General features: G+C 39.6%; 5 protein-coding genes across 8 annotated transcripts; 3 read left to right on the top strand and 2 right to left on the bottom strand.

Moving 5' to 3' along the window:
- Nucleotides 1–15,591: 15,591 nt before the first annotated feature.
- On the top strand, nt 15,592–19,850 carry LOC110865240. Of its 4 annotated transcripts, none has more exons than XM_035974531.1 (11): nt 15,592–15,915; nt 16,050–16,134; nt 16,992–17,179; nt 17,255–17,337; nt 17,417–17,462; nt 18,105–18,161; nt 18,251–18,305; nt 18,388–18,488; nt 18,569–18,636; nt 18,708–18,846; nt 19,566–19,850. In XM_035974531.1, exons 1-11 carry the CDS (start codon nt 15,835–15,837, stop codon nt 19,674–19,676), a joined length of 1,014 nt encoding a protein of 337 aa, XP_035830424.1. In that variant the 5' UTR covers nt 15,592–15,834; the 3' UTR covers nt 19,677–19,850. The 4 variants fall into 4 exon arrangements, with proteins under 4 accessions (XP_035830424.1, XP_035830425.1, XP_035830423.1 ...); XM_035974532.1 differs by having other exon boundaries at nt 15,594–15,915; nt 18,569–18,632; nt 18,713–18,846; XM_035974530.1 differs by having other exon boundaries at nt 15,595–15,915; nt 19,537–19,850.
- Nucleotides 19,851–22,004: 2,154 nt separating this feature from the next.
- LOC110865241 (THO complex subunit 4A) lies at nt 22,005–23,870 on the bottom strand. The gene is made up of 5 exons (XM_022114477.2): nt 23,583–23,870; nt 23,370–23,504; nt 22,731–22,799; nt 22,463–22,644; nt 22,005–22,382 (listed from the first exon to the last, which is right to left on the bottom strand). Exons 1-5 carry the CDS (start codon nt 23,754–23,756, stop codon nt 22,199–22,201), a joined length of 744 nt encoding a protein of 247 aa, XP_021970169.1. The 5' UTR covers nt 23,757–23,870; the 3' UTR covers nt 22,005–22,198.
- Nucleotides 23,871–38,307: 14,437 nt separating this feature from the next.
- Nucleotides 38,308–39,019, top strand: LOC110865242 (histone H2A). Its single transcript, XM_022114478.2, has 2 exons — nt 38,308–38,573; nt 38,662–39,019. Exons 1-2 carry the CDS (start codon nt 38,364–38,366, stop codon nt 38,902–38,904), a joined length of 453 nt encoding a protein of 150 aa, XP_021970170.1. The 5' UTR covers nt 38,308–38,363; the 3' UTR covers nt 38,905–39,019.
- Nucleotides 39,020–44,911: 5,892 nt separating this feature from the next.
- LOC110865243 (histone H2B) lies at nt 44,912–45,649 on the bottom strand. The gene has a single exon (XM_022114479.2). The coding sequence runs from the start codon at nt 45,565–45,567 to the stop codon at nt 45,121–45,123; it is 447 nt and encodes a 148-aa protein (XP_021970171.1). The 5' UTR covers nt 45,568–45,649; the 3' UTR covers nt 44,912–45,120.
- Nucleotides 45,650–62,247: 16,598 nt separating this feature from the next.
- Nucleotides 62,248–64,637, top strand: LOC110865244 (40S ribosomal protein S15a). The gene is made up of 4 exons (XM_022114480.2): nt 62,248–62,388; nt 63,714–63,864; nt 63,939–64,099; nt 64,322–64,637. The coding sequence occupies exons 2-4, from the start codon at nt 63,732–63,734 to the stop codon at nt 64,418–64,420; spliced, it is 393 nt and encodes a 130-aa protein (XP_021970172.1). The 5' UTR covers nt 62,248–62,388; nt 63,714–63,731; the 3' UTR covers nt 64,421–64,637.
- The last annotated feature ends 7,452 nt before the right edge of the window (nt 64,638–72,089 follow it).

The raw sequence follows: 72,089 nt of genomic DNA, 5'->3' as shown, positions 1-72,089 counted from the left end.
AGTCATCACGTATACAAGCATGTTATAGGAACGTTCATGTGTTTAATAAAGTGTTCATGTGTAAGTTAATAGGTAAACATGTTACACCCAAAAGTGGTAAAAGTAAAAAGGGGGAAATACGAGTATACTCACGGTTTACAAGTGGTGACTTGAAATTCCGAGAGCAAGTTTGTAGATGAATTAGTTCGGAGCACCTTGTCCTTCTACACAAGGAAACGTAGGTGTGTGAGTTTGGCGTATAACGGAAGATTATAGATTCGGAGTTTTTAATATATAGAAAGTAACATAGGTGAAAATAATCATCTTGTACGCATAACTCTTGTTCTTGACACTATTGAAACTCAAAAGAGTTGGTATGATTTCATGGATTCTAAGATCCATTAGAGTCGTAACAAGGGCATGGTCATAGATGATGTAACGTCCACTTAACAAATAACTATTAAGTCATCATCAAGTCTTAGTTACTTAGATGTATACATATAGAATAACTTAGATATTATATAGTTTACAAGTCTTATGATTCAAGCATGAGGTAGGAGATTAATGTCTCCATTTAGGTACCTCTTTGTGTCATAGAATACATACATGAGGTAGGAAGAACAAGCTTCCATTTAGGCACCTCTATTGTTCACCACTACACTTGTTGTTATAAACAACAAGGAGGGTCATGAACATACAAGTATCAAGGTATTAACAACAACTAATCTATAGCAAAACATCAAGTAATGAGTGGATTCTTATGAAGGATAGCCCAAGCTAATCCAACCATCACACATTCAACAAGTTTCACACTTGAACATTACTTGTGGGTAAAACCCTAATTAAAAACAGAAAGTTTATGAGGTTTTAACCTCTGATTTAGATGTCTCAACCTTGTTTTTAAGCTTAACCAACCATGGGATAAGTTGTAAGCATTAGGACATAGGTATGAGATGTGTTGGACACAAGTTGCATAGATTTAAACAAGTTTTTGATGAACATAAAAACAAACAGAAAGTTTATGGACTATTTCGGGGCATTTCCAGGTCTGATTTCTCCAAGGAGAAGTCTAGGAATCGAACCCCATGATTATACAAGCAAGTAGGAAAAAGAATCGAGTGAATCGGATAAGAATTGAGTGAGTTATGCTCATTTTCGTGAAGGGGTGTCAATCTACTCGAACCTTTGCTTTCAGCTACGGTTTGGAGGATGTTTTGAGAGTTTTTAGTGTTGCAAAAGTGGTAGGGAGGCTGGTTATAAGTGGTATTTATAGGGGGAAGGATTAGGGTTTCAATGGGTTGGGCTTTGGAAGTGTTTAGAAGGGGTTACACCTTGAAACTAGCCCACAAAACCCAACTATATGGGGCTGAATTTTGCTGAATTTGGGCTGCCATGTTTCTTTAGTTTTTTATTTTTTTTAAAACATTATAATGAGTAATTTTATTAGTTAAGTTGTGTAATAATATGCAACAATGTTTCCCCTAACTTGTAACAAGGTGAAATATGAAATAAAACATGATTTAACTAGGCAAAAAGTGTAATGTACAAGTATGTAACATGTTTGTAAGTAACAAGTATATGTCACATATTTACAAGTTCAACATATGTTTGTAAGTATCACAAAGAAGTATCAAATGATCTCATGATTAATCGTATTATGGTGTATGTATAGTATGTAACAAGGAAATGCAAGTTTTCATTCATGATCAAAATCTCGAGTTTACAACGAGTACTAGAAGGAACGAGTACAATGATACAAAGCTTCCAAAATTAGCAACACGAGTAAGACAAGCTATAAATAGAAAGTACAAAACACAGGGCGTTACACTGCAAATCATTACAAATGTGAAAACCACATCCAGTGTCAAACACCCAAGATTTGCTCGAAAAGGAAAATAGATCAATAACATGTATACCTGAGGATTCTCCAATCTGCAGCTTCTTAAGCTTCAACTCAGCCAGGTACTTGGGACAATTCCTCTTCCAATGCCCGATCTCATCACAATGAAAACACTTGGCATCTTTATGAGGCTTTGCCTTCGGAGTGGCAACCTTTTTGCCTTTGCCCTTGTCTTGCTTACTCGCCTTGCCTTTTCCCTTGGATTGCTTCTTCTTGGTAATTCTTCCTTCCCTGATCGCCAGCACTGGATTGCCCTTAGTTGGGATGTGACAACCCGACTTCTTGAGGTTAGTATTATCCTATTTTCCAACTCCCGTGTTGTGTTTACATATCCTAGATCCTTGTGTTAGTGGGTATATGTGCAAACTTGTACTTGTTAATGAGTAACGTATTGGAATACTTAAGTTAGACTAAGACATCTTTCAACCCAAGATCCTTCGACCGAAGGATCCTGGAACCGAAAGATCCAACCTTCGAAGGATCCAACCTTCGAGGGATCACGAAGCATAGGACCTAACTTTCGATAACTTTCGATCCGAAACTCTATCTTTCGAAGATATTTCGATGTAAGAAAGATCCTTCGATACGAAACTTCATCTTTCGAAGATCCTTCGAGCCAAGGCCCAGTCTTTCGACTAAAGGCCTTAACCTTCGGCCCAGGCCCAAAACCTTACGTATATTAAACGGCAGTTACGTAGTAATGCACAGAACCAATTGAAATTCCAAACCCTAGAAACCTGTGGGCGACGGCAGAAGTCAGGAACTCTCTGTGTGATCATCATCATCGTATCATCTGTCATTCGGTTAGTGTTTTATGTTACTTTTGAGATTGTGCGTCTATGTGAAACCCTTGTGTTGTATGTCGTGATAACTGTGTAATTAGATAAACATATATATATATATCAATGATTCGAAACTGTTAACCTCTGCGATACCGGTTCCGTTTTACTTCCGTGCTGAAACAAGTAATAGAGGATATTATGTGATGCATTAGTCTTTGGTACGAGGCGCGTGTAGTATACAAGTATGTGTTAACCGATTGTTAGTGGCGTTTGTGCGTTTCGTAACATGGTTGGGGTTATCTGAATGGGTTAGAAGTCGTATAGTGATCACATGATAAAGGCGGTTAACTGTTATTTCTTAATTGTTTGTTTGGTTATGCATGAATATTGGAAATCCTTGTGAAATCGTATGAACTGAGTGTTAGCAGTTAGATCGCATGATTAGGGTTCTGTAACCGAAAAATGTTGTAACCGTTTGTTAATTGGTAATTGTAACCGAAAGATAACTGTGTTAGTCGAAACATATCTGTTGTGCTCGAAAGATAGCTGTGTTAGTCGGAACATATCTGTTGTGCTCGAAAGATAACTGTGTTTGTCGAAACATAACTGTGTTTGTTGAAAGATAACTGTGGTTGTCGAAAGATAGTTCATATGTCGAATGATGATGTGTCGAATGATAACCTGTGTGTCGAAAGATGAGTGTGTCGAAAGATGGTTGATGTGTAGAATAAGAAATATGAACCGAAAGATGATACTTGTGTGCACTAGTTTGTGATCAATGTGAAACGATATGTGATGTGCTTGTATGCAACTGACTGTAAATGTGAATATCATAGGGCTTGGTAAATCACCGTGGTTAAACGAATAATTAATTCTACCGAGCAATCCCAGGTGAGTTCACTACATTCGAGCATGCGTCCCAGTGGTTGGGGACAGTCAGTGGGTATCCCATGGGGGGATAAGTCTTTGGGTAAAAACGGGTATATTGGTTAATATTCTCACCTATCATCTTTTGTAAGTCCCTCATCGGGTATTAGTTAGTAGCGCTACTTAGGTTTGGCACCCTCACCCCGTGCCTGTAGAGGACGGAGGTGAACTAATGACCCAGTCTGGCCCAGTACTAGATAGGAGTACGTGGGAAGGGCAGTCCGTGAGCCGTCCGTGTTTGGAAATGAGATATTAACAATATTACTTGCATTGGGTATTAAACTGTTTTACATACACCGGGTAACAAACGTTTTCTAAAACTGTGAACTCGCCAGCTTTGTCTGATACGTGTGTTACATGCTCGCAGGTCCATAGGTACTATGAAAGCAGGAACTGGCTGGCTGGAGGGCGTGAGTGGTCATGGTTGCTTGCTGGATTTATTATCAGACTTTTATATACTATGTTTGTTTGGGATAACACTTATATTACGTTACATTAATGCTTCCGCTAAACTTATGGTTTTGAATAACGTATGTTGGGATTTTATTATCTTTAAATAACGAAGTTTTATTTCAAACTTGTGATTCAATGTAATTGGTGGCTCATTGCTAGTCGTCACACGCCTATCAGGGACACTCCCTAGGTGGTAATTTTGGGGGTGTGACAGTTTGGTATCAGAGCCACTGGTTATAGTGAATTGGTTTTAAAAATGTTTTATAAAACCAGACTATAACTGAACTGATACGACATACTGATACGACATGGACCATGACACTCAACTCCAGGCAGCGAGGTTCGTCTCTTGTTTACTATTGTATAGCATAGTTAGTACATACTCATGATTGGTATCACACTCGAACGCACATATGATGTTACAATACGAATTACTATGCTACCTGTCTATACTACGTGTTTTAAAGAGTAGGACTCTTCTTGTGTTTACATGCTCTATGTTGTGATATCGACGGTCGTACTGAATGAATTAGGGGAAACCTTCTAACATGAGTAGGGAGGAACTGAGACAAGCATGCAAATCAGGTTATTATTATGGGTGCACACATAATAACAACGTGAGGTGCATGTGAGTCCCAGTAAATCTCGACTAGTGTGAAAAAGGGATCCCGCGTTGTTAGTCAATGTTGTAATAGAACCTCTAAAACTGTGAATACTATAGCAATACTTGACATCCGCCTGCGATGGTCTGTTAATTTGTTACTTCTTTCCATACTTATAGAATCATGAACGGACGTGGTGGAGGTCGTCGTGGTGGACGCGGTGGACGTGGTGGAGGCCGCGGTGGCGAACAAGGTGAAATCCATATGACTCAAGCTGAGCTACAGGCGTTACTCAACGCCCAGGTGGCTGCAGCCTTGGCAGCTTATCAGGCTGGTATGACATGTACCAGACATTCCTTCCTTTGAATCGTGAACTTGAGTCTTACTTGTTGGTTTATTTTCTCTCGTTAATAGGTCAGCCGGCGCCACAAAACCAGCCTCACCCACCGGTCTGCACCTTTAAAACTTTCATGGATTGCAAGCCACAGACCTTCAGTGGCACTGAAGGGGCTGTGGGACTTATACGCTGGTTCGAAAAGGCGGAGTCAGTGTTTGCGATATGTAACTGCCCAGCTGGGGATAGGGTAAAGTTTGCTGCAGGCACGCTTCTGGATGGTGCCTTGACCTGGTGGAATGCCCAGGTCCAACTGCTAGGTATTGAGGCGGCGAACGCCACTACGTGGGATGATTTTAAAGAACTGATGAGAGAGGAATACTGTCCTCGAGATGAAATAGCGAAGTTAGAGAATGAGTACTATCATCTGACAATGGTGGGGTCTGAAATCGAGGCGTATGTGAAGCGGTCGTATGAGTTAGCTGATTTGTGTCCGAACTTGTCCCGACCCATGCCCCGAAGAATCGAGTTGTTTATTAAGGGGTTACCTCCACGGGTGAAGGGTTTAGTTACAGCAGCGAACCTCAATAACCTAACCCAGATTGTTAGATTGGCACATAAAATCGTTGACCAGGAGGTGGAGAGCGACTCATTGCCACCTCGTATTTCCAGCACTACCACAGCTGCCACTACTTCCACTGCATCTGCTGCTGATGGCAAACGTAAGTGGAACGAAGCGGACAAGGGGTCCAACTCTACACAGCCTCAGAAGAAGACGGATACTGGCAGCACCCGCAGTTTCAGCCAGACAGCATCAGTAAATCAGAACTCGAGTAACAGATCAGGGCAGGGATCATATGCGGGGAAGCTACCCTTGTGCAGCAAGTGTGATCTTCATCACAAGGGGCAGTGTACTCGAGTTTGTTATCGGTGTAATCGACCGGGGCACAAGGCCAGGGATTGTAGGACCACACTTCCAGCTCAGCAGCAGCCAGCGCAGCAGGCGGGTAGGCAACAGCCTCAGCAAACTCAGGGTAATCAGAAAGGGTGTTATCAGTGTGGGGCCGAGGGGCACTTCAAGCGAGACTGCCCTCAGCTGAGACAGAACACAGGGGGTGGTAACGGGAATAACAATGCAGGGAACAACGGGGGTAATGTTGCGCGTGGGCGCGGGTTTGTGCTGGGAGCTGGGGAAGCGCGGAACGACGGCAACGTGGTTACTGGTACGTTTTCGGTAAACGGTGTTATTGCTTCTATTTTATTTGATTCTGGTGCCGACTGGAGTTACGTGTCTTTAGGGTTTAGCTCCCAATTAGGGTTAAGTCCTACACTTCTTGTAATGAAACACTTAGTAGAAATCGCAAATGGTAAAACAATCGAAGCTACACATGTTCTATTTGGGTGTAAAATCGATCTCCTGGGTCAAGTCTTCGACATTGACTTGATTCCTATTACTCTTGGAAGCTTCGACGTGATTGTTGGTATGGACTGGTTGTCCAAGTATCAAGCGGAGATTCTCTGTAAGGAGAAGATCATACGTGTTCCCCTTCCCAGTGGGGAATTTTTATCAGTTCAGGGTCATCGCAGCGGGACCCCAGTTAGTATTGTTTCGGCAATGAAGGCTCAGAAGTATTTGCGTAAGGGCTATCCTGCTATATTAGCTCTTGTTACCGATTCATCGTCTGATGAAAGGAAGATCGAGGATCTTCCAGTTGTTCGGGAATATCCTGATGTATTTCCTGAGGAACTCCCTGGGTTACCTCCACATCGTCAGGTGGAATTCCAGATTGATCTTGCCCCAGCGGCAGCCCCAGTTGCTCGTGCTCCTTATCGTCTAGCGCCGGGAGAACTGCAGGAACTATCGAACCAACTCCAAGAGCTGTTGGATAGGGGTTTCATCCGACCTAGCTCTTCCCCCTGGGGAGCCCCAGTCTTGTTTGTGAAAAAGAAGGACGGGTCCTTACGAATGTGTATAGATTATCGCGAGCTCAACAAAATGACGATCAAAAACCGATATCCTTTGCCTCGTATTGACGACCTGTTTGACCAATTACAAGGGTCGAGCTTTTACTCTAAGATCGACTTAAGGTCTGGTTACCATCAAGTGCGAGTCAGAGAGGAAGACGTTCCCAAAACCGCGTTTCGGACTCGATACGGTCACTATGAGTTCTTGGTTATGCCATTCGGGTTAACCAACGCACCAGCAGTTTTTATGGACCTCATGAACCGCGTGTGCAAGCCATACCTTGATGACTTCGTTATCGTTTTTATTGACGATATTCTAATTTACTCCAAGAACAAGGAGGATCATGAGCGGCACCTACGCCTTATTCTAGAACTCCTGAGGAGGGAGCAGTTGTACGCAAAGTTTTCTAAGTGTGATTTTTGGATACGGGAGGTACATTTTCTGGGGCATATAGTCAATGAGGTAGGCATACATGTGGATCCTGCCAAGATTGATGCCATTAGAAACTGGGCGGCACCAAAGAATCCTTCGGAGGTGCGGCAATTTCTCGGCCTAGCAGGGTATTATCGTCGTTTCATTCAGAACTTCTCAAAGATTGCACAGCCACTAACCTCGTTAACACAGAAGAAAGTAGTTTACTCTTGGGGGACGAAGCAGGAGGACGCTTTTCAACTTTTGAAACAAAGGTTATGCAGCGCACCCATCTTATCTCTACCGGATGGTACTGAGGATTTTGTAGTTTATTGTGATGCTTCGATTCAGGGTCTCGGTTGCGTGTTGATGCAACGCGAGAAAGTGATAGCTTACGCTTCTCGACAGTTGAAGGTTCACGAAAGGAACTACACGACACATGACTTGGAGTTAGGAGCAGTAGTGTTTGCGCTAAAGATCTGGAGGCACTATCTTTACGGTACGAAATGCACTATCTACACTGACCACAAGAGCCTTCAGCATATTTTCGACCAAAGAGAATTGAATATGCGACAGCGTCGTTGGGTGGAATTGTTCAATGATTACGAGTGTGCCATCAAATATCACCCGGGTAAAGCTAACGTTGTGGCGGATGCACTTAGCCGCAAGGAAACAAAACCTAAACGCGTTCGCGCATTGCAGCTCACTATCCATTCCAGCCTTCCTGATAGGATTCGTACGGCCCAGGCTGAGGCATTGAAGGAAGAGAACGTTAAAACTGAGGGTTTGCGCGGTATGGAAAAACAGCTTGAACAGGGGTCTGACGGCATCTACTACATCATGGGAAGAGTATGGGTTCCTCTGTTTGGTGATCTTAGAGAACTTGTAATGGATGAAGCACACAAGTCACGATATTCTATTCACCCGGGATCGGACAAGATGTATCACGATCTTAAGGTTATGTATTGGTGGCCGAATATGAAAGCTCTCATCGCCACGTACGTGAGTAAATGCTTAACTTGTGCTAGAGTTAAAGCGGAACACCAGAAGCCTTCGGGTCTACTACAGCAGCCAGAAATACCTAAGTGGAAGTGGGAACAGATCGCTATGGATTTCGTTACTGGAATACCAAGAACTCAGGCTGGAAACGACACCATATGGGTGATTGTTGATCGACTCACGAAATCGGCACATTTTCTAGCAATCAAGGAAACAGATAAGTTTTCGCAGCTTGCAGCAGTGTATCTTAAGGAGGTCGTTGCTCGGCACGGAGTGCCAACTTCTATCATCTCGGATCGAGATCCGCGCTTTACTTCTGAATTATGGCAGTCTATGCACAAACTGTTCGGTTCAAAACTTGATATGAGCACCGCTTACCACCCACAGACGGATGGTCAGAGTGAGCGCACTATTCAGACACTTGAAGACATGCTGCGGGCATGTGTGATCGATTTTGGGAAGGGATGGGAAAGACACTTGCCGCTAATAGAGTTCTCCTACAACAACAGCTACCACACAAGTATTCAGGCAGCTCCGTTCGAAGCATTGTATGGGCGGAAATGTCGTTCTCCTCTCTGTTGGGCAGAAGTAGGTGACAGTCAACTCACAGGTCCTGAACTCATTCTGGAAACTTCGCAAAATATAGCTCGGATAAGGGATCGTATGGCAGCAGCGCGTGATCGTCAGAAAAGTTATGCTAACAAGCGCAGAAAGCCTTTAGAGTTCGAAGTTAATGATCGGGTTATGTTGAAAGTTTCACCGTGGAAGGGCGTTGTACGCTTTGGGAAGCGTGGCAAGCTTAATCCACGTTACATTGGGCCATTCAAAATTATTGAGCGGATTGGTAAAGTCACTTACAGACTCGAGTTACCTGCGGAATTGGGTAATGTTCACAACGTCTTTCACGTTTCGCAACTAAAGAAGTGTCTGGTTGATGAGACACTGGTTGTGCCATTTCAAGAGCTCAAGTTGGATGACAAGCTGCAGTTTGTTGAAGAGCCTATTGAAATCATGGATCGGGAGGTCAAGGTGCGTAAACACAGTCGAATTCCGATTGTTAGAGTTCGTTGGAATTCAAGGCGTGGACCGGAGTTCACGTGGGAACGCGAGGATCAGATGAAACTAAAGTACCCTCACCTCTTTCCCAAAGACAAGGCAGAGTCAAGCAAAACTAGTGAATCTCGGGACGAGATTCCCCTTCAAGTTGGGGATGATGTAACACCTGGGGAAAATCCGCATCAATCCTGACAACAATCTTGAATTGTCACTTCACCCTCTCGTACCTACTTGCTAAATTTCGGGACGAAATTTCTTTCAAGTTGGGGATGATGTGACAACCCGACTTCTTGAGGTTAGTATTATCCTATTTTCCAACTCCCGTGTTGTGTTTACATATCCTAGATCCTTGTGTTAGTGGGTATATGTGCAAACTTGTACTTGTTAATGAGTAACGTATTGGAATACTTAAGTTAGACTAAGACATCTTTCAACCCAAGATCCTTCGACCGAAGGATCCTGGAACCGAAAGATCCAACCTTCGAAGGATCCAACCTTCGAGGGATCACGAAGCATAGGACCTAACTTTCGATAACTTTCGATCCGAAACTCTATCTTTCGGAGATATTTCGATGTAAGAAAGATCCTTCGATACGAAACTTCATCTTTCGAAGATCCTTCGAGCCAAGGCCCAGTCTTTCGACTAAAGGCCTTAACCTTCGGCCCAGGCCCAAAACCTTACGTATATTAAACGGCAGTTACGTAGTAATGCACAGAACCAATTGAAATTCCAAACCCTAGAAACCTGTGGGCGACGGCAGAAGTCAGGAACTCTCTGTGTGATCATCATCATCGTATCATCTGTCATTCGGTTAGTGTTTTATGTTACTTTTGAGATTGTGCGTCTATGTGAAACCCTTGTGTTGTATGTCGTGATAACTGTGTAATTAGATAAACATATATATATATCAATGATTCGAAACTGTTAACCTCTGCGATACCGGTTCCGTTTTACTTCCGTGCTGAAACAAGTAATAGAGGATATTATGTGATGCATTAGTCTTTGGTACGAGGCGCGTGTAGTATACAAGTATGTGTTAACCGATTGTTAGTGGCGTTTGTGCGTTTCGTAACATGGTTGGGGTTATCTGAATGGGTTAGAAGTCGTATAGTGATCACATGATAAAGGCGGTTAACTGTTATTTCTTAATTGTTTGTTTGGTTATGCATGAATTGTGGAAATCCTTGTGAAATCGTATGAACTGAGTGTTAGCAGTTAGATCGCATGATTAGGGTTCTGTAACCGAAAAATGTTGTAACCGTTTGTTAATTGGTAATTGTAACCGAAAGATAACTGTGTTAGTCGAAACATATCTGTTGTGCTCGAAAGATAGCTGTGTTAGTCGGAACATATCTGTTGTGCTCGAAAGATAACTGTGTTTGTCGAAACATAACTGTGTTTGTTGAAAGATAACTGTGGTTGTCGAAAGATAGTTCATATGTCGAATGATGATGTGTCGAATGATAACCTGTGTGTCGAAAGATGAGTGTGTCGAAAGATGGTTGATGTGTAGAATAAGAAATATGAACCGAAAGATGATACTTGTGTGCACTAGTTTGTGATCAATGTGAAACGATATGTGATGTGCTTGTATGCAACTGACTGTAAATGTGAATATCATAGGGCTTGGTAAATCACCGTGGTTAAACGAATAATTAATTCTACCGAGCAATCCCAGGTGAGTTCACTACATTCGAGCATGCGTCCCAGTGGTTGGGGACAGTCAGTGGGTATCCCATGGGGGGATAAGTCTTTGGGTAAAAACGGGTATATTGGTTAATATTCTCACCTATCATCTTTTGTAAGTCCCTCATCGGGTATTAGTTAGTAGCGCTACTTAGGTTTGGCACCCTCACCCCGTGCCTGTAGAGGACGGAGGTGAACTAATGACCCAGTCTGGCCCAGTACTAGATAGGAGTACGTGGGAAGGGCAGTCCGTGAGCCGTCCGTGTTTGGAAATGAGATATTAACAATATTACTTGCATTGGGTATTAAACTGTTTTACATACACCGGGTAACAAACGTTTTCTAAAACTGTGAACTCGCCAGCTTTGTCTGATACGTGTGTTACATGCTCGCAGGTCCATAGGTACTATGAAAGCAGGAACTGGCTGGCTGGAGGGCGTGAGTGGTCATGGTTGCTTGCTGGATTTATTATCAGACTTTTATATACTATGTTTGTTTGGGATAACACTTATATTACGTTACATTAATGCTTCCGCTAAACTTATGGTTTTGAATAACGTATGTTGGGATTTTATTATCTTTAAATAACGAAGTTTTATTTCAAACTTGTGATTCAATGTAATTGGTGGCTCATTGCTAGTCGTCACACGCCTATCAGGGACACTCCCTAGGTGGTAATTTTGGGGGTGTGACATGGGATGTTTGTCTCAGCAGTTTTTAGCATCTGATGCAACTCTGGGATCGTTCTTTCCCACTCATTCATGTTATAGTTCATTACGAACTGATGATATGAATTGGGTAGCGAGTTAAGGATCACATCCGTAGCTAACTCATTACTAAGGGGTGCGTTCAGACGCTCCAGTTGATCAACGAAAGACTTCATTTTCAGTACATGAGCACTGACCGAAGTACCTTCCTGCATGCGACATGTAATGAGAGATCTCATCACCTCAAAACGCTCATGACGAGCTTGCTGCTGAAACATGTTTTTCAGCTGCTCACTCATCTCATATGCGCCCAAGTTTTCCAGATTCTTCTGAAGTTCTGGAATCATCATAGCAAGCATAAGACATGTCACATCTTGGGAATCATCAACATGTTTTTCCCATGTCCTACGGGCTGCACCCGTATTAGCAGCAGGTGCTTCGGGAATTGGTCCTTCAAGGACATAAGCCTTTTTCTCCGCCCTGAGAACAATTTTCAGGTTGCGGTACCAATCCATGAAGTTAGAATTATCAAGTTTAGCATTTTCAAGGATGGACTTAAGCGAGAATTTGGTGTTATCAGAATTGTTTGTAGACATCTGTAGAATTTAGAAGAAAATTTTATTAGTAATTTTCATGCATTAACCTAATTCAATTTTGACCCAAGATATACAAAATTTTAGGAATTAGGATGAGATCCCATCTCCCCATAACTCAGTGAATGGACTTAGCACTCTTCACTGGCATAGATTGAAGGGTAGGTGACGATCACCAATTGTGTCAACTACACAATTCTCGGTTTGGGGTCGCATGACGAGTGTTGTCAAGCATTGGTACGTTAACCCCAACTACGCCCACTTTCACAACCGTAGAAGACGAATGCAGGGTAAACACTAACATTCGCTCTCGTGTCGCAAAAGTGATATTTGTCCTCAAATCAGAACTGTAGCCCGGCCCATGTAAGCATGGAAATCGCGGAACTACCCCTAACCAAAACCGTAGGCCTGGATGCAGGGTAAACACTAGCACCAGGGGTTCGGATAGATCAGTTCGGGTGTTCTTAATTTAGGGTGGCGTAGAATATCGATTTTAATTTGGGTTATTTTTTAAAATTACCAATTCGGGTCGTTTTAAAATACTCGTACGGCCTATGGCATGAACATAGGCTATACAATTCCTTTGTAAAAATCAATTTTACGTTTTAATTTGTGACGACTTGAAACACCTTTCAATCACTCGACCGATTAATTTTAAATACCCTATTTAATCTAAGTTGGTCGTGTCGCAAATTTATTTTAATCAATAACTTTTATTAATTATGGTTTTCAAATTAACTTTTAATTTTTTGAAAAACCAATTTTTGATTTTTGTATTTTAAAATAAACTGTTTATTTTAATTACCTATCCAAACTTAATAAACCTTTTATTAAAATTGTCGTTTTAATGATCGTGTATTAGTTATTAATTTTATGGCGTAATAAACATCTCATGGCAAAACACAAAATAAATAAATAAATATGCAATTCCGGGTTCATAATATGTTCGGTTCGTTCGAGCCCAAGAACGTGAACCGAGCCCATTAAGTGTAGCACAAACCCTTTTGTGCTCCCACTTAATCTTGGATCCAATCCTAAAAAAAAACTTCCTTTTTTTTTGTTTGTTTAAATTTCCGATTGGAAAAATTTAATGAGTTCTTTTTTTTAATAAAAAAATATATCGCTTTCATATTAAAATCATTATTTCAATATTTCCAACTTTTTAATTTATTTAACCGCGTAGCTAAAAAAACTAATTTAGTACGCGTGTCATAAAAAAAATTCTAAACCCGGATTTGCATAGTACGATCATTAAGCTAAACGAAATAGGTTAAGGCCAAAAATTATTTTGTCAAAGTGGACTTTGACAAGTGTTCATGTTTGGCCTTAATAAAAATTTGCCTATAACTATTATACATGACAAATTCCTATGCCAAATCCACTCGATTTTAAGCATGCAATTCTATAAACTACTTTATCAAAAATAAACCTACTTTGATTTGTAAGGTGGCTCTGATACCACTGTTGGAAATTTCGTGTAACTTTTTAATTTATTTTTTTATCAATTTGTCAAACAAACTGAACGCAGCGGAAAACATGTACACGAGATTTGGTTCTAAACCGTTTCCACCAGTGATCTTATTACAATCAAAATAGGTTAAAGTAAAATTAAAGAATCGTGACATCCAAGAAAGACACCTTGGTTCAACGAACGATCTCGCTAGATGATCGTTGACCACGAAATCATATTTGTTCGTTTGAAACAATTTCAAACGAAACCTTTAAACTAAGAAAAATAAAGTTCAAAAACTTTACTTACCTTTTTGCGTAATCGAAGAAACAAATGATTTGTTTGTACAAACGAATTATAACTTCATGAATTGAATTGTTGATTCTCTTCTTGTTCTTGTCGGCAGCCAATCCCAAAAACTCTTTTTCTTTTTTTGAACAGCAATAGTACTAAGTATATATCTCAATATATGCTTCAATTAAGAGTCATATAATAAGATTCCTTTTCTAAGTATACAAGCTCTCCTCAATCCAAGTTCCGTATATCTTATATATATATGATTTGAGAGTTTAATTTTGAGACTAAATAGTAAATTCTTTTTCTTTTGTTTTTATAAATATACAAGGATTAGGAATTGTAATCTAATCACAACACCTCCATAATTATCTCCTAATAAAACAATCATCTCTCCTTTTAATTATCTAAATAATTAATAATCTATACATAATTTAATATTGTAATCAACAAATTAGTTATAATATTAAATCCGGTTCTCCGTAATTATTCCAAATAATTACCCGTTTCTTTTATTACGCTTATTATTTCGTGATCCGGTGATTAACGATTAAAACACCGTTAAATGTTCGTTGCCCAAAGTGTAACTCTTTGGGTCGTACCTTGACGGCAACATTGAATTATAATCGACAATTGAACATTATATCCAACAATATGATCATTTTTGCATGTCATATAAGGTCGTGTATTCCCCCAACCAAGTGGTTGTGGGTTCAAATCTTACAAAGGACAATTGTGATGATTTTAGTTGTTAAAAAAAAGACCCGTGTGAGGTTATGTTGGCCATAAGACACACTAATGGAGTCTGGATTATGTGTGTGGTGATTGTTTCCTAATATCCTATATTTATTTATATGCAAGGTAATCTTACATATTTCGATGCCTTTTCTTTGGTGTATCCTCCGTACTATTAGTCTGAACTGTGAAATAAGACAATCTTAACTAAGAAGGAGAAATCGTTTTTTTTCTTGGTCTTTAGATGTGACATGTGAGTGCTTGAGCTTTTGATCCAGAGAGTGCAAGTAACAACCACCCCTGACGTTGTATGTATGTATGTATGTAAGAAATTACTTATAGAGAAGCCAACCACCACAAAACACTATCGGCTCATGCTCCTATATCCAAATTTGAATATCCGAATTATTCGAATCCAGTCAAGTTACCATTATTGGAGATTAATGTTATGTTGTTTTCTTTCTCTTTTCACAGTAAACATATAATAATACTGTAATCTATTATAATCCAAACACTAAATTCTAATTTAAGTTTACAAGATATAATTAACTCCAATGAAAATACACACATAAATCAGTAATTAATAATAATAGGAAATTGATACGTTTGTAATACCAAAACCAATAATGTACAGCCAATGATTCGAAATACAAATCCTCTGTAACAAAACAAAACAAAACAATAATATATAACATATCCACAGTCCACACAGTCATGCCATAATCGTAACGTTTACGTCACCTGCTCTATCTGTTGGCGTGTGGTGTTGTGTTGACATGGTGCCACGCTACATTCCACCGCCATTAAATCATTTCCCAGATCTTGTCATTACTTTTGACCCCACTAACCGTTTGTCGGTCGGTATCAATTTCAATATTTCATCATCCATAACCGAACCTTAGGGTTTGCTGTTAATCAATCACTCTGGTTTCCAATTCAAATGCTCTGTTAGGGCACATATGGCGCCACTAATCTATACTCGCAGAACCTCTGCTTATATCTCTGCTCTCACTCAAGCCATCGATAAAAAGCTTCTAAAGGTTTCTCTCTCTCTCTCTCTGTTTGATTGTTTATTAGTCGAATTGCAATCGGAGATTTGTTGTTTCAATGGAGATTAATCGATCGGTTGATTTGAATTTGTGCATTGAGTTATGGTTATTCGTTTGTTCTTCAGGCACTTGATTCGCCAACTCAGAGACGTGATTTGTTACAAGAGTTGTTTGCAGACATAGCTTTAGAAGTTGATGATCGTGCTAGAGGTAATCCAGATCTCATTTTGTTATGTTCTAGATTGCTAATATAGTGTGTTTAGTAACCTTAATCTTCCACAAGGCGTTAGATTAGATTAACAACTAATTATTGGATTATGCGGTTCAACAAACAAAGCTCTAATTAAGCAGAACTGAGAGTGATTGACATAACATATGGGTTATTAATTGAGTAAATAAATCAAGACATCAAGTGCACATGTCATTGTTAATTGGTTATAATATATTATTTCCAAACAGGGGCGGAACAGGGGGTCAAGAGGGTCCGTTGACCATCTGATTACCGGAAGTTGTTAGATTTTTAATATAAAATCTGAGTTTTTCGTAACAAAAACATGAGTTTGACCTTCTAATTGTATCCAATAAAGAAAACAACCTTATGAGGACCCTCCAACTAAAACGTTCTGGTTTCGTCACTGCTTCCAAATCAAGACTATTTTTCTATTTTAGATTCAACTCAAAACAATCAAACATAGGTACATGTCTAATCAAAGATCGCGCAACATTGGCATTACTGACCGCATCAAGTATAATATTAGAAAACAGGGTTTTTGAATAGTGTAGAATTATGGAAGCAGTCATAAGTTGCTAGTGGATTCTTCTTTAGCATCTACAAAGTTATATAGTTACACCATTTATCTGCTTAGTGATTCATTTAGTATAAGGCACATGTAGATGACTATTCTTTCTCCTTTTGTGGTTCTTTCCTCGCTCTTTAAGCGACTAATATGTACATTATTTCATGTTATGAGTACAACGAGGAAATAAATGATTTTTAACTCATTAAGGTTGTGTTGATTTTTTGGGTCCTTGGACGTCCATATCTTCCTGCAACGGATAAATAATAGAAATAATCCTTGGCGGGGAAGATGCATCAGAGGTGCAAATGAAGGTTCCATTATGCTTTTATGACGTGCTTGCCGATCATTTTGCGTCTGAACCCGATGAGCGAGGAAAACCAATACTTGATCTCATTGTTCAACTATGGAGCCAGCCATTTGCCTCCCATATTTTCGCATTATTGTTCCATAAATGGGTATGTGTCATCATTATTGTTCACCTATAGTATTCTTTCAATAAATATACGTGAGTTTTAACATCTACCTTGTAGCTGTTTGAAGTCCAACTTGATAGTTCCGATCTCCTCCTTCGCTACTCTTCGGCTCTTGTCCAAGGTGCTACAAATGTCTTATGGTATGATCGGTGTCATAAATTTCTTTTTAATAGCAGTTTTATGGAAGAGTTATGATATATTTTGTATGTTTATTGATAGGATTGATATCCAGACGAACACAACCCATTTCCAGAGTCTTTTCCTGGTGAGACAAATATTAATTACTTTACATATATATGTGTATATACATATATATATATATATATATATATATATATATATATATATATATATATATATATATATATATATAGAGAGAGAGAGAGTGAATTTCAAGGATTGTCCTTTATCTTTATACTCATTTTCAGGCGTTGTCCTTTAAGTTCAAAATTGACGAGTTTTGTCCTTTATGTTTTCATATCATACACGTTTTGTCCTTTAGGCCTAACCCAGTTAGTTTTTCAGTTAAATTTGGTCATGTGCTTTGCACATGAGGGCATTTTTGTCAATTCAAAGGTTGCAAAAGCTTTGAGCTGTAAATCTGCCGTTGAACTTACCTTTGAATTGAAAAAAATGCCCTCATGTGCAAAGCATATGACCAAATTTAACTGAAGAAACTAACTGGGTTAGGCCTAAAGGACAAAACGTGTATGATATGAAAACATAAAGGACAAAACTCGTTAATTTTGAACATAAAGGACAGCGCCTGAAAATGGGTATTAAGATAAAGGTTAATCTTTGAAATTCACTCTCTCTCTCTATATATATATGGGTCACTGTGTGTGTGTGTGTGACACCCATAACAAGTAAAGACCTCTAAATTGATTTCTCCGTTTATTGGTTCTAGTATCTTCTAGAGGATGTTGCATTGGTGCCCAAGAAGTTAAAGAAAATTCCTTTGCAGGTTAAGTTTCGATTCTATACATGATATGTCATGCGATAATACCAGTCAACTATATTGAAAAAAATTACATTTTTGTCCCCGTCTTTCAGGCGCAACGAGATCTGTTTCTTCTCCTTTCAAGATTCATATTCCTTTATAACTATGGTAATATAAAACTACTAGAAAATGTCCCTTTATGCTTCTTCGATATGCATCAAAAGTACGTATCCGTTGTGGCTTGTTGCAGCTGAAAAGCTTGAAAGCTTCTTTCAGAACTTTCCGGAGTTTCCAAATGCTTTCTTGGTAGGGGGTCCCGCAGATATTTTCGTTATTGAACTAACTGATCAGGTGAGAGCTTACATTCTTTTATGTCTATTCTATTGTAATAACTTGTGTAATGTTTTTGTGTGATGTTTTTTATTGGGCAGCTTCAAAAACTGAAAGTGGAACCTGTGCTTTTACATTATCTATCCCACATCAAAGTTCTACGGGGTGGGTATAGCTCCTAACTTGTGATTATGTTTCATATACGGCGAGTTCACAGATTTTGAAATTTTGCGAGTCTAGTTCAGGTCTAGAGTTGAGGATGACAACTAGTACCAGACTTAAAACTTGCTTGTACAGCTTCACTTCTCCCGGTGGGCCCATGTATCCAACGCGAGCTGTTCGTCATGCGGCCTGGGATGCTCTTGATTTTCTTTTCCCGGTGAGTAAAGTTTAGATTATACAGAAATTTGAAGCTTTCACACTGCATAGGTTCATGATTTGTTACACTATGGAGTGAATTTAACTTCTAAGTTGTAATTATTAAACTCTTAATGCATTATTGTTTTTTGGCAAATTGGAAATAAATAATCCCACCTAACTCAATTTGGCCGATAATAATCCCAAGTCAGTTATTGGCCGATAATAATCCGAATTTGTCAATTTTTTTTTGTAAATAGTCCGCCGTTAAAATAGTAAACGAAGTTGAGTTTTTTTTTTCCGAATTACAAACCGATGTTTTAGGGCTTTTGATCAGAACGAGGATACGAGTCGATTGATGTAAAACTTACCTCGAAATTGTGCTCGAAATGGCTTGATTTTTGTTAATTGGAAGTTTAAACACCCGAATTGAAGCACCGTTTTCGTGGGTTGGGACAGTATTTCAAGGTAAGTTTTACATCAATCAATCGACTCGTATCCTTGTTCTGATCAAAAGCCCTAAAACATCGGTTTGTAATTCGGAAAAAAAAACTCGACTCCGTTAAGCTATTTGAACGGCGGACTATTTACAAAAAAAAATTGATCAGTTCGAATTATTATCGGCCAATAACTGACTTGGGATTATTATCGGCCAAATTGAGTTAGGTGGGATTATTTATTTCCAATTTGCCTTGTTTTTTTAATATTTCAGGTTGGGCGATATCCTCGACATATTATTAGCCTCTTTTTTCGGTTGTTGTATCCTTGGTACTGGCCGTCATCTTGTTGGAACTTTGTGTGGTCATGCATACAGGAGATGCTGTACTCGATTACAAGGCGAGTATTTCCTAGTCACAAGTTAAGTTAAGAGACGGCCACGAGTCTTAAATTTGGGTGGTTTGAGCAGTTCTTCTTGTGGTGTGGTTAGATGTTAAAGTATGTTATAGTGTTGTTAATCATAACAGGCATGGATATATCTTTTTGTTATTCATTTCTTTTAGGGTAAATTACATTTTTCGTTCTTTATGTTTGTATCCAATTGCAATGTATAACCTTTAACTTCAATAATTACAGTCACAATAATTTATTTGGAAAACCCATTACACTCTACGTCCTTTAACAAGGTTAAAATTTTCAGTTAAGTATGGCATGTGTAAGGGGTAGAATGGTAATTTTACTGATTTATATATAAGTCCCTCCCCATACACTACTCTCTCTTTCTAAAGACTTTCTCTCACACATGAGACACCTCTCTCTCTCTCTCTTTATCCAGCCACCACCCACCACTTACCACCACTATCACCACCGCCGTAAGCACCATTCACCACCACCACTGTCGCGCACAGACACTTTCTTCCATCTCTCACCCCCTCTCCCTGACTCACTCCCTCCCTTAGAAGTACGCCGCTATTAGCGAGGATAGAAATGGATTTGGCCACTGATGTGCTGAAGAATTGACTCACCTTCGTTACAGTACTAGTGATAGCTTGGGGCGAGACTCGAATGGGGCCCAAATGCAGAAGAATTGACTCTTTTATTTTGGAAGGCAAAGAGGTATTCATTCCATAAAAAGCAACAGGCCACAGCAAGATACTCCCAACCTGAGCCAGCCATAATCAACAAGTAATTAAAATCACAGCATGGAATTGTTTTTTCTTCACATCATTCCCAAGAGTCAACTTGTGAAACTATGTTGGGGACGTTGCGCCATTGGCTAATAACAGCCCAGACTTCACTTGCACTTGGACAGGAAAGTAGCAAGAGTTGAGCAGATTCAGGGTATTCCCAAAATAAGGGGCCAGAGGATATTACCACGGCCAACGCTTCTTGAATCTCGTGCTTTGGTTCTTCAGCCTCTCACACTCCTCGTAACATGAATTGTAATTCGTAATATGAATTGTAATGTGAAAAGCCATAATGCCAAATCAATGAAGATTTTTGAAGCGTTTTGAACTTCGGGACCTAAAGCAAGTGCTATTGTAGTAAAGGATAATAGTCGTCACTGTATCTGTAGAGTTTAAAACGAAAGAGTCGTCGCTGAATCTGTGGGGCTTAAAAAAAAATTCTGTCTCCCCATCTCTAGTTTCGGTTTTCAGTTCTACCCCGACAACCAAGATGAAACAAGACAAGTTTATAGCCATTTTTCTTTTCATTTTTATTTAACATAATTCCATCAACAAACCTTTCTTCTCTAAACCAAAAATCTATTCTTAGCTCCTAGATCCAAATATTTTTATTCACTAAATTACTTTATACAATACTTTAACAAGATTGCAGATTGCCTGAACATATAACAATCTGGAGGATATGTATACAAGATCCAAACGAAATGATCTTGACCAGATTGAATACATTGCGAGCCATCCCCACACCGATGGTAAATCACTTGTATTCGCATACTTAGTTGACAGTAGGCTCACTCCAGTTTATGTCCTTTTAGTTCCAGTTCTGAATCGGACCGCAAGACTGAGTTTTGGCATAACATACGGCCAACGACCAGAACAAGTGTGTATAGTCGAGTTGGGTTAAGTCGTTCAGGTTCTAAACCTCACCTTACTTAAATTCTACATGAAAACTGATCAGCCCAAGTGTGTATCACCTGAGCTGAGTTGGCTAGAGCCACTCTGTTCTGGCCGGTCTTACAGGTCAACCCCTAAAACCTCACCTTACTAAGATTCTACATGAAAATATAATCCTTTTAAAGTAGAATAAAATCTTAACTTAATTCATCAATTTTTTTTTGAACGGCGAATTTCTTTTCATCCATGTCGTCTGTGGGACTTGAACCCAAGAACTCCCCCTCCAAACCCAGGTGATCAAAGGTTTTGCCTTTGCCAATGGACCACCACCCCATTGGAGCGAGAAACCACAGCATAAGTGATCTGATTACCTTAATGAAATCACACCTCTAATAAAATATTTCAACCGATTGCAGCTACGCCACTGTTCCTAAGTAACCTGTTTTCAACATTTCACAACAGGTTAACTCAAAGGCAAGAGAGAATTCACATTTCATTATATCATAAGATGGTCAATTTCAGTGGAAAGCTACCTCAGATTCATGCCTCATGTATCTTCCATCTCTTCCACACATGTTGGTGAAGATATAGACAAGAATGTCCCTTTAATGCCTAAAAAGGAAGCTAAAGATGGTACAGCGCCACGAACAGAATCGGAGAATAAATGCAATGACTCGTCAACTAAGGTGATGTTCTTAAAACTTGATAAAACAAAAACAATAGTGCCATAAAAACTAAGGTTCTAGATCCTCCCCCTAGTACTTTTGTCCTTAGTCTAGAGGATTGACGTTCATAGAATACAGACAATACTTGTCGCAACACACACACGTTTAAGAAAGATCAACAGGCATCGATTCAATTGGTTTCCATTGATTCTTTATGATACTTTTCCAGGTCAGCATCAAGATCATCTGCGGATATCTTCTCGCCACGCCCTCCTCTTCCACCTCCACTTCCACGTCCACGGCCGCCCCTAACAAATCCCCGCCCTCCACCACCACCACGTGGTCTTCCAAATCCACCACTCCTACCTTGTCCACTGTTTCATATACAGTGTTATATGATACTCAATCTTCAAAATTATGCAATCAAAGATTCTAATTACTATTAAAAGCATACCTTCGAGGATAACCATTCATGTTTCCAGGGTTGTTTGCCAACGGAACATTGCCAACAGGAGCCACAAGGTTTATTCCCACAATCTCTACTTTCATAGGCTTCCCGTCAAGCTGAACGTTGTTATACCTCTTGACAGCTGCTAGAGCGTCTTGCCGTCTTGCAAACACAACCTCAGCCGTCCCCTAAACCGATGAAAAGAAAAAGATATAAAACACAAAAATATAATAAAATTTTCCGCAATACAAATACCCGAATTTTAAATAAATACCTTTGATCTCCCACTTCTATCATAATTTATAGAATACTTTTTCAAATCGCCAACTTCTGAAAAAAGCTCCTGCGCATAGTAAATTAAGTTCATCCATGTAAGAATAACCAAGAACTTCCATAATATTCAAGACATAGGCACTAAACTGCACAAAATACATAATTTTTCCAGATTGTAAACCTGAAAAATCATTTACACAACTAATTTAGATACAAACACCTATATCCCTAAATTTTGTTATAAACACCTTTATCCCTAAAATTCGTTAACATTATAAAAAAACTACCCACATCGGATTCTCTCTATATATATATATGACCTATCTCTATTCAATTAAACAATCCTTCTTTATTCTCCTTTTATTATTTTTTTCTCTTTTTTCCACTAATGAAACATATAAGAAACTATCACTCCATGTATTTTTTATTCCCTATTTTAGAGAATCGAATAGAGTGCAAAAATTAATAAAAGTATTAAATATTTCTTTAAACTATAGATACAGGGATTTCAGTTTGAATACACTAACAAGTAGACAAATTTCATAGCTTCTTTTACATCCAGCAATCAACAAACAACAACCAAATCAATTTATCCAAACAGTAACAGTTAACTATCACAACTAAAGAGAATGAGAAATACCTTAATATCCTCATTAGAAACTCCATAGTCCAAATTGGAGACATAAAGCCTGGTTCCAGTTTCAATTCCAGAAGGCCTGCCACTCTGATCCACACCACCGAACATATCATGATTCCAAGCAGCAGCATCGGGTGCCTAAATCAGACGCACAAAACCTTTATAAACATTCCACCCAATTCAACTTAACAACCATCACATAACTAACTAATCAACCTTAGCTGGTCCACCGTAAGGAGTAGATCTGTTAGCACCGCGGTTGTTGAAGCGCCGTGCAGGTCCAGGTCCGGATGAACGCCCGCGACCACGCCCGCGACCGCCGCCGTCGCCGGACTTCTTGTTGTTCTTGATTAGGTCATCAAGCGACATATCTAAAGCAGCACCGGCCATGATTAGGTGGTGGTTTGTTGAGAGAATTTGGGGGGTGCAGATGAGATTGATGAATTAGGGTTTGAAATCGAGAGGGGGATGTTTTGGGAGTTGGGTGTGATTGGGATGGATATATTTTGGGCATGTTTGGGTAAGCTTATTGAAACAACTTATTGACTTATTGACTTATTGGTTTTTTGGAAAAGTCAGGATTTTGTAACTTATTGACTTATTGGCTTTTCCCCTCACATACACCCTCTTTGCCAAACATTATTTTAGAGCTTATGACTTTTCAAAAAGCCAATAAGTCAATAAGTTGTTTCAAAAAGCTTACCCAAACATGCCCTTTGTAATTATAAGGCCATACTACCCCTTTCTACTTTCTCACCTTAACGTCACGTAGCAGTCACGTCAACAATCAGCTTTACACTTTGTTCCCGAGTCTCATTTAACAAGGGAGGAGAGGGAAATGAGATGAAAATATAAAAAAAAATCATGTTCTCGAGTTTCATTTAACATGGGAAGGAAAAGAAAAAAGGAAGGAAAAGGAAAAAAAAAATATGACAATATATTCATCCTTCCAAACTGAAGAGGTTAGGAGAGAAAATTTTCCTTCATCTCCCCCTGTTAAATGAGACTCTGGAACATATTAGGTTAGAGGGTATGGAACGAAGCCCAAACTTGTAGGGCTTCATTGTCCTACTAAAGTTCCGCCTCACCAATAGTATCCCTTTAACTCGAAGGGTATGGGATAAAGCGTTCTCTCTCTCAACACCCCACCCCCTCACCTAACACACATACATCTCGTTATTACTCGCCACTGAAAACCACGACCATTCAATAGCGCCCATGGTATGGTTGGGTGCGCTTTTGATGAAAAATATGTTGAGATGGCATAGGGTTGGCACCCCATACCCTGTAGCCGCATCGTTAACTTGGCACCCAATGGATAAAGTCTTTTATGCTCTGTCACATCATATTAACGCCACATGGGTGTACCCTTTTCTGCTTTGTCACGTCATATTAAGCCACGTAAGCGACACATCAACAATGGACTTTATGGCTAATTTGTCATCCAGTGGGATGATATATCTCGAGGAACTGGTGCTCTTATTCCTTGAGCATGACTATGACATTTGTGAAAATCCAAGTAAACAAAAACATTTATCGATAAACGAAAAATGTTATCGATAAGCACTAACGAGAGATGATATGCAATCAAACGTGGGTTAAATGGTTTTGAGGACATGAAGTAATTAATATGATGCATTAACAGGTAACTTAGGATTAGAATGTTTGTCCCACTTGAAAAAAACATCTTAGATGATTCGTTGTCCTATTATCGAAACGCGAAGTTACACAACTAACAAGACGAAACTGTATGGTGTTAGACGATTATGAGGGCACACATTATCTTGAGCATGATCGTTAGTAAGTAACATGGGAGCATTGAGGCGTTAACACGTAGCAAACACATTAAACTAGTTAGTTTCTGGTTAACGGAACGTTTCAGATTTCAACACGATATGTATCATCCGAGCATGCATTGTATCATCCATCAAGCCTAAAAAAGACTTATAAAACACTTATTTATGATGTTATACGAAAAAACGTGAAAGTGTTTGGTTTTTCGCAAACACACGGACGTTTGTATGAAAAACGTAAAACAAAAAATTCACTAAAACCGCTTGTTTTACGACTGTTTATCGAACCGAGGGAGCATTTAAGCTCGATTATCATCCAAATCAGTAAATATCTTCTTAATTTTATCCAATATAGTGTAAAATTGTGAATATTTAAAGTCAAAGAGGCCATGTGGCCTCCCCTCTTGTCCGATTGCAACACACGTATACACTAGCACCTCCCTTTGCTTTCTTTTAAACCACAAACTCATACCAAACCCTCCCATATGTTATTCTAAGTTGTTCTACATATTTTTCCAACAAAATTAAGGTAATCAATTGTAACACCTCGTAAAATCGTGTCCATTAATGTGTTGACACGTGTCCTTAATCTTAATCGTGCCTAAATGTTGGCTACGAGGGACTAATTTTGTTAAAATCGAAAACTATGAATGTGGAGGGACTAAAATGTCAGCATGCTTAAACTAAGCCTCTGAATGACCTTTTACGGTATTCGTATTCTTTATTGAGCCACTTGTTGGACGTACAAAACCATTTTTAATTTAAATCATAAGTTTGTGTAACGAAGGGTTAAAAGCTTCGACATGTTAATTCTTACCTCTGAGTGACCTTTTAACGAACCCGGAGCATCATGATGTGCGAACATATTCTCGGGAATGCCTAATGTTGGCCGTTTAGGCTTTGATGTCATTAAACGATAATACGCACAAGTTTGTGCGTTAAAAGGACTAAAAGCGTCAACGTGTAAATCTACACCTTTTAGTGACCTTCTAAACGAACCGGGAACTCCGTGATGCTCGGTCGTACTTCCGGTGTGCCAAAGATTGGCCACTAGGGGTTTTCGGACCTTATATTGAGACTACATAGCAGATATGAAAATAAAGTACCAATAATGTCAAAAATGAAAGTATAAAAGAACTTAAAAGCTGCAGGGGCTGAACATGTCAAGTGATGAAACTGTTGCTGTTGGACTTGAAAGCCTCGCGGGCCGCGACTCGACTGGGTTGGTCTCTTCGCAGGCCGCCAGCCAGCCCATGTGCAGATTATGTTTATTATTATTAATTTTTTATTAATACTTGTTCTTGCTTGATCACCACTCCTAACTACAAACCATTTAATAAAATCCATGAGCTTGTATCTGGTTTTAGACACCTATCTAGACACCAGGAGTAATCTTAGAAGCCTCTAAACACATGGCAATCATCCACAATGCATCCAAATACTATAAATAGGTGATGCTTTCTTTTGCTAGAACTTGCACCTTTCTTTAAAATTCTTTATCTCTCAATCTGGAGCATCCTAACCTTTGGGAAACTCCTAAGCAGGTTATTTTTATTAGAGGATCGCTTTGTAAGTGTTCCTTTCAGTTGCTTTTTCATTTAGTAAACTTTTAAAGCCGAAAAGTCAAGTGTTTTCAGTAAACGCTTTGACTTTCGGTTTAGACCTTAATGGTCAAGCCATTGTTCGCAACGCACATGGCTACGTGATCGTAATTAGGTAGGTGTTAATCCCTCAAAAGGGCACCTCCTAAGAATCATGTTTGCTTTGTCAATTGATGAGTCAACATACTAACAATTTAAAAAGTCAACGGCTCAGTTTTTGAAATAATTACGATTTGAGTTTAGGAGTGTTCTAAAATATGTTTTATCACTTAAAAAACTTAGTAATATTTAATAGAACATGTGTAAGCATGTTGACGGGTGGTCCATAGGACAACCCTTAAAAGGTCTAAATGTACGCACATTCCATGCTTTATTCAGTTAATTGCTTGAACTTGGTAACCACTCTATGTTTGATTTTGCAGGTGTTAAAGTGCATAAAAGATGGATAATATGGAGCTTGGATGGATGCTAGATGATGGTGGAAACAAGAATTATCGATTCCACTTGTAATGAAAGAAACAAGAAAAAACATAACATACAGCACCGTAACCTACGGCTCTGGCCGTAGGTTACGGCTCCAACATGTCCAAATTTCATCGTCGTAAGACAGGAGCTCCTTGCCGTAAAGAACCACTCAGAGCCGTAACCTACGGCTGAGGGCCGTAGGTTACGGCACCCTATGTTGACCTTGGAGCTGCTGACCGCCGTAACCTACGGCTGGGAGCCGTAGGTTACGCCTCCGACTGATCTCAAAATGTAACTTACACATTTATTGGCCATTTCATGAGGATTTATGGGATCTTATCATGGGTATTCGGTTACGGGAGTTGGGGGAGTATATTTGAGGCACTTGGAAGTGAAAAACATATCTTATCATCTATCTTTCATCTAGTTTTGTTGGTGATCTTGTTGAACAACATTACCTTCTATTTTTGCATTATGATGTCACTTCAAGCCATGTGTGGCTAAACATTCTATGATTATCTTGGGTTGAAGGTTGTGTAAGACTTGTGCTTTTATTTTATATTTCTAGAATAACAACTCCTTTCTCTTTGAATTTTTTGTTATGGTGCATGATTGATTGTTAGTAAAGTATTGATTTTTATGCTAAACTAATTAGAAACCATACGTTCTTGGTGTCGTTGGCAATCGAGATATCATGGGTATAGTTAGGCTTGGGTAAGGGTTAATTGATCATCGGGTAACAACCTCACGTTCTAGGAATCTGAGTACTTAGTTCCCTTTCATCACTGCAATTGGTCATACACGAACTATGTCTATGTAGTTCTTTCTAGTTGAATGTTAGCACAAAAGTCGAAGCAAACCGGAAACTCAAGATAGTCATTTGTCTCTAAATTGTTTACAAACTCAATTCTCATTTTGCAAATTAATTAGTAATCGTAGTTTTAAAAGAACCAATCCAATCAAACCAACTCTTGAATTTTACTTTACTTGCACATTAGTTTAATTTTAGTCAAGTTAGATAATCTTCTAAATAACACATATTCCACAAACTCCCTGTGTTCGATACCCACTTACCGCTATCTATTTAGTTGTATTTGGATTAAATTTTATTGTGACCACGACATCACGTCAAATTTTGGCACCGTTGCCGGGGAGTAGTGCGCAACGTGTGTTATTTTTGCTTTTTTTATGTTTGTTATTTTTCTGGTTTACGCGGGGTGTGTTAGTGTGCAGGTATTTACAGGTGCATGCGTACTAGAAGCTCTCACAAGCTTTCACCACTAGTGTTTGATCCAGAAATTGAGCGAACTTTGCGAGCAAACAGGATTTTATTAAGAGAAAATACAATCGGTGGTTCACCAACAACGCCAATTACACCTATTACACCACTTCGATACATGGATAGAGATCCACCACCACCCACTACGGGTGAACCTGCTCAACCATTTGTACCAACAACCACTCAACCTTCACCAAATACCACCATTCCACCAAACACTACCGAACCCATTATAATCCAAAATGTTACACCAACCAACACCACACAACCCATTACTACCCAAGAAGAACCAACCATTACTTTAATCCTTCCACTACTATACCGCCATTATCCCACTTCTTTCTGGGTGCGGGTCCGTCATATTCAAGTCATACCATAGCACCAATTTCAACCATTGTCCATGCTACACCGTTTCGACCGTCAAGCCAGTCGGGTTTTCATTACTCGACGCTTCCATTTGGGCAATCTTCGGGAATTCAAGGAGATGGGTATGACGAAGGATATGAGGAGTTTGAGGGTTTTGATGAAGACGGGTACGCTTATGGGGGTGAAGGAGATCAAGGGGAATACGGTTATATGCAAGGCCAAATGCAAGCGATTCCAAATGTTGGTGGAGTGCAACAACAACAACTCATACCTCAACATGTGAGGCCGAGGCCACAAGGGCCACAAATGCAACGTCCCATACCATTGCAACAAGTTCGTCCGCCGAATGTTCAACAACAATTTCAAAGGCCTATTCAACACCCAGCCGCAACAACAATTTCAACAACCATTGGCACCACAAGGGCGTATGCCAAGACCAATGGGTCCTATGCGTCTAAGGGGTCGTGTGGGTGTACCAAGAAGGCATCTTAGAGATCATGCAAGAGGTATTGAAGCGCATTTCAGGCCAGTGATTACTCATAATCCTTCACCGGTAGTTATTCCTCACAATGACCAAGGGAGGACATTCGAAGTTCGAACCAACTCGTTACAAAGTTTGCCAAAGTATAAAGGTCTAGCAACAGAAGAGCCTTATTTTCATTTAGAGGCCTATGACTCAATTTGCAACACTCTTGGGAGTCAAGGTTTTTCGGCTGATGATGTAAAGCTGGTTTTGTTTCAATTCTCTTTGGAAGATAAGGCAAAGAAGTGGTTTTACACTTTGCCTTCAGCATCTATTTACACTTGGGGGGGGAAATGCAACAAACTTTCTTAGACAAATTTTATACCGCCCAAAAAACCAATGATGCTAGGAAAGGGTTGAGAAGTTTCCAACAACAACAAGGCGAAATGTTCCATGAAGCCTTCGAGCGCTTAAACATGATGATTAAAAATTGTCCACGCCATGGGATTGAGCTTTGGGAGTTGATGAACGCCTTTCATGAAGGGTTGTGTGCCAAGGATGCACGTGATCTAATGTCCATCACAAATGGGACTTTTGGCACAAATTATGAAGATAAGGATTGGGAGTTCTTGGAACAAATGGCCATTACCTCAAAGAGGAAAGCTCAAGCATCAAGGAGAGCACGACCGGCTGTCACGAGATCGCAAGTTCATGCAGTTGACGATGGTAATGTTCAAACTACTAATCAAATTTATGATGTTTGTGCATTGTGTAATGAAATAGGTCATGCGGCTGAAAACTGCCAAGGAATGGTGGATGGGCAATACGAAGAGGTTCATGTTGTGCAAGGTCAAGGAGGGGGTGGTAGAAATTACAACAATATGAATTCTAACACTTACCACCCCGGGTTGAGGAACCACCCAAACTTTCGGTATGGGAACCCTTCAAATCAAGTTAACCCGAATTTCCAAGGAAACCAAGGATTTCAAAGGCAATATCAAACGGGTCAAAGCTCTTCGGGTGGAAACGAAGTAATGGAAATGTTGAAGGCGATGCAAGTCGAAATGCAACGAATGAATCAACGTGATGAAGTTCGGATGCAAAAGGACGAGGCCCGTGATAAAGCTATTCAAACTCTGACTACTCAAATGGGTCAACTTGCGAGTGAAGTGGCAATTTTGAAGAAAGCAAAAGGCCAGCTACCAAGTGACACGGTGATAAATCCCAAAAACATTAAAAGTGTTAACATCAATGTGGTAAGTATCGTTCATAATAGAGAATTCAATGAAACATTTTTAACATCTTCTTGTCAAGTGAATGCAGGTTTGGAAAAGGATGCCGAGGTTGAAACGGACAGAGAGCATGGAGCACCAATCGTGCATATTCGTGTGGGAAAATTAAAAATCCCTCACGCATTGTTGGACTACGGGGCAAGCATGAGTGTGCTACCAGGCGATCTATACGATATGTACGACTTTGGTCCGCTTGAAGATATAGACACCATGGTGAGCTTGGCGGATGAAAGTTGGAGGCGTCCACGGGGAATGGTTAAGAATGTTATGATTCGGTTGGGAGAATTCGAATACCCAACGGATTTTCTGGTTTTAGATTATGCTACTACCACAACGGCGTCACAACAAAGGGTGATTTTGGGTCGACCGTTTCTCTATACGACAAATGCTCAAACTGATTGTAGAGAAGGAATCATTAACATGACCGAAAAGAACCGTAAGTTGTCATTTAGTGTTCAGACGAAGATGATTAGTTACGAGTTTGTTGAGGCGGATGATAGCGGGTTTAGTGAAAAGGTGTTCCAAAGAATGAGAAGAAATCACCCACCGGATCATGAAGAAGAGCATATGGGTTCAAGCAAGAGCGTATTTGATTACCCACCGAGTCAAAACAAGATGGATGCATTTTGCTCAATGGCACAAGGAAGTGATGGAGATGGCAGGAACCGGTTCTTTGAGCCACCTTAAATGGGGGTGGCACGGTCTGGCTGAAGACTTGAAACTTAGCGCTGCTCGGGAGGCAACCCGGGGTTTTATATTGATCTTGCTATTTTTATCTTTCTATGTTTCAGGGCCATGGCGACATTCAAGTGTGGGGAAGATGTACGGATATTTGTGTGAAGGTGGTGATAGGAAGTCGGATTATCTACAACATCGGTTGTGTCAAACTTCACCAGGTCAATGTACTCTTTCCTTAGTCTTGTTATGTTCTTTAGCTTTGAAATTTTGGTAGTTGGTTGTTTGCTTTTGTTTATGGTTGGGAGGTTTGGGGGGTGTATTAGTTTGATGTTATGTTTTGGGGTTGGGCTAGTTGGTGGTGTGTTTAAAAAAATAATAAAAAAAAAATAATACAAAAAGAAATTTGGGATTTGAGAATATTAGCGAAAGCTAATGTTTTTGGGTAAAAGCGATCTTCCCCTCAAAACCATACATTGGGACAATGTATCCCAAATGTGGGGATGGGGGGAAATTTTTGAGAATTTTAAAAATTGTGAAATCAAGCGAAAAATTGTCGAAATTTGAACACTTGATATTGTTCCATTTGACACACCGACACCCATTCCTAGTCTTTTCTTGGTGAGAATTGAGCCACATATGAGTGTTATTGATATTTCTTTGTTTGAGTGGCGGTGTGTGTAGTGTGTTAATAGAACTTGTGTGTGAATACTTGTTAAATCCTAGAGTTAGCATGCTTTTGGAAATGATAAGGGACTTTTAGGAAGCCTCGTCTAGATGTGTGAAAGTGCGGGATTGGTGGGTTGGACCTCACACATTACATATATAAGCTTGGTATTGTGAGGGGTGGGGTTTGGTCTTTAGAAAGCCATGTTTGAGCCTTATACCATTCGGTTGTGACCCAAACCTACTTCCTACAAAATTTTACCTTTTGAGATGACCCGGTTTAGGAGATTTAGTATGTAGTATTGATGTTCTTGTATATATTGTTGAGTTTGATGTGTTATGAAAAAAAAAAGAGAAAGAGAAAAATATGAAAAAAAAAAGAAAAAGTGTTTAGTTTCAATGATAGTTAGAAGTTGATGATGTTTTGTATATAGTTGTTTGCGTTGTTTAGTAGGGGAAATAAAATCGGGTCAAATCAATTAGCTCTTTCATATGTATTCCACCATTTTCCTACCCTTGCACCCAGCCCCGTTACAATCCGTAAGTCCCTTTGATTCATAAGCATGCAAGATATTTGTTAGGAGAAAACTTGATTCTTATACAAGCTTATTGTCGCACACACACACACACGTATTGAGTGATTTAGCATAACCTGCAAATTTATCTTGTCACCGAGAGTTCTTGTGAGGGGTGTGCCTTGTGGAATGATTGAAAGTTAGTAAAAGGACGACACTTTAGCTTGGTTTACATGATTGATTGCTTGAGGGTTGAAAATAGTTTGTGAATGAGTTGCTTGGGACAAGCAACGGGTAAGTGTGGGGATGTGACGGGTGGTCCGTAGGACAACCCTTAAAAGGTCTAAATGTACACACATTCCATGCTTTATTCAGTTAATTGCTTGAACTTGGTAACCACTCTATGTTTGATTTTGCAGGTGTTAAAGTGCATAAAAGATGTATATTATGGAGCTTGGATGGATGCTAGATGATGGTGGAAACAAGAATTATTGATTCCACTTGTAATGAAAGAAACAAGAAAAAACATAACATACAGCACCGTAACCTATGGCTCTGGCCGTAGGTTACGGCTCCAACATGTCCAAATTTCATCGCCGTAAGACAGGAGCTCCTTGCCGTAAAGAACCACTCAGAGCCGTAACCTACGGCTGAGGGCCGTAGGTTACGGCACCCTATGTTGACCTTGGAGCTGCTGACAGCCGTAACCTACGGCTGGGAGCCGTAGGTTACGCCTCCGACTGATCTCAAAATGTAACTTACACATTTATTGGCCATTTCATGAGGATTTATGGGATCTTATCATGGGTATTCGGTTACGGGAGTTGGGGGAGTATATTTGAGGCACTTGGAAGTGAAAAACATATCTTATCATCTATCTTTCATCTAGTTTTGTTGGTGATTTTGTTGAACAACATTACCTTCTATTTTTGCATTATGATGTCACTTCAAGCCATGTGTGGCTAAACATTCTATGATTATCTTGGGTTGAAGGTTGTGTAAGACTTGTGCTTTTATTTTATATTTCTAGAATAACAACTCCTTTCTCTTTGAATTGTTTGCTATGGTGCATGATTGATTGTTAGTAAAGTATTGATTTTTATGCTAAACTAATTAGAAACAATACGTTCTTGGTGCCGTTGGCAATCGAGATATCATGGGTATAGTTAGGCTTGGGTAAGGGTTAATTGATCATCGGGTAACAACCTCACGTTCTAGGAATCTGAGTACTTAGTTCCCTTTCATCACTGCAATTGGTCATACACGAACTATGTCTATGTAGTTCTTTCTAGTTGAATGTTAGCACAAAAGTCGAAGCAAACCGGAAACTCAAGATAGTCATTTGTCTCTAAATTGTTTACAAACTCAATTCTCATTTTGCAAATTAATTAGTAATCGTAGTTTTAAAAGAACCAATCCAATCAAACCAACTCTTGAATTTTACTTTACTTGCACATTAGTTTAATTTTAATCAAGTTAGATAATCTTCTAAATAACACATATTCCACAAACTCCCTGTGTTCGATACCCACTTACCGCTATCTACTTAGTTGTATTTTGATTAAATTTAATTGTGACCACGACATCACGTCACATGTTCGGCTCGTCAATTCCAGTTTTAGGGTCGGTTCGCAACCGAAAGTCACGAAGTTTGACTTCTGCATTAACTTTCGATTATAAACAGAATTAGATTAGTTTACTACTGTTTAAAGGTTCTGTTACGATCGTAATATACTGTAGCATAACCCTCTAAGGTTATATTACACGATCATACTAGTAAACTAAGTTTTCGCGCATGTTCCGTTATTATGCCATACTTTGACCATTATGCCACTTTAAGCAAAAATAAGGTTTTAAACACCAATAAGCTTGCAAATGATTTAGGTACTGATATGTTAACATTTTTAACATATTTTGATGTTACGAATCTGATCATAAACTGAGTTTGCGGATAATTTCGTAAATTATGCTTTAAAGTGACCAAAATGCCCTTTAGGCGCATAGATCGGTTTTAAGCATAATTTCTCATACCAAACTCATCACCTACCGATGTAATAACATAATTAGGATATTTTGGGATATCGAACCAGATTATAAACTGAGTTTAAGCATAAGTTCTTGAATTATGTTCATAAATGACGATAATGCCCTTATAACACATAAAATGGTTTTAAAGCATAATTTTCATACAAAACATTTTGACTACTGATATGTTATAGTAATTAATATATTTTGGTCATATAAACCTGATCATAACATCAGTTTTCCTAAAAGATCGCAAATATCACCATTTAACGACTTTAACGCCTTTTCGACGCGTAGTATGGTTTTAAACCATATTTACCAACCAAGACTTGTTATCTACTGAAATTATAACTTATTTAAAACATTTTGACAGTAGGTACATGATATAAACTCAGATTCCCAAATCAGTTTTTTAAACTATGTGTGAAATGACCAAAATGCCCCTACGGTGCATAGTTTGGTCTTAACTTATAAAACACACATATGTTTGATATCCTACTGATATTATATCATAAATAAAGTGTTTTCACAGAATGTTTATGGTCGTAACATCATATTATATGCAAGTTCCTTTTATACGTCGTAAAATGACCAAAATGCCCTTATGAGGCATAGTTTGATTTTAAAACCTTAACGGACATACAAGTTGATATCCTACTGATATTTTAACTTGTTTAAATGGAACTTGTTCAAGACTCATCTGGTTACTCGTTGTCGCTTATACGCGTACGGTTAGACTTACGTAACTAGTTTACGTAAGTTTACTGAAACGGGTTTAACCTTATCATTTTTATCTCAAAATCCAGAATGTTAATTGTTTACCCATATTATACAAGTCTTAGTACTTGTTGGGTCTAAATTACGTTCTATTCCGGTCATCGCTTAATCAAGCGTATCGTACCGTTTTTAATACTTTAAGCTTGTCGGACTAAGTCTATGACTTAAATATGACTTGTTAGCATTCTAATTGGTTATTTATACAATCACTATAGACTAGAGCCTTCCGATAAATTGTACCTATGCTTACTTAATTGAATACGGCTGAGTTGTTATAAATCTTGCATTATAAGATGAGTGCTAGCTCATGTAAATACTCTTAACCTATTTTCCCTTATACGGGTTTTGGATACGGTAAAATATTTTACCGCATGGTCGGGTATTGGATTCGAAGACCAATGTGTCGGGAAATTCAAATAACCTGTTTTAATTCGTATTGTTTTACTTAAACATTGGAGGTTAACACGACCGTGTCCTGGATATCCTTGACTCATTTAATTGTAAGTGGCCACGACCTAAGCACGGGGTGTAGGCATACACCTGACAGATGTGATATGGTTCATTAAATAATTTTATTACCCAATACGGGTTTTGCCCAATATCGGTGTTCCCAAATAAGGGAATGAGTTATAATTTTATACCCAATATGGGTTTCCCAATAAGGGAACGAGTGGTGTGTCGGTTAATCATGAATCGGCATGGTTTCTGGGCCCTATATGTATTGTCAAGTTATGTAAAACTGATAACATGAGATATCGTTTGTCCCAAGTTATAAAAGATTTTTCGTGCCTTGTGCACCTAAATAAATTTTTGAAAATGATTTCAAAATGTGTCAGTTGATTGTATTTACCAGTGAAAACTGACGTATTTCAAAGACTAAGTGACAGGTGCAAATACGTAAATAGGCTGGAAGCTGCTTGAATTTGTTAGACGAGGAATTTGCAACTCCTTCGCATAAGCCTGTAGTCAGATATTCTTCTTTTGTATTTAATGATCCGCATGTGGATTGTTACAAGCTCGTCTGTACTTATTATTTTGGTATTTTCAAACAATTGAGTTTGTAATAATATTTTATATTCTTCTTCCGCTGTGCTATTCTGTGTATGTTTGACAGTGACGATACAAATCTTACGTCACGATACTCCCCAGCGAGCCCACCGGGCTGAGCTGTGAATATCGTGGTGTGACATCAACCCTTCCTTATTGAATTAAAGTATGATGTTATGATCCATGAAACACTGGCACCTCCTTTGCTTCCTTAAGTGTTTTAAACAAAAACAAATGGTGTTATTGAGATTTTTTTGTGAATTTATTGGTGTTTAATGGCGTCAAATCGGGAAAACAACAAAATAATTTAATAATTCCTCTAAGAGTAAAACGCAATTTGTGTCCCTGGGTTTAGGGGCGCTATCAGGTCACGTCCCCAAAGCAATTTTCGCTGCCTGAGTCCATGCCCTATGAAATTCGCTACGATTTGAGTCCTTCCTTTTAGTTTAATCGTTAGTTTCATGTGAAATACCTTTTTACCCTCTGTGATATAACCTTAAGCCCCATTTTTTCCCCTAGTTTCACCCCGATTCTCTTTATCTATCTGCATCTCAGTTGAACTCTCATCATCATTATCATCATCATCATCATCATCATCATCTCCAAACAACCTTCATCAATCATCATCTTCAAACAACAACAATTTGAGCAATAGTCAAGCCAAAACCCTAGCCACCCTTCCACCCCCATCCAATCTCCAAACCTTAGCCACCCTTCCACCTTAATATTTTAGAGAGAGAAATGGTTCAACGAGATAAAGAGTCACGATATGATGTTGAATACGAGCAAAGAGGGGGCGAAAACAGTGTTAGGGGGTGGATGAGATGATGGTGGTGGTGGTTGAATCAGGGATGATATTGGTGGTGGTTGTTCTTGATTTAGGTTGCATGAGATGATGATGATTTTCATGATAAAGATTGGAGATGATGCTTGAAGATGGAATTTGAAAATGTTCATGGTGAAGATATGATGAAGATGTTCGTGTACCATAATTCATACTCTCTATATGTTCATGTTCTTCGTTTGATGGTGTTCATGTTTTGAAAATGTTCAAGTTCATTTAAGGATGTTCATATTTTGAAGATGTTCTACAAACAATATTTAGAGATCTTGAATTTGGGGTTTGTTCTTGAATCTATATGTTGAATTTTGTTCTTTAAGAGTACATGAATAGGTTTAATATACCAAAATATGTTAATTACAATAACATATCGGTAGGTGATTCGTTTTGCAAGTTCATCATTGATTAAAACCAAGTTTTATGCATAAAGGGCAATTTGGTCATAAATAGGCATAATTTAAGAACCTGTGTAAAAACTCAGAATCTGATTATAATCGAATAGTATAACCTCAGAGGGTTATCCTACATTACAATGTGATCATAATACAACTTAAATTTAGTAGATAACTTTGCTAAATCGGGTCAGAATCAAAAGTTAAAGCAGAAGTCAAACTGCTCGGTGATTTAATGTTCTTTCGGTGATTTTTAATCAATTAACAAACCTATATAACATATATATTATTTGAAGCATACAACGAGCTTATCTACAAAATTTCAAGTGGTAGTTGACAACATGATCCATGACCCTCGAAAAATATATAATGCGAATGTATGTTTTTGAATTTGATAACATTTTGAATGTATTTAATCTTAGTTGTTAAAAACAATACTATTTTGTAAAAATATTAACGGTAATCACTAAATCAACCCGAATGAACATATTTTCATTTCTAAGATATTCAAAATATACCAAAAAAACATCAGGCGGGAAAGACCAAAAAACCCAAAAAACTTCAAAAAATTTAAAAAATTCCTTTCTCTCTCTCATTGGCCAGTCACACATCACACGGATCCACCAAAACCAAATGACAACCGTTGATCACCCCTCAATCCAACAGCCCAAAACAACCCACTCCAATCCGCCCAAATCCTCACCACCTAATCACCAGTATATAAACAAACTCACCGTCCACCGAAACCAACACCAAAAACCATTTCCACACACAGAAACACACACAAAACAAAATCCCAAATGGAAACCACCGGAAAAGCTAAGAAGGGTGCTGCTGGTCGCAAAGCTGGCGGTCCAAGGAAGAAGTCCGTCACCCGCTCCGTCAAAGCCGGTCTCCAGTTTCCCGTCGGCAGAATCGGCCGTTACCTCAAACACGGCCGGTATGCAAAGCGTGTCGGTACCGGTGCTCCGGTTTACCTCGCCGCCGTCTTGGAATACCTTGCAGCTGAAGTACGTTATATAAATTAATATTATTTATCAATTGATTTTGTAATAAAAATTAGGGTTTGTATTGAATGAAATTGTTTGTTGGAAACAGGTGTTGGAATTGGCGGGAAATGCAGCTAGGGATAACAAGAAGAACAGGATAACACCGAGACATGTTTTGTTGGCGATAAGGAACGATGATGAGCTGGGGAAGCTGTTGGCCGGAGTTACGATTGCTCATGGTGGTGTTTTGCCAAACATTAACCCGGTGTTGTTGCCAAAGAAGAGTGCTGCTGCTGCCAAAGAGACTAAGTCGCCTGTTAAACCTGGAAAGTCTCCCAAGAAGGCCGCATAATTTGGGTTGGGTTAAGTTGTAGTTAAAATTGGGAATGAATGTAGTTTGGTAATAGTGTTTGTTATGTTTATGTTGAGGTTAATGAATGAATGAAAGAAACCGCTTGTTTCGCTTACCTGTTTTTGATTTTTCATTTTGTTGATTGGTTTGGTTATTGTTTTATTTAGGGATCTGAAAATGTGGACCTGACTTTCTGGCCTTTTTTAATCTGGTATTTGAATTGTTAAAAAGTTAAGGCATAAAGGGATAGTGTTATTTTGGTGCTGGGGTTAATGAATTAAAGAAACCCCTTGTTTTGCTTATCTGTTAATTCTGTTTGGTGATTGTTAATTTTATTTTGGTTTCCTTCAATTGCAAACAGTGTTGTGTTACTAGTTTCACAATTGTTCTGAAATCTGCATCATTGGCTTCGAACAACAGTTTCAGACCTTAGTCTTGGTATTGAAAGTTTCAGAAAATGACAACATTCAAGGATAATATTTATATTCATAGAAGAGCAGATATTATAGAGAGCTTCTGCTACTAATTTATGTACATGAGTTTCAAGTTGACGAGTTGAATTAATGAACTAAAATATGACATATGTGTTTATTTTCGTTAACGATATAAACCCTAGATAGGCGCACATAAACTTGTTTAGTCTAAATACGATATGTATAACCGTTTTACGTAAACGAGTCAAGGTTATATTTAAACTGTAAACGGGCTTCCAAGGTCTGTGAGTTCTAAATGGGTTGTAATAAATGAATTAAACAGTCTGTTAATAGATTGATGAGTTTACATCATGAAATACATATATTTATTTTAGTTTAAAGCAGGTTGACTAGTTGATATGTTTAATTAAATAGGTTAAATAGATCAACAACTACCCATCATGTTTAATTGAATTGATTTAATAAATACTAGGATTTCCCTACCGTGTGTTGCAGCAGGGAATCTTGGTACGAACTAAACATTAAGGACCACTATGAACCTGCACAATATAAGTATGTAAAACAACAAAAAACAAAATAAAATATAATAAATAGAAGAAAAATGGTGGTGTGGTACCTATGATATGGTGTAGCGGCCTGAACAAACGAAAAAATGGTGGTGGTGACAAGATGTTATGCTGTTTTCGAGAAACCAGTTATTTGGTCCTTCGAAAAAAACGAAAATAAAACTATTAGGTTAAAGATGTATATTATTTATAGTGTAAGGACTAAATCAAAACTTAAAAAAAAAAAAAAAAATACTACAGAGGCTATAGTTGATATTATTTTAATAACTTATTATTAGAATATGTTTGGTATGTTATTAATTTTGGGTGTATACCATGCCAGTTTCGAGACGAGGGTCATAATCTAATTGAATGTGAAATGTATTGCAATCCCGTATAGTCAAATATCAAGTTGGTTTAGGAGTTGGGTGTCTTCGGGCAATCAATTTGTCATTGTTGGGAAAATGGTGGTGACGGGTAAAGATAGAAAGACTTGAAGTGTATAGCTACTCGAATGACGAGGACTCTTGGTTGGTGATCAATCAGGTGTTTATATAATGAAATTGCTTAGGAAAATGATTTCAAAGAATGAGTCTTATGTTACGGATCTCAAAGACTTGGTATGGTTCAGATGGGTCCGTCTAAACTCTAAAGTCTACCGCTTTATGTGGAGATGGTGGCAAATTAGAACTCCTCCAGTTGCCACCTTTCTGTTAACAAGGGGTGTCCAACTGCAATTGGTGTTATACAAAATAGGAGGAGCGGCCGGATCATGTGGTTTTGCCTGTGATGTATGGATGTTGGTTCTGGTTAGGAGTGGTTTGAGACGGGTGACAGTTGTACTTAGCAGTGTGGTCATTCGTAACAAAGATATCCAAGAGGTTTTGACAGTACGTCGTCTGCAAGGGTGGTAGAAGAAACAAAGTTAGAGCTTTTTATTTGGATCAGACATAGATCCAAGCATGAAACATTATAAGCTGCTGGATTGGATGTTGTAGTGGAGTAGCCCATTTGCTTGTTTCTAGTTTGGGACTTTGGGTTGTTGGAGGCTGATATGCCCATGCTGTTTTTTATTTGGGGTATTGCTTTGTCTTGTAAATTTTAGTTTTCGATTTAAAACGTTGGTTAAAAAAACTAGATAGGAAAAAATCACTCTTAAAATGGTTATTTACATGATTTTTAGTTACTGATGAATGCATCTATAATGTTTTGAGTTGTGTTTTAGAAAAGTATGTCGACTAGGGGTGCAAACGAGCCGAGCTACTCGAGCTCGGCTCGGAAAAAAGCTCGAACGAGATTCAAAGCTAAATGCAGCTATTTTTCAATCATTAAACATTACATCAAACTTTCTTTCTTAATTGTCTAAGTTTGGTATACCAACCAACCGAACCCAATAAATCTCACCCATAACAAAGCTATTGATAGGGACGTGATGTAGGCAAACCCATAGCAATATTTGGTATCTAAACCAAAACTTAAATATTAAAATTGAAATAAAAAGATTCAAAAGGTAACACTAACATTATTGACATGAGGAATTTGGCCTCAAACAACACTTTTTCTGACCTTTACCTTGGTATTGAAATTCTTACAAAGTTATAACATTCAAAGGAATAGAGTTTTATAGCTTATATACATGGAGTAACATATCTTCTAGACATGTTTACATCAAAAATTACCCACAAAGACTTTAGTTCTTCACCATCAATTATACAACTCTCAACCAACTTCATTTTAGTTTGCTGCCAACTGCCCAACCCCTTCAGTCCTAGACAACGTCAAGCTGGCATCACGTCAATGTATTGTTTAAGCACCAAGAACATTAAAGAAAAACTTCAATCCATAACATCACACTTGTTTTACACTTCCCGGCAGAAATTGGACACCACCAACCAAATGGTTAGTGTAAAGAACCCGCGTTAGTTTTACTTCCTTGCAAACATTATGTGGTCAAGGACGGATCCTCAAGATTTTCGTCTTATACCATGACAGTTTTTACTTTTTACAAGAGGGTCGTAATCCACGTATTCATGCATTTTCTTTCCTGCATTTTGTAAGCCTATTAAGGCTCTTGTTTTGATTAATGAAAGATAAGCAGAAAAATCTTCCAAGTTCTCTCTCTAAATTTCTATCTAGTGTTCTCCCTAGATCTATTCTTTATCCAAATTATCCAAAGAAAGCCTAGAGATTTGACGTCTTCAATGATCTTGTGAATTATTGGTTGTGTATTTGAGAACACCTCGTTCCTTGATCTCTTTAAGCACCGGCAAGAAGGATTATGGTAATCGAGCAAATCCTTCACCGAAAATGCATAGATTGGATAATATGCACCCCTGGCAGATGATCACCCAAACCATGTTAACCACTGTACTCTGCTGTATCGGGTAGCTATCCACAAACCCGACCAAATTTTCTTTTTGCTAAAGGCGTCAATGTTGGAACCATGGGCGGAGGTAGTGTAGAAGCAGGGGTAGCACGGGCTACCCCTCAACTCCGTCTCCGTAGTGTAAAAATACCCCTCTACTCCGTCTACGTAGTGTAAAATTTTTATTTTTATTTTCGGTTTTATAAAAGGATACCCCTGATCCATTTTTTTTTTTTGGGATACCCCTGAATATTTGGGCTAGATCCATCCGCCACTAGGAATACGATCCATCTCTGAACGCCACCCGAAGACATTGATTTTCAGCGGTTCCCACTTGCTCCAATCCAGGACCAACTGATTGTTATTGCAGCGACGATGATGATTAACAATATTCGAATTGGCTTGACCGAGAGGCGAGAACCCATGATTTTCCTTTAACCAGCACCAATATACGAATTGGCTTGACTGAGAACCCATTCCTTGCGATCTGAACAGTCTCCAAACCCAAACCGTGGAAGACCCCTGCTTAATATAACAATTACCAACCAAACTTTGATTTTTTTTCCAACTCGAATAACTTGGACTAGCGCTTTAAAGAAAGAAAAATAGTAAATCAGAAGGCTGTCAACAACTGAATTCAACAGTGTAATATGTCCTCTAATTGAAATAGAACTAGCATTCCACAAGCATAGGTGATTTTCGAGAACATCAACCACCGGTTTCCTAAATTTTATGCAATTCATGTTAGCCCCAACGGATAAACTCAAATAAATAAAGGGGAATTCCCCGGATTGGCAATGTAGAATTGAAGCCATTTTTTTTTAATGCAACTATCATTTACACCTACCTCAAACAACTTACATTTTTTGAGGTTGATCATGAGCCAGAAGCTAATAACAAACATCTTAAAATTCTGGACATATTGAGCACATTCGCAACTGACCACTTGCCTAAGATAATTGCATTGTCTGGTGGGCTCGAAAATTCCCATCGAAGAAGCCTTATAACATAACCAGATTTGTCAATGACAGCCAAATAAATGTCGGCAGTAGTCTACAAAACTGATGTTTTTTCCTGACTTCCTCACAAAAAAGACGCGATCAAGGACGGTTTTTATCATTTTGGCCATATATGGCAGGAGTTTGTTTTTGATACCAGGGTTGTAATTTGATTGGATATATGGAATGTATAACAAGTAAAATTGTTAGTTAGGAAAATCAACCACTGCCTACTCAGCTGTAGTGGACCGATGTGACCATACACAGGGATCTTCAGTCTTGAAGCACTACCACCATTTGGACAATAAAGCGCTATTGAGATCTCTAAGAAATCCGACTCCAAGACCACCCGGAAAGATAGTAAAACGATAAACTACCCCCCGAGCATAACTTTGATGAGGGTAAATCTTTCTAAGCGCTAGTAAATATCCAATATCCATCAACAGTAAGTGTACAAAGCCCAATCTCCTCACCTCATTTAAGCAATAAAACCATATTTTGAACAAATATAAAACTGATTTGATTGTCATTTTAACAAGCAACATTGGCTTCATACAACAATTTCAGACCTTTGCCTTGGTATTGAAATTCTTACAAAAGGATAGCATTTAAGGGATAATTTACATACATGGAAGATCAGATATTCTATTACTAGATACCATGAAGCAACCATTTTTACCTAATAAATTACCTGCAAATAATTAGTTCTTCACCAAGTATACAACTCCTAACCAAGTCATGTTAGATTGCCGCCAACCCCTTCCTCCAGTCGTAGACATAGCCAAACACCATGCAACGTTTTGCATCTCTCCATTACATGACGCTTCTTGCTCCATCACAAAACACCATGCAACGTTTTGCATCTCTCCATTACATGACGCTTCTTGCTCCATCACAGTACCAATAGTCTAGAGATTATTTTGGCGATACCATGACGGTTTTTGTATAACAATTTTATATAGTTAAATATCAAGGTGAGAAGGGGGGACTGGGAAGTCTTCATGCATATAAAATTTGGCATTCTTGACTAAATAGTGTGGTGATGTTTAAAGATACACAACAATTCGTTACGGTCAACATCTATCAATCCAAGTTCTAGGATAGGAAATGATTTATTGGAAGGTGGTATTTATATTGAGGAAGTGTTTAAACGTTGGTTACCGAAACAAAACATGTTTTTGGATAGACATTCGGTTTGGATACGTAGCTTCCATTCCATTCCATTCCAGTTTATTTAAGTTGGAAACTTGCAAAAATTGCCTTATCAAAGAAAAGACAATTAGGGAGCTTGTGATTCGAATTGGAGTTGCCTAGAAACACAATTTTTCAGAAGACAAGTTATCGGATCTTAATGACTTCAAATGTATGGTAAGATACCATAGCTACTCAAGCGGTAGGGACTCTTGATTTTCGACAGGTAATCAATCGGGTATTTATACAGTGAAACTGCTTCGACTCATAAGACTTTGTATGGTTCAGATGGATTCCAACTAAGGTGGTGGCAAAACAGAACTCCGGTTGCCTCTTTGTTATGCACATTTTGTGTCAAAGAGGACTAAAGGGTATCCCAATTTTAAGAATCAAATCATCTTCATATCGGTCACAATTTTGTAATACAAACTAACCAACATAAATACAACAATAACAGAAAACAAACTTCCATAGTTGGACAAAAGTAAAGATATCATATCATATATGCTTCGAATTCATACTTTGAAACGATCAATCCCAGACCGATCACATCAATTACAAACCCTAAAACACCAAATTAAAAAAGAAAATAAAGTCATAACCACAACTAACACGGTAAACCATCACGAGACATGAAGATCTAACCCTACCATACATCAACACCACAACAAAACCTAAACCAATTAAGAGCTTGTAAACTTGGTTACGGCCTTGGTTCCTTCAGACACGGCGTGCTTCGCCAATTCACCGGGAAGAACGAGTCTCACGGCGGTCTGAATCTCCCTCGAAGTGATGGTTGGCTTCTTGTTGTACCTCGCAAGCCTGGAACTCTCCTGAGCAAGTTTCTCAAAAATATCGTTGATAAAACTGTTCATGATCCCCATAGCTTTGCTCGAGATCCCGATGTCTGGATGCACCTGCTTCAACACCTTAAAGATGTAGATCTTGTACGTCTCAACGCTCTTCTTCGTCCTCTTCTTCTTCTTGTCGGTTGCACCGGCTCCGGCTTCCTTCGGAAGCTTCTTTCCAGCCTTTGGCTTCTTCTCCGCCGGAGCTTTCTCAGCCGCCGGTGTTTTCTTCTCCTCTGCCGGTTTCTTCTCGGCGGGCTTCTTCTCTGCCTTTGGTGCCATTGAATTTGTTGAGAATTTGGAGATTGAAAAAGTTAGGGTTAGGGTTTGAAATTGGGGATTTTTGGTGGTTTGAATGATTTGTTGGAGAGTTTGTTATATAGGGGATGAGGGTGGTTTTTTATTGGTTGAGTTGGTTGTTACAAGGATTGGTGACGTGGCGGTTGTGTGATTCGTTGGATGATATGTGTTAAATGAGGAAAGTTAATGGATGGTCCTGATTTGAAGGTTTGATGGGGATTGTGAGGTTTGGCGGTTTTCCTTCTATTTTAATTTACTTGAATTGAATTTAAATCAACCGCGCTTCGTGTTAAAACGTTAATGTATTATCTCTTCTTATTGGTTGTGTAAATTATATAAATGTTTTCTTTTCATAATTCGGTAAAATTGTATGAGTTAAATCTTGTTTCATTTATAATGGAGTAAACTGCCATTTTGGTCCTTGTTGTTTGGTCACTTTTGCCACTTTAGTCTAAAACTTAAATTTTTTGCATCTGGGTCCTTGTGGTTTCAGTTTTATTGCCATTTTGGTCCAAAAATGAAACCAGGTCATATTTGTCTTATAAAATCCTGCAATTTTGCCATTTTCCTCAGGAGCAAATCAGGTCATATTTGTCTTATAAAATATGGTATTTATTTATAAAAAAGAAATGATCATTTTGCACTTGCGGAAAATGACAAAATAGCAAGATTTTATAAGACAAATATGACATGATTTCATTTTTGGACCAAAATGGCAACAAAACTAAAACCACAGGGATCCAGATGCAAAAAGTTTGAGTTTTGGACTAAAGTGGCAAAAGTGACCAAACCACAGGGACCAAAATGACAGTTTACTCTTTATAATGAGTAATTTTTGTTTTTGTGTGTGTATAACATGTTGCAACGTTCTTTATGATTGGTGTGATATCATCCGAAAAAACTCGGATCCAGTGTGAGTGTGTGTGGAGTTGACACAAGTTGAGGTTTCGGATATTGAACATGGTAGCATCATAATAACATATCTAGGATAACCAATGAGGAGATTGTTGACTCTTATCCTTTTTAAATGCAGATGTTGAAACTTTGATTACAGTGCCTAATTCATAAAGTAATCCAAATTTCGTTTAATCACTAAAATTAAGTTTGATTTTTAGAATTTTGTAGTTACAAGAATTATATTTAGATTTATACGGGGTTGAGCTGGTTTGGTAACGGGTCAAATCAAGTTACTTTAAATCTTGGTAAATGATTGAAATTTATACTCCAGGTTAGGAATTACCACCCTCTTGGCTTGAAATACTATTCTTAATGACCAGTATTTTACCAAATTTAAAATCAGGATCTTCTTTTATGCTCATACTAGCTTTTTTGAAACACCGCTCCTTAGTTTTTTTCTTATAAAATTAGAAATGTTTTGATTACCCACCTAATTTAAGATATGGACTTTCAGATTTTTTGCTAAAACGGAGTTAATTAACTTTTTAAATCATGTTTATTGTTTTGAATATCCATTTGATCGTGATGGTATGACAATAGATGCTAACGGTTATCAAACATGTAGCAAATCAAGATATGTATACGTGTGTGAAATGATTCAAAAGGTTTTATGAATTGAAAATACACTTAGGTGACTTTTATTCCTTTAACCCATTTGAGTTAGTTTTAGTTGAAGTGCATTCTGAAGTAGACATGGTGAATTATGGTGGGTAAAGGGTTGCCGGTGGTGGTGGATTTTCAGTGATTTTGTAGTTGTCTTTTTACCTAAATGGCGAAAGGGTTGCCGTAAAGAGCTTATTAGTTTTGTGTCCATTCTTTGTTGTAGGTTCTTACGAATTCATTGTGTTAGTAGCTTTACCTTCAATCTGATGAAATTTGTATTTTTGGTATACTATTTTTTTACATTCTTGATTTTTACATACTTTTGTGTATGCGCATTTTGTTTGCTTAAAAATATGTTGTCGCCGTACACGTCTGGTAAAAGGTGGAGAATAGCTACCTCTTATGGAACAGGTAAAACTTCTAGCACACCTCCTCGCCACAGGATTTCACAACGGCCGCGTTCAATCATTTCTCAAACTTCAGGGTCAAAAGAGAGGCCGCTGCCAAAGTATTCAGATTGTGGATATTGCACTTATCTTATTGAACACTGCAGTGCTCTATTTTGGTTTGCTGAGAGGGTTTTACATGCTCCACATGTTCATCATCCTTGCTACAATCAGTGCTGTAAATTGGGCTCAGTGAGGTTGCCTTTTCCTCTTGAACCACCAACTGATATTAAGCAACTTTTCCAAGATCCTCGGTTCCTGGACAATACTAGAGCATATAACAATATATTTTCTATGACCTCATTTGGGGCAGAGGTTGACGACACTATTAATGATGGTCGTGGTCCTTACGTTTTTAAAATCTCAGGCCAAGTTTCACATTGGATCGGATCTTTGTGCCCTCCACCTAATGAGAAACCACAACCAACCGGGGTAGCCCAGTTGGCCAGTCCCACCCTTTATCTTCCAAGAGACCCGGGTTCGACTCCAGTGATGGTCACAAGCCACACACCTCTTCCCAGAGGAAACGGAATCAACTCAGGGCCAAGGGTATTCACCGCCAGGCAGTATTGGGACGGTACTAGCTTGTGGAGTGGGATCACTCCAACGGCCGGGAGGTCCGTGCAATAACCCCCCCCCCCCAATGAGAAACCACGTTTTTTACAAATGTACATATACGACACAGAGAATGAGATTTCAAATAGACTTCGATTCTTCAATAACTCAGATCAACACAACCTTTCAGATAGTATTGTTGGCAGGCTCAGGCAGATGTTAAATACCTACAATGGGTATGCTCGCCTCTTTAAAAACGCTAGCGACATCTGCAGAACGACAGAAGGTAGTTGTTATTCCATTCGGTTTTTGTAGTAACGTATAGAAGGTATGGTGCTCCATCTGCAGACGCATTAGGTGGAATAGTATGCGGTGACGATTTCATTGCTAGCAACTATGACATAATCATTCACTCAAAAGACGGAATGCCTTAGAGAGTTAGTAAGCTTCATCAATCTTATATGCCATTACAATATCCACTTCTATTTCCTTTTGGCGAGGAAGGTTGGTCTCCGAAGCTTCAATTGCGTTGTCACACCCCAACCGATGGCGGAATCATCGGGGCGCGGCACTGAGCGAAACAAATTGTTCAGAAGTTTCCACAACAACTATCATACAATTCAGTTACATAACACGTCCCATACCGTGTCCCAAATAATAACAAGTTATCATAGAAATCAACTAAACAATATGGGAACTGTTCCGACAACTCAGATTCTTAATTATTACAGACCGAATTAAATATTGTTTTAAGACTTCTAGACGGCTAACTGTAGATCTTACTGACTACAGGTGCCAGTACAAGATCTACAGAGAACTATGGCCCTGGAGCAGGTATGTGGACACTGTCCTAAGGTCACAGGCTCCTAGAAGCTTATTATTGCCTCGCTTCCCTAGCACGCTAGTAGCTTAAACACCTGTCACATACGTTAAAATAAAAGTCAATACATATAATGTAAAGGTGAGTACACAAGTTTGATATAGCATATAAAGTTCGAAAAGTTTACGCATAACCAAGCACGTACACAAGGGCAAACGATGCATGTAAATTATCAACATGGGACCATCGATACCAACGACTTCGAGTTGACTGTCCGAGACAGTTCGCAATACATGATTACCACTGTAATCCATGCAAGTAATTGTCCTTAGCAACCCCCGTGTGAACGGGTGCTGAGTCCAAACTATAGTACTACGTTGCTAAAGCAGGCAGATAGCACTCCACGTGTAAACATAATAAACAGCAATCATTTAGTCAAGTAATACATGCAAGTAGGTTAGCGTTCAAATAGTTTGTGTTGTCTGTGAATTTGATAGATTACGTATGTAACACCCAAAAGTGCTGAAAGCAAAAAGGGATCGAGTATACTCACAGTGGTTGGTTGTGGATTGAAAGGAGCACTGAGAATAGGTTAGCCTGAATAGTTCGATAACAATACAATGAGTAATGCGGAAAAAGTGAACAGTGGAAACTGGATCGGATAGACCATTCGATCGGACGACTGTTCGATCGAGTGGGCTGTTCGATTGGGTTAAAGTTCGTTCGAACGTCCCGTTCGATCGGCCGGCTGGCTCGATCGGCTGGTTCTTTCAAGTGGATTGTTCCTTCCTTTGGTGTGAAGGATGTGTTTGTGTATGATGGTTTGTGCTTTTGAAGTTTTTGCAGCATTACCTTTCAAGTTGGCCGATCGAACAGTCCGTTCGATCGGTTGGTCCAACCGATCGGTTAGCATTGCACACTTGGCAAATTGTCACTCGATCGGGTGGCATGCTCGATCGGGTGACATTCCAATGTTTCGAAGAGGTTTAGCGTTGAAGTGTAGTATCTCATGATTCGATGAGTAATGTTTACAATCGGGTGGTTCGATCGATCGAACAGAACCCTGTCAATACTACACCTCATGAGTTTGTGGGCCCAGATGCTAGTCGATCGATTAGCCTAGTCGATCGGCTGGCGTAGTCGTTCGGTTGGGCTGTTCGTTTGAATAGCCTAACCGTTCGGCCAGCCCCTGACCTGGTTAGTCCATCACCTAGCACTTGGTTATTTCCCGTCATTTTATTGATGTTTTAAAGATAGTTTGACCACAAGTTGAACCACGAAAACCTCAGCCTTTACTTTACTCACTGACTCGGCTGGAATCACCCAAGCTCGGTCAGGGAGCGTTCAAGGACCTAAGTTTAACGTTTAACTTGTAATCGGTAATCTCGTGGTAAAGTCCGAGTCTTGAACCATGTGTTTGTTTAGAATGATTTATAGGTCGGTTCAAGCTTCGTTTTCGCCGGTTTGAGTGTAAAAGAGTTGAAAGATTGGTGAAAACCCGTCTTTCAATCCTTTTCCACCGTGAAATGTTAAGATCTTTGGAAGATTTTAAGTTGTTTATGTGGAAATCGGTTAGATTCAAGCTATTCATGTCGGATTGATGTCAATCTTAGTGTTCTTCAAGAACACCATGACGACATCACCCAAGAATGCTTAGATCTTTGTGATTTCACGGTTGGAATTCAGATTTTGAAAGATAGAAAGATGGAGAATCGATCAAGGATCAAAAATGTACAAAGATTGGAGTGAAATACTTACAGGTTTGAGAGAAATCTGAGAAATGGCGAGAATAGAAGGCTGGTCGGTCAGAGCTTTTCCAAAAGTGGAAAGCTTGACAAGGACAGCCCTATTTATAGGCTTCCAAAAGTGGAAAGGGGTTAGCTGATCGAACAGCATCCCTGGTCGAGCGGCTGCCCGATCGAACAGCCTGTTCGTTCGGCTAGCCTGTTCGATCAGATTGCCCTGTCCGATCGGCTTGCCTGGTTTTGAGTGTTTCGCGACGATTTTTGATATTTCGATTTCGATAGATTGAGGAGTAGAGTAGGATAGAGTTTCTATTCAATTTACTTTCAGTCCCAACTACTATATCTAACATACAAGCATCCTTACAACCTATTTTCAAAGTCGGTTTCGATTGTGTTTGATTATCCTTCGAGTCTCGATTGATTTGGTTGATTCACCACACTCTTTAACATAAAAGTAACATGCACAAGTAACACGTAAGGCACACACACACGTATAAAAGCATTAAAATTATCCACACTTGAGTTCGATGATTGATTTGATTAGCTTGATTATTGATTGACTAGCTTTATTGCATTGTTACTTCCTATCATTCACAGTCGGTCGTTGATTCACAGTTCGATTATCGGCCGGTTAGTTTGATTATACAACACTTACTCCACATAATATGAAAATCAAAAATGAAACTAAAATAAAATTAATCTTTATTGATCTTTAATTCCAATAACAGTCAACTCTTGACTTTGACTTTGACTTTTGGGAAAACACGGGGTGTTACAGTCTCCCCTCCTTTAGGGAATTTCGTCCCGAAATTAGGCCGAGAACCGTACATCGCCGTGTGATTTTACCAATTTGATGCTTCAGATCTATCTGAACAACTGCGGGTACTTGGCCTTCATGTCACTTTCGAGTTCCCAAGTGAACTCCGCGCCTCGTTTGCCTTCCCATCGTACTTTTACAATAGGAATGCGAGAGCGTCTGAGTTGCTTGGTCTGTCGGTCCATGATTTCGACAGGCTTTTCCATGAAGTGCAGCGTCTCATTGACCTGAAGATCGTCGAGTGGTATTATTGCGTCGTGGTCGGCTACGCATTTTCGAAGGTTTGAAATATGGAAAGTCGGGTGGACATTGCTGAGTTCCTCCGGTAATTCGAGTTTGTAGGCAACTTTACCGATCCTTTCCAGAATCTTAAAAGGTCCAACAAATCGAGGCGCAAGTTTCCCTCTTTTGCCGAATCGGACTACTCCCTTCCAAGGTGATACCTTTAGGAGTACGTAGTCGCCAACTGCAAATTCGCGGGGCTTGCGTCGTTTATCGGCGTACATCTTTTGTCTGTCCCGGGCCTTCACCAAGTTTTCCCTTATCTGGTGGATCTTGTCAGTCGTTTCTTGCAGAATTTCGGGCCCAGTCAATTGTGAATGACCGACCTCGTGCCATACAATAGGCGAGCGACATCTCCTACCATACAAGGCTTCGAAAGGTGCCATTTCGATGCTGGAGTGATAGCTATTATTGTACGAAAATTCGACCAACGGTAGGTGTTTGCTCCAACTACCACCAAAATCGATAACACACGCACGGAGCATGTCTTCAATAGTACGAATCGTTCTTTCAGTCTGCCCGTCGGTTTGCGGGTGGAATGCGGTACTCAAATTCAGCGTCGTACCAAGAGCTGCTTGAAAAGTTTCCCACAATCTCGATGTAAACCGAGCATCGCGATCAGAAATGATGTCTCGAGGCGTACCATGATTCTTAATGATCTCGTCGGTGTAGATTTGAGCTAACTTGGCCACCTTATAGTCTTCTTGTATTGGCAGAAAGTGGGCTGATTTGGTTAGACGGTCGACTATAACCCAAATACTGTCGTGACCTGATGGCGTGGTCGGAAGCTTAGTTATGAAATCCATAGCTATGCTTTCCCACTTCCATACGGGTATCGGCGGTTGTTCGAGTAAGCCTGAAGGTCTTTGGTGTTCAGCCTTGACTCTTGCACAAGTTAAACAGCTACCAACATATAGAGCAATATCCCTTTTCATCCCAGGCCACCAGTACTTGTAGCGAAGGTCCTGGTACATTTTGTCCGCACCGGGATGAATGGAATATCGGGATTTGTGGGCTTCGTTCATGATGATCTTTCGCAAATCTGTCCTCCTCGGAACCCAGATTCGGTCCAGATAATAGAATATCCCGTTGGCTTTGCTCACGAGCTGAGTTCCATCGTGATAGATTCGTTCTTTCTTCAACGTACGCTCGTTAAAGCAAGTGTGTTGTGCTTCGCGGATGAGAGCTTCGAGGTTATGCTGAGCCTGGATGTTTCGAACACCTATCACGTAATTCTTTCTGCTGAGGGCGTCTGCAACTACATTCGCCTTGCCTGGGTGATAACGGATCTCACAGTCGTAATCGTTGAGAAGTTCTACCCATCGGCGTTGACGCATATTGAGTTCTCTCTGGTTAAAGATATGTTGTAGGCTCTTGTGATCGGTGAAGATCGTACACTTTGTACCATACAGGTAGTGTCGCCAAATCTTTAAGGCAAAGACAACTGCGCCTAGCTCAAGGTCATGGGTTGTATAGTTCTTCTCGTGGATTTTGAGCTGTCGAGATGCGTAAGCTATAACCTTGTCTCGTTGCATGAGAACACAGCCAAGTCCAAGGTTTGAAGCATCACAATAGACAACGAAGTCATCGCTTCCGTCCGGCAGTGTAAGAACTGGTGCATGGCACAGCATGTGTTTGAGGGTTTGGAAAGCAGTCTCCTGCGCGGTTCCCCACACAAAAGGCTTGTCTTTATGAGTAAGGGAGGTAAGCGGTACAGCAATCTTTGAGAACCCTTCGATGAATCGCCGGTAGTAACCAGCTAATCCGAGAAAAGAGCGAACTTCTGACGGATTCTTTGGCGTAACCCATCCCTTGACTGCCTCAATCTTTGCAGGATCAACGTGTATACCCCGATTATTCACAATGTGACCCAGAAATTGAACCTCCTCCAACCAGAACTCACACTTGGAGAACTTGGCGTAGAGTTGGTTTCCCTGAAGCAACTCGAGAACCAATCGCAAATGCTGCGCATGTTCGGCCCTCGATCTGGAATAGATCAGGACATCGTCGATAAATACAATGACGAAACGGTCTAAGAACGGTTTACACACGCGATTCATCAGATCCATAAAGACCGCGGGTGCGTTGGTCAAGCCAAAAGGCATGACAACAAATTCGTAGTGGCCGTATCGGGTTCGAAAAGCGGTTTTGGGTATGTCTTCCTCTTGAATCCGCAACTGATGGTAGCCTGAACGTAGATCAATCTTGGAGAAACACTGAGCACCTTGTAATTGGTCAAACAGATCATCGATTCTTGGTAAGGGGTATCGGTTCTTGATGGTCAGCTTGTTCAATTCCCGGTAATCGATGCACATTCGGAACGACCCGTCCTTCTTTTTGACGAAAAGGACTGGTGCGCCCCATGGAGAAGTGCTCGGGCGAATGAAGCCTTTTTCAAGTAACTCTTGGAGTTGGTTTGAGAATTCTCGCATCTCAGATGGAGCGAGTCGATACGGAGCTTTGGCCACTGGGTTGGCTCCTGGAATAAGGTCGATTCGAAAGTCGATATCACGACTTGGAGGTAATCCATGAAGATCATCAGGGAACACCTGAGGAAATTCTCGGACAACGGGAACATCCTTGACTTCGACTTTCCTTTTCTTGTCCGTCTCTGCTACAACGATGTTGGCCAAGAAGGCTCGATATTCCTTGCGGAGATATTTGCGAGCTTGAAGACATGACATGAGCTTGAGATCTTTTGCAGTAGTTTCACCATAAACACATAGAATATCACCACTAGCTAGCACAAAACGAATCATCTTATCGAAACACACAACTTCAGCATGGTTTTCACGAAGAAAGTCCATGCCTACTATGACATCGAAACTTCCGAGCTGCATTGGAATGAGATTAATCGGGAATATATGATTGTTGAGCTCGAGAGTACAATCACGGAGCACAGAATTGACAGCAATGGTTCTTCCGGTAGCGACTTCTACTTCGAAGGGTGACGAAAGATAAGAGCGCTTGCGTCTAAGAAGCTTCTCAAATTCAAATGACACAAAGCAGTTATCGGCTCCAGTATCAAACAAACATGATGCATATATTCCATTCACAAGGAACGTACCATTGCCCACGTTGTTGTCAGCTTGAGCCTGGCGTGCGTTGATGTTGAAAGTTCTGGCGTGAGCGGCTTGTTGTTGAGGCTGCTGTTGTTGTTGCTGGGGTTGTTGGGCTTCTTGTTTCACCACTCTGTTCGGGCACCGGTTTGCGAAGTGGTTAGGGTCACCACATGCAAAGCAGGTCCGAACATTGTTTGCCGGGGCCTGTGCAGCTTGAGGAGCTTGAGGAGCAGGTAGCAGGGCTTGGTTAACAGCGGCTTGAGCTTGCGTTTGACGAGGACCATAGCGGCAACTCGCAGTGAAATGCCCGTAAACGTTGCAGTGGGCACAGAAACGGCAGGCCACACCCACCGGGTGATGATAAGAACATGTAGCACAGAGTGGGTGGGGGCCGGTGTACGCACGCTTAGCCGGCGGCGCATTGATCACTGGCGCAGTGCGCTGTGGTTGTCGCTGGTGTGGCGGTACTGACTGAAGAGGAGCAGCATTGGTTGCGGCGGCGCAACTCTTGTTCTTCTTTCTTCTTCTCGAGGACTTGGAGGCTTGAGCAGTAGGGTTGTCGGTTGATGCGGCAGTAACTTGATGCAACGACTTGGATGGCTTATCCCAGACACCAGCCTTAACTCGCTTGTCGTTAATCTCGGCAGCGAGTAGGTAGGTTTCCTCGATTGATGCGGGTTTGGCGGCAAACACAAAATCTGCAACACAATCCGGAAGAGCACGGATGTATTTCTTGATGGTCATCTCGGGAGTCTTGACCTGGTCTGGACAGATAATGCTCAGTTGTTTGAAACGGGCGGTGAGACCAGCGTTGTCGCCCTCCTTCTGCTTGATGGTCCAGAACTCATCCTCCAACTTTTGGCGTTCGTGGGGAGGACAGAACTCGTCCAGCATGATAGCCTTCAGTTCCTCCCACGTCAACTCGTAGGCAGCGTCGTTCCCGCGCTTATTCCTTTCGGCTGTCCACCAGTCCAATGCCCGTGACTGGAAGACACCGGTAGCATTGAGAGTTCGAAGATGATCCGGGCATCCGCTTTGACGAAGGGTAACTTCCACAGAGTCAAACCAGTGAAATAAGCCTGTAGGGCCCTCTTCACCGGTGAACTCCTTCGGTCCATACGCCTTAAATTGCTTGAAACTGAACGGAGCTTTGCTGGATTCAGTGAGGGTTCGGGATTCTTCCGACGACTTGCTTGTGTTTTCGTACACCTCACTGACAGCTTTCGCTACAGACCTTGAGATGAGCTTGGCGAGACGTCGGTCTCTCTTTTTCCTGACGGGAAAGGTTTTGGCGAGTTCTTGTTGATGACGACATGGTCTGCAATAGACATCGCCATAGGGCTCAACACAACGAATTCGAATCTCACTCGTCTTAGTTTACTAAAGCTTAGAATCACGTCGCATCTCACGTCACGTAACACATATAAACACATAAGCACATAATCATAGAGGCACATGAGCACAGAAGCAATTAGAGCACATAAGCAATTAAGCAAATAGAGCACTTAATTTCCTAAACACGTACGCACTTTTATCACAGAGGCTGTCAGAAAACAGAAACCTATAACCACAAGTCGAGTGTCGTTCGTTTGCATATCGGATAGCATCACATTGTATCGTCTAACTTAGTCGTATAGCGTAGCATAGCACACTGGTTTCGTTTAGATCACATCAACAGGGATTCGAATCACAGTAGGATAACGACAAAGGTCACGCAGATTGATAACAAATGGAGTAACCAACGAATCTTAAAACACGTAAACAGGTAAATCATATAAAATCAACGAAGCAACACTCAAAATCGGAAAATGGATTGTCTGCGGCTACTAGACTTTGACTAACCATGGCAATTTAACTATTCACAGTTGACTTGTCGTCACTTTCGACTCTAGGGGACATGTTTCTGCCTCGATTCTTGGGCATTATGCATGCGCATTCTAGGCCATACTCGTGAGTTCAGGTCGTTGGAGTCCGTCAATTGCCTTGGCGAGATAAAATAAAGTCGGAATAACTGCTAAGGTTAGGGTTTCACCCCTAGCTTAGCAATTTCTTCCTTGTTTATAAAAATTTAGGGGTAAGTTTTCATCAAATTGCGGGTTTCAGCCCTGATTTGGTATAATTCTCCCCCGTTTGTTGATAAAAAAAATCGCACAAAATAATTGGCAAAATTTGTAATTTAGGCAGGAATTCGCGGGTTTCACTCCTAATCCCGTCCAAATTACGAAATTTGGCTCGGAGTTCGGATGTAATGATAGAATAGAAGGAAACAACATAAAACAAGCACATAAACTTGGTCTCTTGGTTCCTAGCTATAGTCTAGGTTTCTAAGACAGCGATCCGGACTAGATCGTGTCTAACCTAATTCCCTATAGTTATGACTCTGATACCAATCTGTCACACCCCAACCGATGGCGGAATCATCGGGGCGCGGCACTGAGCGAAACAGATTGTTCAGAAGTTTCCACAACAACTATCATACAATTCAGTTACATAACACGTCCCATACCGTGTCCCAAATAATAACAAGTTATCATAGAAATCAACTAAACAATATGGGAACTGTTCCGACAACTCAGATTCTTAATTATTACAGACCGAATTAAATATTGTTTTAAGACTTCTAGACGGCTAACTGTAGATCTTACTGACTACAGGTGCCAGTACAAGATCTACAGAGAACTATGGCCCTGGAGCAGGTATGTGGACACTGTCCTAAGGTCACAGGCTCCTAGAAGCTTATTATTGCCTCGCTTCCCTAGCACGCTAGTAGCTTAAACACCTGTCACATACGTTAAAATAAAAGTCAATACATATAATGTAAAGGTGAGTACACAAGTTTGATATAGCATATAAAGTTCGAAAAGTTTACGCATAACCAAGCACGTACACAAGGGCAAACGATGCATGTAAATTATCAACATGGGACCATCGATACCAACGACTTCGAGTTGACTGTCCGAGACAGTTCGCAATACATGATTACCACTGTAATCCATGCAAGTAATTGTCCTTAGCAACCCCCGTGTGAACGGGTGCTGAGTCCAAACTATAGTACTACGTTGCTAAAGCAGGCAGATAGCACTCCACGTGTAAACATAATAAACAGCAATCATTTAGTCAAGTAATACATGCAAGTAGGTTAGCGTTCAAATAGTTTGTGTTGTCTGTGAATTTGATAGATTACGTATGTAACACCCAAAAGTGCTGAAAGCAAAAAGGGATCGAGTATACTCACAGTGGTTGGTTGTGGATTGAAAGGAGCACTGAGAATAGGTTAGCCTGAATAGTTCGATAACAATACAATGAGTAATGCGGAAAAAGTGAACAGTGGAAACTGGATCGGATAGACCATTCGATCGGACGGCTGTTCGATCGAGTGGGCTGTTCGATTGGGTTAAAGTTCGTTCGAACGTCCCGTTCGATCGGCCGGCTGGCTCGATCGGCTGGTTCTTTCAAGTGGATTGTTCCTTCCTTTGGTGTGAAGGATGTGTTTGTGTATGATGGTTTGTGCTTTTGAAGTTTTTGCAGCATTACCTTTCAAGTTGGCCGATCGAACAGTCCGTTCGATCGGTTGGTCCAACCGATCGGTTAGCATTGCACACTTGGCAAATTGTCACTCGATCGGGTGGCATGCTCGATCGGGTGACATTCCAATGTTTCGAAGAGGTTTAGCGTTGAAGTGTAGTATCTCATGATTCGATGAGTAATGTTTACAATCGGGTGGTTCGATCGATCGAACAGAACCCTGTCAATACTACACCTCATGAGTTTGTGGGCCCAGATGCTAGTCGATCGATTAGCCTAGTCGATCGGCTGGCGTAGTCGTTCGGTTGGGCTGTTCGTTTGAATAGCCTAACCGTTCGGCCAGCCCCTGACCTGGTTAGTCCATCACCTAGCACTTGGTTATTTCCCGTCATTTTATTGATGTTTTAAAGATAGTTTGACCACAAGTTGAACCACGAAAACCTCAGCCTTTACTTTACTCACTGACTCGGCTGGAATCACCCAAGCTCGGTCAGGGAGCGTTCAAGGACCTAAGTTTAACGTTTAACTTGTAATCGGTAATCTCGTGGTAAAGTCCGAGTCTTGAACCATGTGTTTGTTTAGAATGATTTATAGGTCGGTTCAAGCTTCGTTTTCGCCGGTTTGAGTGTAAAAGAGTTGAAAGATTGGTGAAAACCCGTCTTTCAATCCTTTTCCACCGTGAAATGTTAAGATCTTTGGAAGATTTTAAGTTGTTTATGTGGAAATCGGTTAGATTCAAGCTATTCATGTCGGATTGATGTCAATCTTAGTGTTCTTCAAGAACACCATGACGACATCACCCAAGAATGCTTAGATCTTTGTGATTTCACGGTTGGAATTCAGATTTTGAAAGATAGAAAGATGGAGAATCGATCAAGGATCAAAAATGTACAAAGATTGGAGTGAAATACTTACAGGTTTGAGAGAAATCTGAGAAATGGCGAGAATAGAAGGCTGGTCGGTCAGAGCTTTTCCAAAAGTGGAAAGCTTGACAAGGACAGCCCTATTTATAGGCTTCCAAAAGTGGAAAGGGGTTAGCTGATCGAACAGCATCCCTGGTCGAGCGGCTGCCCGATCGAACAGCCTGTTCGTTCGGCTAGCCTGTTCGATCAGATTGCCCTGTCCGATCGGCTTGCCTGGTTTTGAGTGTTTCGCGACGATTTTTGATATTTCGATTTCGATAGATTGAGGAGTAGAGTAGGATAGAGTTTCTATTCAATTTACTTTCAGTCCCAACTACTATATCTAACATACAAGCATCCTTACAACCTATTTTCAAAGTCGGTTTCGATTGTGTTTGATTATCCTTCGAGTCTCGATTGATTTGGTTGATTCACCACACTCTTTAACATAAAAGTAACATGCACAAGTAACACGTAAGGCACACACACACGTATAAAAGCATTAAAATTATCCACACTTGAGTTCGATGATTGATTTGATTAGCTTGATTATTGATTGACTAGCTTTATTGCATTGTTACTTCCTATCATTCACAGTCGGTCGTTGATTCACAGTTCGATTATCGGCCGGTTAGTTTGATTATACAACACTTACTCCACATAATATGAAAATCAAAAATGAAACTAAAATAAAATTAATCTTTATTGATCTTTAATTCCAATAACAGTCAACTCTTGACTTTGACTTTGACTTTTGGGAAAACACGGGGTGTTACATGCGTAAGGTTGATGGTTCGAAAGACAAGAGATTGACCGTTAACATGTACTACCGTTACCAGATTCATGAGCGTGCAGGTGTTTATTCCTTTCTCTTGAATGGTGGGCGGCTTTTTCAACAGTATTTAGTAGACGCTTATTCGTGTATAAAACAGAATAGACTTGATTACTATAAAGCAAATCAAGATCTATTTCGTTCAGAATATATCGCTGGCATGTATGATGCCCTTTCACGAGGTGATACAGAATGTCGTGATATAGGAAAGCAGATCTTTTTACCATCTTCATTTACTAGTGGGCCACGTTACACGTAATCCATTGCTACATGTTGATGTCTTCTTAATGCTATGTGATGCTTCCTTCCTCAGTTTTTTGTACAAACTCACTCATTTGAATATCCGGGAAAGACGTGATCACTATGATAATGATAAGCATTGTAAGATCCATAATATTCTTCTACGTCTACATTGCACTCTAAAATATTATAACATCTTTTTTTTTGCAGGTCTCTTAAAATTTACTAAACTGGACCAATCAAATTGGTATGTCAAATTAAAAATCAGACTTCACATTCAAACGTAAGTGATTCAAATTAGTTTCAATACGTTTCATGTGGATACAATTGTCATTTACTCTCCTATTTTAAGACACGCTTAAGACAACTCTTCATACGTAGGGTACACGTGCCACGATTTGTCAGTTTCAATTAGTCGGAAAAAAAACTTTGGTCAAATCAACAGATGCAAGCAAAAAGCTTATTGTCAAAGTGGGAAGCCAACTTTTCAATAGATTATGGTAATTTTACCTTTACATCAACTTTGAGATTTGTTATCAATTGTTGTAATTAACATTGCATTATATTAAAATGATAAGCCCTGGTGGGTATGGTTGCATCAGGTTGCAGGGACACGAGACTAAAATTTTGGAATGCCTTTTGATACACTAAAGACAAAGATACCCAAACCAACTGCACCCGAAAGTTTTGTGCTGTTTTGGGGAGAACTGTAACAATCTAAAAGCCTAAAGGTACCAAAAAAAAAACAAAAAACAACCAGACTCGTGCTTTTTGCAATACCTCTGGGAACACTAAAGGGTAAAATTACCAAAACATAAACTGAACTGTTCGCTCAACTGAACCGCTAATTCATTGTTCTTACACAACAGCTATGGACATAGTTTAAGTGGTCGTTTCTTATATAATAGTATTTTTTTTTGAAGTAACGTTAAATGAAGCCGCACTTGGAAGTCCTTGTATATTTGGAGTAATATGGAGTAATTTTGTTTTCCTTTAAAGTAACGTTAGTACTTTTTGCTTATTCTATAAGGTAGTTTAGAGTAAATTATGTGCTCCCTTGCCTTTTACAGGCGTCTACTATTTGTTATCCCAAACCATCATCCACCTCCTACTTCACACGAGTTTAACTAAGGTTTCTTTCCTCCCTAAATCGCAGGTGGCACCGAATTCGTTCTCCACAGCGTGAAACCACCATCGTCAACACAATCACCATAGCTTGCTGCACCACGGATGTCATCATGCAAAAAAGGGGGGTGTGGAAGGGGCATGGCCAGGCGGCGTGGGGTGCCATGTGGACTGATTTTTTTTTTTAAATAGTCGTTGGCCAACGGCTATGCCAAACGGCTAGCCCAACGGTCATATGCCACCAGCCAATACTAGCCAGCCAAGTCAACTCTCCCTCTGTCCCACGCTAGCGTGACAACGCCGTGACCAATGCTGGCATCATGTGGATTAACTAGCGTTGCCTGACATCCCCTGCCCCAACCAATGTCCCACACCGGCTAGTCTTACGTTGGTTTCCATTAGAAAAAAGTTGTGTTTTTATTTAGGGGCTGTTTGGCAACATCTGAATGGTTAAATGCTGAACCAGTAAGTGGTCCGAATCATTAAGTGCTGAACTAGTAAGAGGTCTGAACCATTAAGAGTCTGTATAATGCTTAACTGTTCAGAGGTAAATGTCTGACCAATTCAGATTAGAGGTCTTAATCATTTAGACTCTGTATAAATCTTAACCATTCAGAGGCAAATGTGTAAACTATTCAGACACCTGCTCGTGAAATAAACAGTCTGACCCATTAAATGCTGAACCAGTAAGAGGTCTGAACCATTAAGAGTCTCGTTAAAAGATAATGAAATACCACTCTTATTTGTTTTAAGAACATGGCATATAGTGGGCCTATTGACAAGCCCTATAAAACCCAAACCCTAAGGCCCACGTCGTCGTCTTCTCGACTCCATCTCTTCTCCTCTATCAACACACTGCTAACAGAAACGCCGCTGCAATTGTTGCTTCCAGGTAAACCCTATTTTTTTGTTTTTTTAAATTTTATAAAGCCGAATTTCTTTAATCTCTTCATTCTGTTGTTGACATTTTTAGTTTTTATTAGGTTTTATGTTCCTGCGATCCGGCAAACTTTTGTTATTTGATTAATTATCTTCTGTTTCTATTTGAATTGATGATGTTTGAGTTTTTTTTTTTTTTTTTTCAAATATTTGGTGAATTTTTCCTGATACTATTTTGTTTTAGGTGTATGCCATGAAAAGTAAACACATGTTAGGCTGTTGCTTATATTTCCTGTAAGTAGATGTTTTAGGGTTGGTGAAACAGTGTGATTGTAAACTTTGATGATCCATTAGAGCAGTCGATGTGTTGGCCAATTTTTTAACTCAGTTCGGCTCAGTAGTCAGTTTACGATCACAACTAGAATATGGTGTGCGTGTGTATGGAGAATGCACGGCAGGTGTTTGATGAAATGTCTAAGAGAGATTCTTTCTCGTGGGTGATAATGATTGCTGGTTTTGCATATAGTGGTGAGTATGAGGAAGTTATTAACCTCTTTACAGATCCCAAATTACAATATTTAATTTATAGTTGCAGCAGTTTCTCTGTTTCTTGGGTTTTTGTTTGTGTTCTCAAGGCTTGTGCAAACGCATTGAACTTGACACTTGGCAAACAAATCCATGGTTGGTTGCTGCATCGGGTTATTCAAATGATTTGTTTGTGAGTAGCTCGTTGATTAGTTTTTACGGGGAGTTTGGATCTTTTAAAGATGGGGATTTAGTGTTTAATCGGATATTTTCGCGGCGTAATGTTGTGGTATGGACGGTTAGAATTAATAACAGTTGTAAAGAAGAAAACTTTCGTCAAGTTCTTGATGTTTTTAAAGAATTGGGTAAAGAGGGTATTAGGAAAAACAACTTTACGTTCTCTAGTGCTCAATTGTGTGCTGATCATGTTCATATCGTGTGGGTGTATGAAGAATGCACGACCGGTGTTTGATGAAATGTCTAAAAGAGATTTTAACCCGTGGGCGATAATAATTGCTGGCTATGCAGATAGTGGTGAGCATGTGGATAAATACATTTTCATTATATGGTATTAAAAACGGTTAAAATGGAAGTTGTTTTAATGTAATTAAAGGAGTCTGCATGACATTCATGTCAACAAAAGGTTGTCCATGTAGCTTTCATATAGATAATGGTTATATCAGTAATCAACGATTTGTTTGATTTCAAATTACATGTACTTCAAACAAGTTTGAATATGTCAAAATTGAGTTCTAGCTGTGATCGTAAACTATTGTGAGCATATGTTTATTATTTTTATTGTTTTTCTTGTAGTATCTTGAATTTGCAAAGATGGTGAGGGTTAGTGTTTTAAACGACGCTCTCAAGAGCATGTACAATGCTGAAAAGAGGGGAAAAAGACAGGTCATGATTAGGCCATCTTCGAAAGTTATTATCAAGTTCCTTATGGTTATGCAAAAGCACGGTATGATCTTATTTATTTAGACACCTGTTAAGAGTACAATGACTAAATAACGTGTGCTTGTGTCCTAACCACAGGTTATATTGGTGAGTTCGAGTATGTTGATGACCACAGATCTGGTAAGATTGTTGTTGAGTTGAATGGACGTTTGAACAAATGTGGGGTCATCAGTCCTCGTTTTGATGTTGGTGTCAAGGAAATCGAGCCATGGACTGCAAGACTTCTTCCTTCAAGACAGGTGTTATGTTCACAAAAACTATATTCGTACAATAAATTAATAATTAGTATTAGTATTATATTATAAATTGACTTTGGGCTACTTAAAACTCGTTTGCTCACTTATTTGTTTGACCCGTTTTAGTTTAGGCGCAACCCATATCGACACATTTTGAAACTTTGTCATGCATATGTTGGATTGGAGTTATTTAGTGTTGGTACTAATTGATGTTAACTTTTGCAGTTTGGTTACATTGTGTTAACAACATCAGCTGGAATTATGGATCATGAAGAAGCTAGGAGGAAGAATGTCGGTGGTAAAGTGCTCGGTTTCTTCTACTGAGATTTTGGGGATTTTTTTGTGGTAATGGGTTGTTATGCTAATGGTGATCATGGTTTTGTGTTGATTTGATTTGTCTTTGTTGCCATCTTGGGTTTAGGTTTATGGATTTTGCTATATTGTGTGTTTTTTATTTGATCACTTTTTTAAACCAAGATGTTTTGTTCATTTATGCTGTTCTTAAGATAATGAAATGAAGCATCTTTCAAGTTTTATATAATTTGTTTCATTAGTTGATTTTTACAATGAAGTTGGTGTGTAAAATGTAGTAATCACAGTATAAGACATTATGTGAATTACAAAATTTAAACACACACAAAAGCTAATAACATTATATAAATACTGATAAAACCCTAAACAAATTATGTAATTGAAAAAGTTTACATAAATTGTAAAAGTATTGTGCTATGTGCTATTGGCATTCATTAGCGGTTGTACCATCGGCCTTGCAAACCAACTGTCAAATTCGTTTCTTGGACTTCCACTTGAAGCTAGAAAAATGTGCTATATGCTACTGGCCTCCGTTAGCGATCGCACCATCATCAACCATGCAAGTCAACTGTCAAATCCGTTTCTTGGACTTCCACATAAAGTTGGAAAATGTGAATATTGTGGTGACACTGAAACAGGAACACGACGTGTACCATCTTAGGGTACGGATATTACGACATTTTAGGTACATTGAGTCGCCTATTACAATATATCATGCATGATATATTAGTGAGATGAAGCGTACATCGAGTTTAATATATTTCAATTATTTTAAGCATGCAAACAACAACATCAAATCAATCTATTTTGATTCAATAAACACAATTATTTATTCGAACAACTATACATGCATATCATCGTACACGTTTTAGTCAATATTTCACGAAAATCTCACACGTATCATTCTTTTTTACATACTCGAAACTTCTTGATCATTTTATATGCTTAAATTCGTTGTGTTTCAATTTATACTATATACACAATCGTTATCATTCATACTTATACTTATAGTCATACTCATACTCATATTCATACATTCGTACCTATACGTGAGCGTAACCCGAGGGGTTCACTTACATTGGTCTCATACATACATACTTAAACATAGTCATGCTTACATACTACCTTCTTATACGCACACATTCTTATTTTCAAAGTTACCGTATACCTGACTCATACACAACTAGTACAAACTATGCGAATCATGCGACAACCAATATAATCGCGGGTGCACACGAGATTATAGTGATAGGCGCATGAAAACCATAGGGTATTCTACAGTGTATTGTAAGACATAGAACGTAACATGACACCGAACTACGAAACAGACGTAACATGGTTAAAACATGGTGGATACGTCACTGGTACTTCCTATATATAAGTGTTTTTACCATGTTACCAAACTTTTGTAAAACGTGCCATGAGAAATTCTGTGTTTTCCCAGGCCTTATTTAAACACGATTACACAAACTTTAATGACTCACAAACGCACTGCTAAACACGCGGTATCCGATTATCCATGACGAAACCTCATCCTTAACGCCTCATATTCACGTTACATCCAAAAATCATACCATTCTTATCCTTGCATTCATCTACTAGATCGTTCGTTCACTCTCATACCACGATTTTTCCCAATTATTCTCTAGACATTTTATACAAACCTATTTACAATAAATCGGTCTAAACGTTCAATCCCTAAAATACCTCTTTACTTTTAAAACTATCTTCCATTCTTTATTACACACAAACTTTACTTAGTCGGCCCATTACCACCAAACCCTTTGAAATCAAAGATACCTACCATCCCAGTTTCACGCCAATAAGCAATTCTTTACAAACGTGTAATTCTACTAATACGCCTTTAAAACCGATAAAACTTTTCTTACAACCAACGGTGCGGGCCGCACTTTTCATCAAAATATATTCTATTTTATACAAAAAACTTTCCTTAGGCAACCTCATTTTTAAAATAATTTCCCCATTGAGTTATTCAAACTTAGTCAAACTCACTTTGCCTACACACACATGCACATTTTTACTCATACTTACAACTGGTGTCTCAAACCACCATAGTCAAACGAACTACTTTTACAAACCTACCCTCTTCGTTTCTCAAAATTCCCATGCATTTTCAACACACTCCAAACTTCAAATTCCGATTTTTAACCAAGCATTTTTGCCAAAATGTCTTTTTTCCAAGGTCTTCCTCTTGAATAAATTTCGGGACGAAATTTCCTAAAGGAGGGGAGACTGTAACGCCTTGCTTTTGAAACTTACCTTATTTAGAAGGATTATTTATGTTCCTATTTTTTTGGAAATTTATATCCGCATCGTATTCATATTTCACCTCCATCTTCGGTAATTTGAAATGTTGATCGTTATAAAACTTGATCATTTTATAAGAATTATACATTTAATATTCATACTTGTTTGTCACTCGATTCATTCACATACTTGATACTTGTGCATCATTCTCGTAAACGCGTACTTATCTTACAAACAATTATCCTAAATACATGTTTTTATACACTTTATACATACAAATACTAAGTTATATATTCACAATATTTGAGTTGTACTTTTATACTTAATTCATGCTTAATTACATGTTAAATATATAAGAAATGCCAAAAACCAAACTGCAGAGACTAAAAGTGTGAAAATATGAAAGTTGCTGACAGGACTCCCAGGCGACACTCGGGAGGATCCTGGTCCTCTTCCGCGACCCTCCTGAGATACCAATCCGCATCTGCCTTGTTTAAGCTCAACTGCTGGCTCGTTTTTGCACCTCCACTCGAAACTAATTGCATTTAATACCCAACTAACTCACACATTTAACACAAACCCTAACCTCCACACTATAAATACACATCCTCCATACTCTCTCAACACTTTACACTCTTCCAATTCACTCCCAAACTCTCACAATTCATCAAATTTCTCAAGTTCTTGGCAGATTCATACTTTGCTCAAAACAATGAACTTTGAGCACTTTTTCACTACTTTCTTCATGTTTTCTTGCACCAATCTACTTGGATGACCTTCAAGGATGTTATCTGAGATTCACCAAGGTGTAATCACGAGATACACCACTTACATAAGGCTCCAAAGTCAGATTTATTTTCTGATTCATATAAACTTTTTGTAACTTCATTTTCTTCTACTTTTTCTCATCATTTCTTCTTCCACTAAGCTTGGAACACCTCTAGGAATGCTTCCACAGGTTTACATGGTAAACCAAGGTGGAACAACACCATTTTGAGGTCCAAACTTTCTGTTTTGGATGGAACTTGATTAACTTGTACAAAACTTAACTTTTTATGCTTGAATCTTGTACCTAACAATCTCCTAAACCCATCAATTGTAACAACCCGACTTTCCGGGTCATTACTTAGATCTGTCATTTCTTACTTAATTAACTTGTACCCTCGAGATTCCTATTATCGCCAAGGGTTTTCGCTACATTTTAAACTATGTTTTACAATGTATTCGCATCGCTTATTCAAAACCCAGTTATCGCATTTAACGTTGTTTACAACACATACTACTTAAACGCATTTTATCACATATCGCATCGCATACTTGCATTAAACGCTATCGCATCGCAATCTCATCGCAACTCGAAACGCAAATTTACTTTTATGCATTTCATGTGTTATGTGTGTTATTTGTGTGATTATTTATTTAATGTTATGTGGTTATCTCATCGCAATGCTTACTCGCAACTCGCTCAAATGCAACGCAACACTCAGCGCACGAAACGAAAGTTGGAAAACCAACTCGCACAAGCCATCTGATCGAATGACCATTCGATTGAATGGACATCCGTCCGGATGACCATCCGATCGGATGACCATCTGATCGACTGGCTATCCGACCCTCGCACTCACTCTCCACCACCTTATCTTCTCTCTCTACTATAAATACATGCCTGTCACATCACTGTTCACTGATGTGACAGCTCTATCCAACCCAGACGCTCCCAGTTCTCTCGCAAGTACTTTTCACCCGATCCAAGGCTATTCCGTAAGTATTTCTCCCTAAATCTTGTACTTCCATCATCACTACACACTTTCTCATCATCTTCTCCACCAAAATCACTAATTTTCACCATGAAATCACCTGATTTGGACTTCTTTAAGGTGACGTCATCACGGTTCCTTATGAGAACTGTAGTGTGACATCATCTCATCAAGATTTGTCCAGATCTAAAGGATTTCCACACTATTTTACACAAATCTCCACAAGATCCACACATTTTCAACTATTTTCATACTTTTCTTCACTTTCTTCACAAAAACGATGGAACCTAGACTCATTCAGGCTCTCCACTAACCGGTCTGAGAACGGATTTCCACCGGGGAGACGACCGATTCACGGGTTGAACATGAAATTCAATCAAGAACAGTTAGGCTGATCGGATAGGGTGATTCCCATCCGATCTACTAAGCTGGACTTGTTGTGGTTTCCACGTTGTTTGACACGTCGTCATGCCGTCTCCGTCAAAACTCAAAACTTTTAACTTAGGAAAACTTTGTGAAATTTTCAAAACAACAGTTTGCCCAATCGAATAGCCATCCGATCGGATGACCATCCGATCGAATGACTTGATTTATACTACAACGAAAACTTCAAAAGTTCAAAACGATTTGCAAACACACTCACTCATTCGAATGATCAATCGTTCGAATGGTCATCCATCCAGATGACCATCCATTCTACTCACCATCCGAAACTTATCTCATCAGACGCATTGTTTACACGTTGTTCAATGCTTACGCTACTGTTCTATGCTTAGGCTAATCTCCACGCGCTCCCTTCAATCCAAGTACTGTGTTTACTAGCTAAACACGCACTGTGAGTATACTCGAACCCATTTCCTTTTTAAAGCACTTTGGGTGTCACATATGTTCGCTATAACAACATACACCAACACACAACGCAAACACTTTTAACGCTAACCGCTCCCGCATGTCATACGTGAACTTGAATGCTTGTTACTATGCTTAGACAGTGTTACACGGTACCGCCTCTAGCAACAATAGTACTATAGTTTGGACTCAGCACCTGTCGTGGACAGGGGTTGCTAGGGATCACATCTCTTTACTTCATGCGTCCGTTGGACATGTGTTGCGCATACTTTACAACGCAGTCTTGTGGTTGAGTGTGAACATAGTTTTGATAGTTACTTGCTTCGCCCGTTACGTGATACATGCTGGTTATGCGTAAACGCTTTCGCTATACTATATGCTAATCAAACTTGTGTACTCACCTTTACATTCTATGTATTGACTTCATTTTAACGTACGTGACAAGTGTTTAGGATGTTATGTTTGCTGTGATGAAACAAGCTAGGGAGTCTAGAAACAAACTAAATAAATCTGAGTTGTCGAAACAACTTATTTGTTTTTGAGACTATATCTATAATGATTGTTTGCTTTATATGTTTGATGGTATGGGACGTTAAACGTTAAATATAATGACATTAATAGTTGTTAAGGATTCTCTTGAACAATCTGTTTTGCTCAGTGCACGCCTCGATGTTTCAGCCATCGGTTGGGGTATAACAGATTGGTATCAGAGCCATAACTATAGGGAACTAGGAAAGACACGAACTAATCCAGTTTTTTATGTCTTAGAATTGACCTAGTCTATAGTCTAAGTACCAACAGACCGCCTTGTGCGAGCCCAATAGGGGTTCTGCACGAGCTTGTTCTCGAACTCGCTAAAACTACACCTTTGTGCGAACATCGCATACTACAGCTTCGCACGAGGACAACTTTTCCTAAAGCTGAACACACTATTGCCTTTCCTAAGGCTGACACAATACACACGCTTTCGAAAACGCTCGTATAACACAAAAGAGCGATTTTGTCGAGATTAGGTGTGAAAACCAACAACTCTCGATAGATTCACTCACTCTACGCGTATTTTTACTCTCAGCACGAGAATTTTCGTTGAGTCAGGAGTGAAATCCATATCTCGACGAAATTCTCCCTCTCTATCTCGTGGTTTGCCACATAACCAGGAACAAGGTTGTTAAGTTAGGGGTGAAACCCACATCTTAACGACTAGTTCCGTCCTCTATTTTTACAAAACTCTCACCAAAGTCTCGATGGATTCCAACGACGCGAGTCACGTAGTAGCCAAAAGGATGCGTGCCGTTCGCCCTGTTTTGGCAAGAGCACGGTCTATTAGGCCAAAGCGTGTACTCGAGTTCGTTGTGAATAGTCGAATAACTTTGGGTAGTCGATACCTAACACCCAAGGTACTCTGTTTCGATTCTGAGCCCGCATTCGCTGATTTCACGTTTTATCGATTTTATGTGGTTATGTGTTTATTGTTGATGTTTCAGATTGCGAAAGCTGTGCTTTACGCTGATGGTTTCGATTTAACGCTTCTCGCTCTGCAAAACGCGCACAACTCACACCGTTTCGAATCTAAAACGCTAATCACAACTCAAACTAAGAACTCTCACACGCTACTCTACTCGCTATCGCTGCTCACTATCACTCGCTACCCTCGAACGCGCTCGCGAAACTTGAAATATAGGTGAATACGTGCAAAATATGTAGGTGAATACGTGCAAAATATAGGTGAAACTATTGATGTGTCTACGTGGATTATGTGCTCCTACGTGCTTATGTGCCTACGTGTTTTTGTGGACTATGTGCTTACGTGACTATGTGCCAATGTGCCTACGTGTTCCCGAGCTTTACAACAAAGGAGTTTTTACCATACGCTAAACTTTTCGAAGACCCGATATAATCAAATCTTGTCTAAATCATACGATAATGTCTGCTGCAGACAATGTCTTCCCTTGGCTCTCACACTCGCCGAAATGCTCAGAGAAGCAGAGATGACAATCGCATCGCTTCTCTCGTCGCCAAGGAAATGGCTAAAGTCATACCTCAGATCGCCAGTGAGATCAACGAGGTCAGCAACAAATTGTCCGTCGAATCAAAAAGTGATACACCTAAATAGCCATTCAGCTTTAAGCAATTCAAGGCCTACGGTCCTGCTAACTTCACTGGTGAAGATGGGCGCAACGCCATGTTTTAGTGGTTTGACTAGATTGAAGTCACCCTTCGTCAAAGCGGATGCCCAGACAACCTCCGCACTGTGAATGCTACTGGAGTCTTCTAGTCTAGGGCACTGTATTGGTGGACTGCTGAACACAACAGGCGAGGTAACGATGCAGCCTATGGACTCTCCTGGGAAGAACTGAAGGAAGTCATGATGAAAGAATTCTGTCCCCCACATGAACTCCAGAAGCTGGAAAACGAGTTCCGGGGTATCAAGCAAGAAGGAGGTGACAATGCTGGTCTCACCGCTCGCTTCAAGCAGCTCAGTATTATCTGTCCTGGTCAAGTGACAACTCTGGATATCACGATCAAGAAGTACATTCGAGCTTTACCCGACTGTGTAGCTGACTTTGTTCAGGCAGCTAAGCCGACTACAATTGAGAAAACTTACCAACTCACCGCTGAGATCAATGATAAGCGAGTTTTGGCTGGTTATTTCAAAACCTCAACCAAGAATCTCCACCAGGTCACTGCTACTCCCGCTCCTGATGCCACAACACCTCAAGTCTCGAAGTCTTCACGCCAGAATCGCAAGCGTAAGGGTAACAACAACAAGAACTATGCTTCTACCGTCACTCCTCTCAACGCTGTAC

Source organism: Helianthus annuus, chromosome 6 (assembly GCF_002127325.2).
Source record: "Helianthus annuus cultivar XRQ/B chromosome 6, HanXRQr2.0-SUNRISE, whole genome shotgun sequence".
NCBI classification, from domain to species: Eukaryota; Viridiplantae; Streptophyta; class Magnoliopsida; order Asterales; family Asteraceae; genus Helianthus; species Helianthus annuus.
This window is presented reverse-complemented; position numbering and strand designations above follow the sequence as displayed.

What these genes read in the sequence shown, in the direction of transcription:
- LOC110865244 (XM_022114480.2), top strand. Translation starts at nt 63,732, where the DNA reads ATGGTGAGGGTTAGTGTTTTAAACGACGCTCTCAAGAGCATGTACAAT. An exon ending in TATGGTTATGCAAAAGCACG is followed by an intron (nt 63,865 to 63,938) that starts GTATGATCTTAT and finishes TCCTAACCACAG; the next exon opens with GTTATATTGGTGAGTTCGAG. An exon ending in GACTTCTTCCTTCAAGACAG is followed by an intron (nt 64,100 to 64,321) that starts GTGTTATGTTCA and finishes TAACTTTTGCAG; the next exon opens with TTTGGTTACATTGTGTTAAC.
- LOC110865243 (XM_022114479.2), bottom strand. Translation starts at nt 45,567, where the DNA reads ATGGCACCAAAGGCAGAGAAGAAGCCCGCCGAGAAGAAACCGGCAGAG.
- LOC110865241 (XM_022114477.2), bottom strand. Translation starts at nt 23,756, where the DNA reads ATGGCCGGTGCTGCTTTAGATATGTCGCTTGATGACCTAATCAAGAAC. An exon ending in CTTACGGTGGACCAGCTAAG is followed by an intron (nt 23,505 to 23,582) that starts GTTGATTAGTTA and finishes CGTCTGATTTAG; the next exon opens with GCACCCGATGCTGCTGCTTG. An exon ending in TTTCTAATGAGGATATTAAG is followed by an intron (nt 22,800 to 23,369) that starts GTATTTCTCATT and finishes TACTATGCGCAG; the next exon opens with GAGCTTTTTTCAGAAGTTGG.
- LOC110865240 (XM_035974530.1), top strand. Translation starts at nt 15,835, where the DNA reads ATGGCGCCACTAATCTATACTCGCAGAACCTCTGCTTATATCTCTGCT. An exon ending in CATTATTGTTCCATAAATGG is followed by an intron (nt 17,180 to 17,254) that starts GTATGTGTCATC and finishes TCTACCTTGTAG; the next exon opens with CTGTTTGAAGTCCAACTTGA. An exon ending in TTATTGAACTAACTGATCAG is followed by an intron (nt 18,489 to 18,568) that starts GTGAGAGCTTAC and finishes TTTATTGGGCAG; the next exon opens with CTTCAAAAACTGAAAGTGGA.
- LOC110865242 (XM_022114478.2), top strand. Translation starts at nt 38,364, where the DNA reads ATGGAAACCACCGGAAAAGCTAAGAAGGGTGCTGCTGGTCGCAAAGCT. An exon ending in TGGAATACCTTGCAGCTGAA is followed by an intron (nt 38,574 to 38,661) that starts GTACGTTATATA and finishes TGTTGGAAACAG; the next exon opens with GTGTTGGAATTGGCGGGAAA.